Source organism: Tamandua tetradactyla, chromosome 18 (genome assembly GCF_023851605.1).
Source record: "Tamandua tetradactyla isolate mTamTet1 chromosome 18, mTamTet1.pri, whole genome shotgun sequence".
NCBI lineage: Eukaryota > Metazoa > Chordata > Mammalia > Pilosa > Myrmecophagidae > Tamandua > Tamandua tetradactyla.
In genome coordinates this window covers 13,546,211-13,618,299 of record NC_135344.1, presented here as the reverse complement: position 1 = coordinate 13,618,299, position 72,089 = coordinate 13,546,211, and the positions used below count along the sequence as shown (strand labels likewise).

The following is a 72,089-nucleotide window of genomic DNA, read 5'->3' as shown; positions in this document are numbered from 1 at the left end:
CTAGGGGGCATACTTCCTTTCAAACCAGCACAAATGGCCTTTTGAAAACTCAATTATGGTGCCAACTAGGTGGTAATACCTTGCAGGGCTGGGATGATGTTCTCCAGGAAGCTGTGTATGCTCTGAGTCAGCGTCTGAGTCAGCGTCCACTGTATGGTGCTGTTTCTCCCATAGCCAGGATCCATGGGTTTAGGAACCAAAGGGTGGAAATGGGAGTGGTACCACTCACTATTACCCCTAGTGATCCAGTAGGAAAATATTTGCTTCTTGTCCCTGAGATCTTGAGCTCTGCTGGTTTACAGGTTTTAGTTCCAAAAGGGGGAGTACTTTCACCAGAAGAAATAACCATGATTCCATTCAACTGGAATCTAAGACTGCCACTGGGTCACTTTGGGCTACTCATGCCCCTGGATCAACAAGCTAAGAAGGGGATTATGTTACTGCCTGGGGTGATTGACCCTGACATCCGGGACAAATAGGACTACAACTACACTATGGAGGTAAAGAAGAGTTTTCCAAGAATATGGGAAATCCCCTAGGGCATCTTTTAGTACTACCATGCCCTGTGATTAAAATCAATGGAAAACTGCAACAACCCAATCCAGGCAGGACTACCAGTGGGTCTGAAACTACAGGAATGAAGGTTTTGGTCACTCCACCAGGCAAAGAACCATGCCAGCTGAAATGCTTGCTGAGGGTACTGGGAACATGGGATGGATAGTGGAAGAAGGTAGTGATAAATATGAACTATGAGCATGTGATCAGTTACAGAAACAAGGACTGTAATGCTGTTTTGTTCATGTTATAGTATTTAAGTTGTAAGATATCAAGTTTGAGAATGAATATTACCCAAGGACTTGCACCCTATTCTGGGGAGGTATAATGTGTTTCCAATTGTATGCAGGATGATTAAGCACTGTTAGGTGAGAAAAAAAATGTGTCTTTTATTGTTTCTATTTAGAAATTAAGTATGGTTTGAGGTGATGTGTATAGCTGCCAAGGTGACAAGGGGTGGAATATCATGGTCAGGTTCATGTGTCAAGTTGGCCAAGTGGTGGTACCCATTTGTCTGGTTGGAGAAGTGCTGGCCTGTCTGTTGCTATGAGGACATTTCAGAGAATTAAATTATGATCACCACAGCCATATCCACAGCTGATTGCATTTGTAATCAGCCAAGGGGAGTGTCTTCTGCATGAGTGATGCTTAATCTAATCACTGGAAGGCTTTAAGGAGGATTCAGAAGAGACACTCTCTCTTCCTGCTTCGGCTGGCAAGCCTCTGCTGTGGAGTTTGTCCAGACACTTCATTGAAATCGTCAGCTTCACAGCCTGCCCTGCAGAGTTTGGACTCTATGTTCCTATGGTTATGTGAGACACTTTTATACATTTTATGTCTATGGATATTTCCTGATGATTCTGTTCTCTAGAGAACTCTAGAGAAACTTGTCTTATAAGAAACATTGAAGGAATTTCTTCAGGCTGAAAGTAAGTGACCCAGATGGCAATGTGCATCAGCACAGAAAAACCAAGAGCAAAAAAAAAAAGGTAATTATGTAATTTTAAAAGACAAATATATACAGATAGTAAAGACTTGCAACAAAGTATTGTAGGTTTGAAACATTAATAGATGGAATATATATAACAATCATACTAAAAAATGGGAGAATGGAATTGAGCTACTAAGAGTAAAGCCTAAATGGCTACATCACTGAGTTCTGTCAGACATGTACAGTGGGATTAAACCAGTTAAAAAAACTCTTCCAAATATAGAACAGGAAGGAACACTTCCCAGATCTTTATATGAAGCTAATATTACCCTGATATCAAAACCAGGAAAAGATGTCACAACTACAGAAGTCCAATACTGAGGTGTAAGCAAGGTGATGCTTTCTCCCTGAAGACCATGGAGTTCTGGTGCTGACTGTCAGTGATCCTTGGTTCCTTGGCTTGCCCTGTCACATGATAAGGCACATGGCAATGCCCTCTCCTTTCTCTTCCAAGTTCCCATTCACTTCCGGTTTCCAGCTCCTCCCCTTGGCTTCCTGTTTTTAACATCTCAAGTAGTAGGATTAAGACCCATCTTGATTCAGTCAACCACATATTAATAAAAATAGCATCTTCAAAAGTTCCTATTTACAATGAGTTCCAACCTAAAGGAATGGATTAAGATTAGGAACCTGTTTTTTCTTGGGTGTCCAATTCAATCTGCCACACCCCTCAAACTGATCCATGGAATCAATGCCATCCCTATCAAAATATCAGCAGCCTTCTTTGCAGATATAGACATGCTGATCCAAAAATTCATCTGGAAATGAAAGGGACTCAGAAAAGCCAAAACAATCATGAAAAGGAAGGATAACATTGGAGAACTTGCATTTCCTGATTTCAAAACTTACTGCAGATCTAAATAAGGTCTCAGTGGCTGACAAGAGTTCAAGTAGAGTTGAGAGGCTACACTGGAGGTTACTCTTAAACATACTTCAGTTAGACAGTGTACCTAACGTAACTTGCCAAACCCCAACCAAAACCATTCCTGCCAATCCTAAAGAATACCTAGGGCATTACATAAGATTCTACAAATGTTCCATGCACTAGAGTAACTTTCCAAAACCTGCAGCCTCCAGATGGGTCCCTAGACCAGTTAAATCCTGAAATGCAGAGGAACTTTCTGCATTTCTAGAACATCAACTAGTTCCATCCCCCTACCCCATATTATCAATAGCCCCTTACAACTTGAAAAAAGTTAGAATGGGCATAGCCCAAATACCCCTAAAGAGTGGGAGAAAGATCAAAGGTGATGGTGGAGGTATACAGAAAAGGTTGGGTTTAATAAATGAGTATGAGTACTGAATCATTATACTAATATTTCTTTTAGCCATAGATGAGTTTTCCAGGCTAATAATCCAAATCCACAGCAACAGAACTAGGCATCATCACCTAGCCAACTTGACACCTGAACCTAACTACCACATATACTTTCACACAAATACTTGGGCACAAATGTACATAATAGCATTATTCATAATAGTCAAAAAATGACAACTCAAATGTCCATCAATTGATGAATGGATCAACAAAAATGTGTTCTATCCATAGAAGGGAATATTATCCAGCCATAACGAGAAACTGATAAGCCATGAAAATACCATGCTGGGTGAAAGAAGCCAGTTACAAATAACCATGTACTGTATGATTCCATTCAAATTATATAGGCAGAATAGAAAAATTCTATAGTCAGAATGTAGATTATTAGTAGTTGCCTAGGATTCACGTGACGGCTGTGGAATGGGGAGTGAGTGACAGCTAATGGGTACACGGTTCCTTCTGGTGTGGTGAAAATATCTTAAAATTAGATAGTAGTGATAGTTGCTTAACTATGTAAATATATTTTTAAAAACACTAAACTGTACAATTCAAAAAAATGAACTTCATAGCATATGAATTCTATTTCAATAAAGGTGTCAAAAAAAGACTTTGGGACACTAGCATTTTAGAGTGAAATATATCATGTGAGAACTGGTCTGGGAGAGCCCAGCAGACAGACCTTTCACTGCAGTGATGAGAAATAAGTTCTTGAGGAGAAACCTCAACATATTTGAAGAGCTACCTGGCCTCTCAGCAAGTTAGAAATAACTATGGAAACTGCTACACTGAAGCAAGGGTAATGGGATCCCAAGGTGTCAGGGGCCAAGAAATGATACCTGATCACCAAAGACAAGGTGTGCATGGATACTGTAATGGCAGATCATTTTATTCCTGCTGAACTACTATGACTTCTTGAGCTGTATAGGTGGAAAAGCTGAAGTCTGAATTAAGTCACCAAAAAAAGAGTCATGCCCTTCAACCAATTCCTGGGTTCACAGACCCAGCGCCCCTCGAATAACAGGACAGACAGAGACCATTAAAGAAAAGACATTGCTGTGCAGCCAAAAACACGTATACTGTAAATCATCTTCTTAGCCTTCCCCAGAGGCTCCTATAGTCATTTACCAGGATGACAGCTTTGTGAAGGAAAAATAATCATATATTGAGGATTTATGGATATTGGTTCCAAACTGACAGTACTTCTGTGGTCCTCCAGTCAGAGTGGGGACTTATGGAGGGTAGATAAGTGATTAGTTTGGGCTCAGGTCCATCTCACAGTGGACTCATCTATGACTATTTCCCTAATTCCTATTACAATATATATACAGCAACTGGCAGAATTCCCACACATTACCTGACCACAGAGTGAGGGCTTTACAACAGGGAGAGCAAAATGGAGGCCTTTAGAACTGTCCTACCTTTAAACTAGTAAACCCAAGTGAAAAAGCACATTCCTGGAAGGGTTGTGGAGATTACCGTCACCAAGAAAGAATTGAGAGATGTGGGCATGGTGATTCTATTCCACTTGCCAATTTTTACCTGCATAGAAAACGGATGGATTTTGGAAAATGAGAGTAGATTATTGAAAACTCAATCAGGTGATGCCTCCAGTTGCAGCTGATGTTTCAGATTTGATCCTTGCTGGAGCCGATCAGCACATCCGTGTATCTGGTATGCATCTATCTGTTGATCTGGTGGAAACTTTTAAAATCTATACCAGACAAACCAGCTTGCAGGCCAAATGCAATCTGTGGTATGTTTTTTAAATGGGTCTTCAACTGAAGAGGTTTATGTTTATAAAGAGTTGCTTAAAACAAAAATCAAACAAACAAAAAACAGTGAAGAGTATGTGACACAGTCTGTCTATGGTTTTAATGCCTAAAATATTTATTATTTGGTCCTTTACAGAAAAAAGTTTGCTGACCCCTTGTGGGGGATTTAGAGATAATGTTTCCTTGTTTCTGCTTGATGGCTTTCTGAGCAAATTCTGTTGAAAACTTGGGATCTGGGCTAAAAATAAGCCTTGGAAGATAATTTATGACTGCTTAGATAGAGAGAGCATTAGAGAAATTTATCTCTGGAGGTATTTGTTTTTAGTTCAAGGGGGACTGAGTCCAGGATCTTGGAGAAATTTCCTCTTTGTAGAGCTACAAATATGGTCTTGCCTTTTACTTAGAGAGATGTACTTACATTTCAAAGGGTTAGAGTGAAATATTAAGGTTTTCTTCGTCCTTTCAAGAGCTGAACAGCATGTGGCTGAGAAGCCAGATTCTCTTATTCCTAATTCCTTGCCTACTGCACAAACAGTACATGTCAGGTTACCTCAAGCTTTCGTCACCTTGTGCCAGGTCTAAGAATTGGGGCACAGGGGAACGAGGTAGTTGCTACTTGCTGTAAAGTAAATAATAATTAATCTACTCTGCTCCAGAAACCTCATGTAGGCATTCAGGATAAAATTAATGAAAGGGTATTAAAAAGTTAACACTACTACTTTATACCTGTTAACAAGACCATCAGAAGATATTTGCTTTAAGCAGAGTAGGGCATGTTGAGATATTCCTTCCAAGGTGAAGGTCACACTGTGGCATCTGGTCTGTACCACTAAGAAAGTCACACAATATCTGTAAGTGTCTTTGGTTGTTGGAGTCAACATATACCTCTGTTCCAGTTTGAGAGCTGCTGGAATGCAACACACCAGAGGTGCATTGGCTTTCAATAAAAGGGGATTTAGTTAGTTGATGTACAGTTCTTCAGAGAAAAGGCTGCTAACTTTCAGCTGAGGTTCTTTCTTATGTGGGAAGGCACAGGGTGATCTCTGCTGGCCTTCTCTCCAGGCCTCTGAGTTCCAACAACTTTCCCCAGGGTGATTCCTTTCTGCATCTCCAAAGGCCTGGGCTGAGCAGCAAGTGCTAAGATGAGGTATGCTGAGCTGCTTGGGCTGTGCTGCGTTGTGCTCTCTCATTTAAGCACCAGCCAATTAAATCAAACATCATTCATTGCAGCAGGCACACCTCCTAGCCGACTGCAGATGTAATCAACAACAGATGAGGTTCACATGCGGACATGAGTCCACAGCAATAGAACTAGGCACCTTCATCTAGTCAAGTTGACACCTGAATCTAACTGCCACAACTTCATTTAGGCAAGCTACTTTAGCCCATTTACCAAGAAACCCCAAACTTGCCATTTTTAAGTGGGCCCAGAACAAGAGAAGGCTCTGCAATCATTCCAGACTGCATTCAAGCTGCTCTGCCCCTAGCACCATATAAAAGACCTAGCAGATGTGATGGTGCTGGAAGGGGAAATGGCACACCGAGATGCTGCTTGGAGCCTTTGGCAGGTCCCAATAAGTGAATTATAGCACAGATCTTTAGGATTTGGAGCAAAGCCCTGCCATCGTCTGCAGATATTTGTTTACCTTTTGAAAAACAGCTTTTGGCTTGCTGCAGGGCCTTAGTAGCTGAGTGCTTGACCTTGGGCGCGAGCTAAGCATCTCGTTATGAACTAAGTGCGATCCAGCAAACCATTAATGTGGATTGCACAGCAGCACTCCATCATGAAACGACGTGGTTTATATGGAAACACATTTGAGTAGGTCTTGAAGGCACAAGTAAACTGCATGAAGAGGTCCCTGGATGCTCGTAGCCCTCATTCCTGCTGTAGTACCTTCTCTCTCTCAACCTGCACTTATAGCCTCATGAGGAGGTCTTTGTAACCAGAAGATTTTGGAAGAAAAACCCAGGTTGCTCCTGAGGACAATGCTGAAGGGAAGTTCTCCCAAGAGCAGAACTTCAAGCTCTATACCTGCTGGTTCATTCTGCTCAGTAGAATTAATTATTGAGGTTTGGATCTACAGTGTGTTTGTAACTCATACACATTGCTGATCTGCTGACTCACCTCATTGGTGTATGGCCATAGCTGGGCCGGCAAAGGTTTCACCTCCTCTAGGGTCCTCATTTGCTTTTGCAATTCCAGAGCCAGGAGTGTGCTCAGCTGTATTACAAAGGCTTTAGACAGATACTCATACTACCAAGTGAGAGGCAGCAAGAACTGACACAGGCTATGGCCATCACCTTAGCACCATCTCTCCCTCCTTACCACCATCTTCCTTTCCTGACTGTCTGCCCTGTTCTTCAAGTGGAAGCATCAGGCACAAAGACAACAACTTTACAGAGCATGGTGGGTCACAAAGCAAGTGTCAATAAATTTAGAAAGATTGATATGATTCTCTTAACGATACTGGAATGAATGCTGGAAGAACTATATATCCACATGCAAAAGAATGAAAGAGGACCTTTATTTCATACCATATATGAAAATTAACTCTAAATGGTTCAAAGGGTGATGAATGCACAACTCCGTGATGATACCGAGAAGCTTTGATTATATACTTGGATGGATTTATGGTGTGTGCAAGAAAATTGTTTATATATTTTTAAAAATGGATCAGAGATCTAAATATGAGAGCCAGGACCATAAAACTCCTAGAAGAAAATACAGGGTAGCACCTTCAAGATGGTGTTAGGTGTTGGTTTCTTACACTACACCCAAAGCAAAAGAAACAACAACAAAAAGTAGATAAGTGAGACCTCCACAAAATTTAAAACTTTTGTGCATCAAAGGATTTCAATGGGAGAAAATATTTGGAAACCACATATCTGATAAGGGTTTATTATCCAGAATATATGAAGAAATCCTACTAGTCAACATTAAAAAGACAAACAGTTCAATTAAAAAATGGGCAAAAAAAGTTGAACAGACATTTTTCCAAAGACAATATATAAATGACTAAAAAACATATAATAAGATGCTCAATGTCATGAGTTCTCAGGGAAATGCAAATCAAAACCACAGTGAGATATCATTTCACACCCACTAACCTGGCTACTAGTTACAGAAACCAAAATTACAAGTGTTGGAGAGGATTTGGAGAAAAAGGAACATACATTCTTTGAGGATCAGAATTTAAAATGGTGTAGCCACTGTGGAAGACAGTTTGGCAATTTCTCAGGAAGTTAAATAGGGAATTACCATATGACCCAGTTATCCCACTACCAGGTATACATCCAGAAGAATCAAAGCAGGGATTCAAACAGATGTCTGAACACCGATGTTTATAGGAGCATTATTCACAATTGCTAAAAGACGGAAGCAACTCATGTCCATCAACTGATGGAAGGATAAATAAAATGTATTATATATGATGGAATTTTACTCAGTTGTAAAAGGAATGAAATCCCCTTGCATGTGACTACATAGATGAACCTTGAAGACATTATGCTGAGTGAAATAAGCAAGTCACAAAAGGAAAAGTATTGTATGAACTCCTGATGTGAACTAATTATAATAAGCAAACTCACAGAGTTAGAATCTAGAATATAGTTACCAGGGTAGATTGGGGTAGAGAATGGAGAGTTGATGCTTAATGTATACAGAGTTTCTATTTAGGTTGATTGCAAAAAGTTTGGAAATGGATGGTGGGATGTAGCATATTATTGGGAGGGTAATTAACAGGGCTGAATTATGCATGTGAATGTGGTTGAAAGAGGAAGCTTTGGTCGTGTACGTTATTAGGATGAAAGAAGAGGAAACATGGGACTCTGTAACAGTAAACCTGGTGTACAATGGACTGGGGTTAATAGTACAAGTATAAGAATGCTCTTTCATGAATTATTACAAATGTAAGGTATTACTAATACAAGGTGTTAATAATAGGGCAGTAAATGGGGAAAAAAACATACCCTGATGTAAATTATGGACTATAGTTAATAGTATAATTTTAATCTTCTTTCATCAGTTGTAACAAAGGTACCATAGTAACGCATAGTAAACAATAGGGGGGTATTTTTTACATGACTTTTTTGTAAACCTACAATTCTCTAATTAAAAAAATAATAATAATTTAAAAAATTATGCCAAGTGAAAGAAACCAGACACAAAGCACTACACATTGCATGATTCCATTTATATAAAATGTAAATATAAATAAATCTACAGAGACAGAAATAGACTAGTGGTTATGTAGGGCTGGGGAAGGACAGAGGGATTGAGAGGTGATTGCTAAGGGGTATTGTGGTTTTTCTTTTTGGAATAGTGAAAATGTTCAGAAATTGATTATGGTGATGAATGCACAATTCTGTGAATATACTAAAAGCCATTTGTTGCACCTTTGGGCTGTATTATATGGTATGTGAGTATATCGCAGTAAAATTGCTTTTTAAAACGTAGGTAGTGGTTGATCAGAAATACCCTCCTACAGAAATGTGCTCCGGAGGTTTCTGAGCTTTTTTGCTTTATATCACTAACTAGACATCTTGGTACACATTTTACATGGGGAATCAATTACTGGTCATATAAAAACCTGCTTTAAATTAGCATCAAAGAAAGGAAGAAGACTGTGAATAAATGTAATTTAAATGCCATTTTCTATAGAAATGACACGAGAACGCCACTAAAAGGTCTGGCATGTGACATGCAGAAACCCGCCGGCCAGCTGTCCACACCATGACTGGTTTAAGTCAATTGAGCCACTGCCCATCTCCAGAGGAAGGATGGGAGAGAGAAAAGAGAGAGTTAAATAATCCCAGCTGGACATAACTTACTATCTTGTTTACAAGAATACAAATCACTTTCCCGAAGTCGCGAGCAGATTTATACATTGCTGGCCGGGTTTGAGGTGCCGAGATGGGGCTAGTGAAGCACAGTGCGCTCTTGTGCTTTTTGACCTCTAAGTGCCCAGAAGGAAATAACAGGAAAACATCTTCTTGAAGGTACTGACACATTTACCCTTCCTAATAATCATTTAAAACATTGGTTTGCAACTTGGAGGGCACATCAGCATCAACTGTGAAAGGTTTGCTATTTCTTCTCTTTGTTCTGATTTCAAAAAGAAGTTAACCCAACACCAGCTAAATAGATTTTCTAGGGCTGATGTTTGTTTTTTTATAAACCACTTGAGGTGATGCTGATGTAATTCTGATAAGCAGTACTAGTTAAGAATCTCTAATTTAGAGTATAGAATTACCCTAAACACTAACAAATTTAGGCTACTGACATTTACACAACAGCTAATTACTTATTTTCCCATAATATTTGAAAGATGGAATTATTTGGTTACATAAAAGATATTTTCCACAGTTCTTAACCACGATCTATTCGTATTTTCAATGATTATATAACTCATAAGGTTTCAGAGCCCAAGATAAATAACATAAAAAACTGTCCATATTAAAATATAAAATATTTTCAAAGTTATGACTCATGTTAATTACTTTTCTTATTGCTCAGTCAGTATCATTTAAATGCTTTTGGGCTGTGCATTTAAAATCTTCAATTAAAATACAATGTATATATCGACTTCCTGGAAGATGGCGGCTTAGTAAGATGCGCGGATCTTAGTTTCTTCTCCAGGACACCTACTAGGGGAGTAGAAACGATACAGAAAGCGCCCAAAGCCACAACAGAGATAAAAAAGACAGCGTACCCCATCCTGGAACAGCTGGCTGGCTGAGAGAAGCAGCTCGGGTGAGATCGCCGAGGCGCGCGGGCCTTACCGGGCGGGGTGGCAAGCGGCCGGAGTTACTCCCTTCCCCCTTCCCGGGCCGGCTGGGATAATTGGAGAGGTGGTCCCCTGAAACCAAGGTGACTGGCGCCCACACCACGCGCAGCCCCCGGACCAACTGAGAGAATTGGATCGGAAACCCCCAGGCCGCGGAGAATGGTGACCCCGTGACTCCCGGGGAACGTGCACTCTCTCGGGCGGGCCGCTGCCGCTGGCGCCCTCCCGCCACGCGTGTTGCCCAGGGCCGACTAGGAAATTCGGACGGGCTCTTTCCCTGGCTGCGGCGACCAGCAACCCTCCCTGCGTTCGGACCCCGGGCCGGCTCAAGCCGCTTCGGCTAAGGAACCCCCAGGATGGCGAGAGTTTTCCAAAGTTTAAGGTCCCAAAGCACCTTTTACTGGTGGGACCCGCAGACAAACGTGTGCCACGAGCGCCACCTACTGGGCAGGATAAGAAAAACAGAACCCAGAGATTTCACAGAAAAATATTACGACCTTGCTGGGTCCAACACCAAGAGAAATCTGAATAAATGCCCAGACGCCAGCAGCAGAAGATAACTGTCCACGCTCAAAAGATTGAGAATATGGCTCAGTCAAAGGAACAAACCAATAGCTCAAATGAGACACAAGAGCTGAGACAACTAATGCTGAATATACGAACAGAAATGGAAAACCTCTTCAAAAATGAAATCGATAAATTGAGGGAGGACATGAAGAGGACATGGGCTGAACATAAAGAAGAAATAGAAAAACTGAAAAAACAAATCGCAGAACTTATGGAAGTGAAGGATAAAGTAGCAAACATAGAAAAAATAATGGATAGCTACAATGATAGATTTAAAGAGACAGAAGATAGAATTAGTGATTTGGAGGATGGAACATCTGAATTCCAAAAAGAAACAGAAACTATAGGGAAAAGAATGGAAAAATTTGAACAGGGTATCAGGGAACTCAAGGACAATATGAAGCGCACAAATACACGTGTTGTGGGTGTCCCAGAAGGAGAAGAGAAGGGAAAAGGAGGAGAAAAACTAATGGAAGAAATTATCACTGAAAATTTCCCAACTCTTATGAAAGACCTAAAATTACAGATCCAAGAAGTGCAGCGCACCCCAAAGAGATTAGACCCAAATAGGCGTTCTCCAAGACACTTACTAGTTAGAATGTCAGAGGTCAAAGAGAAAGAGAAGATCTTGAAAGCAGCAAGAGAAAAACAATCCATTACATACAAGGGAAACCCAATAAGACTTTGTGTAGATTTCTCAGCAGAAACCATGGAAGCTAGAAGACAGTGGGATGATATATTTAAAATACTAAAAGAGAAAAACTGCCAACCAAGACTCCTATATCCAGCAAAATTATCCTTCAAAAATGAGGGAGAAATTAAAACATTCTCAGACAAAAAGTCACTGAAAGAATTTGTGACCAAGAGACCAGCTCTGCAAGAAATACTAAAGGGAGCACTAGAGTCAGATACAAAAAGACAGAAGAGAGAGATATGGAAAAGAGTGTAGAAAGAAGGAAAATCAGATATGATATATATAATACAAAAGGCAAAATGTTAGAGGAAAATATCCAAACAGTAATAACACTAAATGTCAATGGACTGAATTCCCCAATCAAAAGACATAGATTGGCAGAATGGATTAAAAAACAGGATCCTTCTATATGCTGTCTACAGGAAACACATCTTAGACCCAAAGATAAACATAGGTTGAAAGTGAAAGGTTGGGAAAAGATATTTCATGCAAATAACAACCAGAAAAGAGCAGGAGTGGCTATACTAATATCCAACAAATTAGACTTCAAATGTAAAACAGTTAAAAGAGACAAAGAAGGACACTATCTACTAATAAAAGGAACAATTAAACAAGAAGACATAACAATCATAAATATTTACGCACCGAATCAGAATGCCCCAAAATACGTGAGGAATATACTGCAAACACTGAAAAGGGAAATAGACTCATATACCATAATAGTTGGAGACTTCAACTCACCACTCTCATCAAGGGACAGAACATCTAGACAGAGGATCAACAAAGAAATAGAGAATCTGAATATTACTATAAATGAACTAGACTTAATAGACATTTATAGGACATTACATCCCACAACAGCAGGATACACCTTTTTCTCAAGTGCTCATGGATCATTCTCAAAGATAGACCATATGCTGGGTCACAAAGCAAGTCTTAACAAATTTAAAAAGATTGAAATCTTACACAACACTTTCTCGGACCATAAAGGAATGATGTTGGAAATCAATAATAGGCAGAGTGCCAGAAAATTCACAAATACGTGGAGGCTCAACAACACACTCCTAAACAACGACTGGGTCAAAGAAGAAATTGCAAGAGAAATTAGCAAATACCTCGAGGCGAATGAAAATGAAAACACAACATATCAAAACTTATGGGACGCAGCAAAGGCAGTGCTAAGAGGGAAATTTATTGCTCTAAATGCCTATATCAGAAAAGAAGAAAAGGCAAAAATTCAGGAATTAACTATCCATTTGGAAGAACTGGAGAAAGAACAGCAAGCTAACCCCAAAGCAAGCAAAAGGAAAGAAATAACAAAGATTAGAGCACAAATAAATGAAATTGAAAACATGAAAACAATAGAGAAAATCAATAAGGCCAGAAGTTGGTTCTATGAGAAAATCAATAAGATTGATGGGCCCTTAGCAAGATTGACAAAAAGAAGAAGAGAGAGGATGCAAATAAATAAGATCAGAAATGGAAGAGGAGACATAACTACTGACCTCACAGAAATAAAGGAGGTAATAACAGGATACTATGAACAACTTTACGCTAATAAATACAACAATTTAGAGGAAATGGACGGGTTCCTGGAAAGACATGAACAACCAACTTTGACTCAAGAAGACATAGATGACCTCAACAAACCAATCACAAGTAAAGAAATTGAATTAGTCATTCAAAAGCTTCCTAAAAAGAAAAGTCCAGGACCAGATGGCTTCACATGTGAATTCTACCAAACGTTCCAGAAAGAATTAGTACCAATTCTCTTCAAACTCTTCAAAAAAATCGAAGTGGAGGGAAAACTACCTAATTCATTCTATGAAGCCAACATCACCCTCATACCAAAACCAGGCAAAGATATTACAAAAAAGAAAACTACAGACCAATCTCTCTAATGAATACAGATGCAAAAATCCTCAATAAAATTCTAGCAAATCGTATCCAACAACACATTAAAAGAATTATACATCATGACCAAGTAGGATTCATCCCAGGTATGCAAGGATGGTTCAACATAAGAAAATCAATTAATGTAATACACCATATCAACAAATCAAAGCAGAAAAATCACATGATCATCTCAATTGATGCAGAGAAGGCATTCGACAAGATTCAACATCCTTTCCTGTTGAAAACACTTCAAAAGATAGGAATACAAGGGAACTTCCTTAAAATGATAGAGGGAATATATGAAAAACCCACAGCTAATATCATCCTCAATGGGGAAAAATTGAAAACTTTCCCCCTAAGATCAGGAACAAGACAAGGATGTCCACTATCACCACTATTATTCAACATTGTGTTGGAGGTTCTAGCCAGAGCAATTAGACAAGAAAAAGAAATACAAGGCATCAAAATTGGAAAGGAAGAAGTAAAACTATCACTGTTTGCAGACGATATGATACTATACGTCGAAAACCCGGAAAAATCCACAACAAAACTACTAGAGCTAATAAATGAGTACAGCAAAGTAGCAGGTTACAAGATCAACATTCAAAAATCTGTAGCATTTCTATACACTAGTAATGAACAAGCAGAGGGGGAAATCAAGAAACGAATCCCATTTACAATTGCAACTAAAAGAATAAAATACCTAGGAATAAATTTAACTAAAGAGACAAAAAACCTATATAAAGAAAACTACAAAAAACTGCTAAAAGAAATCACAGAAGACCTAAATAGATGGAAGGGCATACCGTGTTCATGGATTGGAAGACTAAATATAGTTAAGATGTCAATCCTACCTAAATTGATTTACAGATTCAATGCAATACCAATCAAAATCCCAACAACTTATTTTTCAGAAATAGAAAAACCAATAAGCAAATTTATCTGGAAGGGCAGGGTGCCCCGAATTGCTAAAAACATCTTGAGGAAAAAAAACGAAGCTGGAGGTCTCGCGCTGCCTGACTTTAAGGCATATTATGAAGCCACAGTGGTCAAAACAGCATGGTATTGGCATAAAGATAGATATATCGACCAATGGAATCGAATAGAGTGCTCAGATATAGACCCTCTCATCTATGGACATTTGATCTTTGATAAGGCAGTCAAGCCAACTCACCTGGGACAGAGCAGTCTCTTCAATAAATGGTGCCTAGAGAACTGGATATCCATATGCAAAAGAATGAAAGAAGACCCATCTCTCACACCCTATACAAAAGTTAACTCAAAATGGATCAAAGATTTAAACATTAGGTCTAAGACCATAAAACAGTTAGAGGAAAATGTTGGGAGATATCTTATGGATCTTACAACTGGAGGCGGTTTTATGGACCTTAAACCTAAAGCAAGAGCACTGAAGAAGGAAATAAATAAATGGGAACTCTTCAAAGTTAAACACTTTTGTGCATCAAAGAACTTCATCAAGAAAGTAGAAAGACAGCCTTCACAATGGGAGACAATATTTGGAAATGATATATCAGATAAAGGTCTAGTATCCAGAATTTATAAAGAGATTGTTCATCTCAACAACAAAAAGACAGCCAACCCAATTACAAAATGGGAAAAAGACTTGAACAGACACCTCTCAGAAGAGGAAATACGGATGGCCAAGAGGCACATGAAGAGATGCTCAATGTCCCTGGCCATTAGAGAAATGCAAATCAAAACCACAATGAGATATCATCTCACACCCACCAGAATGGCCATTATCAACAAAACAGAAAATGACAAGTGCTGGAGAGGATGCGGAGAAAGAGGCACACTTATCCACTGTTGGTGGGAATGTCAAAGGGTGCAACCACTGTGGAAGGCAGTTTGGCGGTTCCTCAAAAAGCTGAATATAGAATTGCCATACGACCCAGCAATACCATTGCTAGGTATCTACTCAAAGGACTTAAGGGCAAAGACACAAACGGACATTTGCACACCAATGTTTATAGCAGCATTATTTACAATTGCAAAGAGATGGAAACAGCCAAAATCTCCATCAACAGAAGAGTGGCTAAACAAACTGTGGTATATACATACGATGGAATATTATGCAGCTTTAAGACAAGATAAACTTATGAACCATGTAATAACATGGATGGACCTAGAGAATATTATGCTGAGTGAATCCAGCCAAAAACTAAAGGACAAATACTGTATGGTCCCACTGATGTGAACGGACATTCGAGAATAAACTTGAAATATGTCATTGGTAACAGAGTTCAGCAGGAGTTAGAAACAGGGTAAGACAATGGGTAATTGAAGCTGAAGGGATACAGACTGTGCAACAGGACTAGATACAAAAACTCAAAAATGGACAGCACAATAATACCTAATTGTAAAGTAATCATGTTAAAACACTGAATGAAGCTGCATCTGAGCTATAGGTTTTTGTTTTGTTTTGTTTTGTTTTGTTTTGATTTTACTATTATTACTTTTATTTTTTTCTCTATATTAACATTCTATATCTTTTTCGGTTATGTTGCTAGTTCTTCTAAACCAATGCAAATGTACTAAGAAATGATGATCATGCATCTATGTGATGATGTTAAGAATTAATGATTGCATGTGTAGAATGGTATGATCTCTAAATGTTGGGTTAATTTCTTTTTTTCCGTTAATTAAAAAAAAAAAAAAGAGAAGGGATAATTGGAGATGAAGGGATACAGACTGTACAACGGGACTGGATATAAAAACTCAGAAATGGACAGCACAATACTACCCAACTGTAATGCAATTATGTTAAAACACTGAATGAGGCTGCATGTGAGGTATAGGTTTTTTGGTTTTTGTTTTTTTTGTTTTTTTTTCTTTCTATTATTGTTTTAATTCTTATTCTGTTGTCTTTTTATTTCTTTTTCTAAATTGATGCAAATGTACTAAGAAATGATGAATATGCAACTATGTGATGTTATTAAGTACTGATTGTACATGTAGATTGGAATGATTTCTAATTGTTTTGTTAATTCTTTTTTTAATTAATAAAAAAAATAGAAAAAAAAATACAATGTATAAAAAACAAAAAAATACAATGTATGAGTATTTGCTTTTGATTTTGCAAATCAGAAACTCAGTTCTAACACGGGTGACAAATACATCATTGCATAAAAACAACAGACTCAATCAGCAAATCATTCATTTATCCTACAAATAGTTATTGAACATCAACTACATGTTAAGCATTGTTTTAAGGAACGGGGTTGTAACATGGAAGGAAACACAGTGTCTGACCACTCAGAGGCTACGTTCAGCGTGTATTTCAGAGTGGGCACTGGCCGTAAACACACACATTAAATATAAATGTCATAAAGCTTAAAAGTGTATACATAATTGATTATAAAAAATAAGGCAGGAGTGCAGATGGGCAGGGAGAACTGGAGGCCAGAGCTTCTGATGAAAGGGTTGCTGCATCGGTGGCCTGCAGGCAGGGAGGGGGGCCCCGGGGCGGCGGGGGCGGCGGTGCAGCGAGCGTGTTGGGCCCGGCAGGAGCGGTGGGGCAGGGAGGCTGGGAGGAGCGAGCAAGGGGCAGGCAGGCCAGAGGTGGCAGTAGAGGTGGGCAAGGAGACTGCAAAAAACGTCCGAGGCCAGGCTAAGGCTGTTGGCCGTTACACTAAGACCGGAGACCCCAGGATGTTAGGAGCCGGGAAACGACGCGATCTGCCCGGCAGGTTGAAACGGCCCTTCCAGCAGCCAGCACACCGCGCACGGGGCAGGGGAGCTCGGGCGGCGGCGCCCGAAGCAGGATGGTGGCTTTGAAAGTGGTGGCAAGTTCAGATTTTGAAAATATTCCGAGGCAATAGTTAACAGGAATTTCTCACAGATGAGATAAGGAGTGTTAAAGGAAAGAAGTCACTAATGGATCCGGGGTTTTGGGCCTGAGAAACTGGAACAGTTACCATTTTCCGAGAAAGATTGAGAAGGGGGGTGTTCGGTGGAGAAATGAAGAATGTTTTGGACTCTTTTGAGTTGCCTATTAAACATTCAGATAGGAATGTCAGGCTGGACATACACATTTGCATGTCCTGCTTACACGGTTTTTTGAAACTAAGAGACTGGATGGATAATGATGCTGAGCGCCTTTTCCTAGGCAGATTGGTCATTTGGATATTCTGTTTTGAAATTTCCTGTTCAGCTCATTTGCCCATTGTTTTATGGAGTTGCCTTTTCCTTCCTGATTCGAAGCTGTTCTTTATACTCTGGTAGATGTTAAGTATTGTATCTCTGCCAGTCTTCCCTTTTCACTCTCAATGGTGTTTTTGATGAACATTATTCTTAATTTTAATGAAATCCAATTAATTTTTATTTTTCAGGGTACTTTAGTTTCCAAGGTTGCTAAAAGCAATATACCATGAAATGGTGGTCCTGCTTGAACAATGGGAATTTATTGGCTTAGGTCAGATTCTGGGAAAATGTCCAAATCAAGGCACCATCATGGTGGTGCTTTCTTTCCAAGGACTGGCTGCCACGGTTCTCGGTTCCTCTGCCATATGGCAGCGTATGTATCTCTCCCTTCTTTCCGGGTTGTGTTGATTTCAGCATCCTGCTTCCAGGGCTTTCTGTGTTCATTGTCAAGGACTCCAGTTAGAGGATGATGACCCAGGGCCATGCCTTAACTGAAGTAACCTCGTGAAAATGTCTTGTTTATAAATAAGTTTAGCAAATAACATGATTTTCTGGGGTACATAGTTCCAAACCCCAACATATGTCCTCTTTAGGCAACTGTTGTCTATCCAAGGTTATGAAGATACTCTCCTAACCTTCTACAAGAAATGCTGTTTTTTCCCCTATTTTAGTATATGATCAATCTTGAACTTTTGTCTCTGGTTTCAGGTAAGAGTCAACATCCAATTTACTGGGCACCGTTATTGAAATTTTATCCACTGAAACTTAGGTAAGAAAACAACATATGATTTGTATTACCTCCTAGAAATACCATATTTTACCAGGAAGAGATAGTAAGATTTCACTTGGCAGTAGAGAGTGATGTGGTTAGGAGATTCTTGCTTATTTATTCTCCATTGCCTTACATGTGACATAGGGAAGGAATTCAGATAAGATTCGGAGTCCCTGGGAGCCGTTTCAGTGAAGAGCTACTGGATCTTTATGCTAAACTCAGGAGAGTCTCTGGTAACGCTTACTCCCATAACATTTACTAAACATTTATAAATTTTCTAGGGAACCTATGGACTCTATCCGAGTCATGGATTTAGTGAGGTTTTGGCCCTTAGATCCAGACACCATCCGTACAGTGGGCTCTATTTCTTAATGACAGGAATGAACAACTCCTCCTGTCACCTTACCCATTTCTAATCTGATCTTTGCACATGACAATGAAGTAACAGGTCAGGGCAATTTGTTCCCTGTCCAGTCTGCCTGTTGGTGGGTGGAGCTTTACAAGAAAGAAGCGTGTAGCAGGGTTTTAGGGTAAGGGGCTAGGGGAAGAGGGTTAGGGGTAGGTAAGCTGCTTTCAGTTTCCTAGTTCCTATGGGGCATCAATCTTATGCCCTGCTTACTTCCTTCTTCCTGAATTCAAACTAAATGAACCTTGAGGCAAGGAATCTGTTTTTTTCTAAGTAAAAAAGAATGATGGTTCTCTCAGTAATGTTGTATTGTTAGCCCCAGACAGAATTGTGCTGCCTTCCTGCTTTCCTGGTTTCTCTTTCTTGTAAGGACCTTCCGGAAGATCACAGGAAGTAGCCAATACACTAATATCCTGACATTTTTCTACCAAGTCCCATAAAATCATGGCCTTCCTATGCACACACAATGAAACCATCATCAGTTTATCCATTTAAGAGAATCTCAACTTCTCTGCTGGTAAGGGAACGTGGGACTAGTTACTGTACATTCTCCATCCCATTTTGACTCAGCAAACAAGATGAGAGGTTAGGTAATTTGTCCAGAATTAAACAATTATGAAGTGATTTTATTCAGATCTGAACCTCAGTTTATTTCCAAAGGCTTTATAATGCTAAACTTCATATTACAACTTTTAAGACCTAAGCCACCCAAGATTTTTCTCTACAATGTATGTGAAGAATTCCTCATAGTTAATAAAACAGAGGCTCTCCCCAATGACGGGACACCCACTGTAGGGGTGGGGAAGGCACATCAGAATTTCTGAGGTGGAGAAGACTTAATTTGCAAAAAGAAAAATATTCCTGACATGCCGTCTGGATGTTGTTTGCCCCTATGTAAATTACTGCTGTGCTTCACACATCAGTATTTCAATGGTTCTTTGCATACTTAAAAGGACCTTAGAGAAAAACTCATTATTTTGGAAACTAGCAATTCAGAATTTGAAATTATGTTAACAACAGCAAAGATTAGATTGTAATGCATGTACTAATAAAGCCTGAGAATTAAGAAATATTTAAAATATTTTTAAATGTTAGTACTATCCATTTGTATATAATCAATGTCAATTACACCTGGATATTATTTATTACAGATTTAATAGACCCAATACTCAAAACTGTTAGCAATCCACCCAAAATGTTGTAAGAGCTGAATTTTATATTCTACAATTCAGGCTCTATTTGAAATTCATATCTTCCTGTAAAACAATTTATTGCTAAGTGATTTATCAAAGTATTGACAATCAAAAAAGTGCTTCTATGTACACATTACACAATTGTTAAATGTTCTTTTAACGAGAAGTAAACATATTATGATGATATTTAACTTAATGTCAATTTTATCTTTTTCAAAAGATAAATTATCCATCACAAATGATATCCATCACACTTTGGATAATTTGGGTGCAAGAGGTTTACATGATAATTTTGTAGACTAAGCTAGTGAAGTAAGCCAGTCTGTAATGAAAAGTGTGAATAAATCTATGTCTTAATATAGAGTGATTTTTGTGAATTCTTTTAATCCTCCAAAATTATCTCAGGGCAAAAGGGGAGTCACACTTAACATTGTTCTTACAAATACCTTTCACATTATTTTAAGACAGTATCAATTGTTTGATATATTTTACTTCAAAGTATTGTTTGAAGAAGCTGTATGATCTTAAAACCTCAATCATGCCAATTCAAAATGCTTATAAAGTTTCCCCAACAATCAGTTCAAGAATAAAAGGCAAAGGAATTGAATCCAAAATTATTACACAAGCTATTTCTGTGTGCATGAACAAAAACTCAAAATGTTAAATGCTATTGTTCAATTATAACTAATCATTTACTATATGTTTGACTGTGTTTTATGGCTTGGGATAATCATATGAAACACAGAATCAGAAATTGTAGTTTATCAAACAACTTTGATGGAGCAAAAACCATTGTCTTAAATCCATAAATGACTGTGTGATAAAGACAGTGATGCAAAGATTCAAGTGCAAAGTGTGTATGAGTGGAGAAATAATCTCAGTTTCCACAATCTATTCTTCCAGTTTCCCTGAACTCTTTCATTTACACAACTAAAATTTCATATATTAAAGCTGGCTAAAACTTGTTTTGAATCTTTCTGTTGGGAAGGATAGTAAAAGATGCCCTTTTGAAAAAATTAATATTTATAAATTATCAGGTTTTACATAATACAGAAAATACAAAACATATCAAACCTAAGAACTTAGGCTGCATACAATATAAGGGGATTGGATTAGAATTTCATCTCTAAAATCTGTTTAAGCACTAAAATTCCATTTCTATAATTATAAATAATTTACAATTGTAATAAAAGGGAAAAAACATTGTAGAAGACCAGGCTTAGCTGTCCTCTGCTTACATGGAGATTTATTATGCAAACAACCAAAAGATAATAGTAAAAATAACAAAAGATTACACATTTTCAATTAATTTATTTTAGAAAAACAAAGGTTTACAACTGGCACCACAAGGCAGGAGGATTCAAACAAGTTAGTAATACAGACTCTCAAAACCTTAATAGATTGGTCCAAAGTAGAAAACTATCTTTGCCCACTCTTGGACTTGGACAAACTCAGGAAGAAAAAAAAAAAAAACTTTAGCCACAAATTAATTGATAGCCCTAACATTTCACATTGGTCTATATAAATAGTTTCTGCATAATAAGAACAGCTGAGTGATTTTTCCCTGCCCCACCTCCATATCATTAGAAACAATGATGAAAATATTTAAATTACTTTTTGTAAAATTAAAACCAAAAAAGCCCCTCAAAAGAAAACACAAGATACATTATCAAAACAAAATCCTCTAATCTAAAACAAGTTAATTATTTTAATTACTAATAAAATCTAAGAAATATGCCCTTCCTTCAGCCTCCAGACATTTGGCTTCTTAATGTTATCTCTAGAACATACACCAGGAAGCACTGTGTATGGGGAAGAAAAAATACTGAAGGTCTAATATGCCTCGAGCAAATTTTAGTTAAGATTAACTAGAAAAATATTAAGATATATGATGAAATGAACAAAAATAATGTAAGCCATAATGGAGAGCTTAGGATACGTGATAAAAACATGCAATTTCTCTTTGAAACAGGTAAAATATCTTTAAAATATTGTCTGAGTACCAGTTCAGCAACAGAAGCATCTAGAATTTTTAATTTTAGAACTTAAAAATAGAACTTTATTGCAACTGCAAGAGAAAGCAAAACTCCGACTTACTGAAAGATATTCCCCACTACTCATAAGATTCACCACTGAAATAAGATAGCTATATTCTTCTATTAGATTCAGTTACTAAAAGGTCTGCCTTTATTTTGAAGTATTTTTTCCTAAAATGAAGATAGCTTCCCTAGTAAGCTCGGATTGTACTTTAAAGGGAAAATCATATTAGTAAACAAATATTCAAAATTTGTTCTGTGAGCGATTTGGACCAAAATACTCAAATACAGAGACAACATTTTAATACAAAAAGAAATGAAATTTTTCACTTACAAATAGCCTATCCGTTCTTGTTTTCCCAAATGAACACACTTTAAAAGCACAAAAGCATACATTTTGGGGCAATAGTACAGAGTTGTGAAAAGGGTAACAGAGAACCAATTATTGTTTCTTGTTTATTAATTTATAAACAAGAAAATTTTAAAATACAAAGGAAGATCACTGGAACTTTGTACATCTTGGGCTTTTTTTCTATTGAGGTCTTTCATTTAGAGGTGCTTGAACACTTCATTCCACAACCAAAAATATGCAGAAGACTCATATCTGATAGTGATAAACATCAAAGAAAAAAATCGGTAATATTTTCTATAACAATTTGTTCTCGTCACTGATTCCTGAGCTTTCACTTCTGACTGGACTTGAGTCTCAAATGAAGCATCCATGGTCATCTAAGCTCATCACTACTGCTATACAAAAGTCTGACCATTAAGAACATTAATATTTACCTTCCAAAATAACTTCAAAATATAATGACCCTTTGGAGAGGAATCTACTTGTTAAATTAACAGGAAGTATCTCTGGCTGATAATGAAAAACATCTGACTCAATACTTCCTGAAATTCTCATCTTACTGCATGTTTGTTTCACTAGGAAAAAAAAAAAAACAGTAACAGAGTGCCAAACATTAAGAATAAGTATTTACTTAAGTACTAAAAATAAGAGCACATGGATACAATACAGTAATTGCTGGTAATTCCTTAGTACTTAAAGATACAAACAAGAGTTTCAGTTCAGTAGTAATCTGCAGAAATAGCCAAAGGCTACCTTTTGGGAACAAAGCCCTAGCAACTTTGGTTTTAGGACAGTGAATTACATATTTTTAAAGCGAGTAAGCAATTTTAAATGTTTAACGAAATCTTGTATATTGAATAACTCAATTATTCAATAAATAACCATCCAAATGATATTTGCCTAATAAGTTTTTGCCTAAGTTTAATTCCAAACTTAGCTAAAATGAAAGCCTCAAAAGTAACACACGTAAACATGCCATACTTTAAAAATACCAATCTGTATTGGGATAAAATACAAATACCTTATTTCATTATGGATAGAAGATAAGAGGTCACTGGCTGGAAGAGACAGACTGAGAGTTGGAAAAGACAATGGGCAGATTTCTTTTTTATCCAGATGTGACTTTTGGCAATCTGATTATATTTATTACTCAATTATGAACATAATAGGCTGTCAATATATTGTATATATATTATATACACACATTGGAATATCAGTTACCAGAGTATGTTATGTACTACTTTTGAAAAAGTAGCAGAAACTTTTTATCCAAGAAAATTTTACAAGAAATCCCAATATATAAAATAGGAAAGAAAAAAAAAAAGCCCCAAAACTAAGCTGTGTGGCTCAAGCTGGGTAGGACTGATAGACAGATCCCTCCCTTAGTACAGTGATGGCTGAGACACTGTTCAGAGTGCTCAGGGCATAGCTTGAAACCGCAGCTCCAAGTCTATCCTGTTAACAATGCAAAGATCAAATATGACTATTTTTCCCCACTATACAGGACCATATGAAAAGTGTATAATAATGCAACTGAGTATAAAGTTAAAAAGTAACATTTTCTCTTCTTTACAAATAACAACAAAATAAAATTACTATGCTATATAAAACCAATTTATCTTAAACTTCATAATCTTAATTTGATATGTGGAAAAAAATTAGTTCCCCTTAAAGTGCCTAAATTTTAAAGATTTAATATTGTCCATATAAATCTTATTCAAAATATAAGAGGGGAATGGATGGTAGGAGGTGGAGGTATGTATCGACTACCTGACTGACCAATTAAAATATTCTGCCCAAGAATCTTAACTCTGTTACAGAATATTCAGATAGAGAAACATGCAAATATAACTGATGGCTAAAATGACATGTATAAGGTTCAACTTTGTTTTCTTTGCTTGGTTTAGACAAACATTTCATTTCTCTGTTCCAAACATCCTCCCCATTTATGAGAGGAATATTTCAATCCATGCAGTCGATAGTAGCAAAATACAAATAACATGTTCTCTTCTGTAAAAGATCATGATTCAATGTCTAAATTCAATAAATAGACTCTTTAATAATTTGAAATTCTATCAAGTACTTGATATTACTAAAGTCTCAATCTTTCTTCTTTTCTAATACATTTTTGGGTTCTTGTACTGTAGGCACTAAAGATTCTGCATTGCTTGGCTCTGGTTGTTCTTTGCTCTCTTCCATCAGTTCTTGACTTTCAAATTCACTTTTAGATATTTCATATCGTTCTTCTATATAACCTCCATCTGAATCAGCTGTGTAGATTCCATAGCACATGATACTGATGACACCCAGTGGCAGGCCAAAGAGAAAGCAGCCCATGAGTGGTGAGCTCTTGAATATGGACTGTGAAAAAAATAATTAAATTCAGCTCTCCTCAGATGTAAATCGATACACAAAAGGACAAATTAATAAAATACCATTATAGATTTTTTCTTAATGCCATTCTATTTTTTTTAACTAAAGGTTTCGACCAATTTAAATGAATACTGAATACAATAAAAGTTGAAGTTTTAACCTATTTTCCAACATGTTTCATATGTTCTCTCTCCTACCCTCAGTATCTCTAGGCTACACTACTGAACAGAGAAACAAGAGGATGGAAAACACAGTAGAAACATTCTTGGTTAAGTTGTCCTCAAAGTGAATATAATTTGGGAATAATAACTATGGCTTTCAGTTCCAATAAATCAATGTCAATATTTCTGCAGTAATTATTATGGTACAGGCACTTTAAGAGATATAAATTTTATATATGCGTGCATCTGTGTGGATGTGAGAGAGAGAGACTGTGTGTATGTGTGTGTGTGTGTGTGTGTGTTTGTGTGGCCAGCTACTGGCAGCACAATGAGGCACTGGATATTCTATAACCTTTTCTAAAGATACTTATTTTTCTCAAATTAATCACATGGGGGTTCAAGAGCTTTAGAATGCTCACTGAGAAGGCTAGGTATTTACCATAAAGAAGGTAAACATATCTTCTCTTCATATGAAATTTTTATTTTTAATATATTTTATCCATCTGGTTAGTAGTAAAGTCTCATTAACATGTTAAATTATTACTTTCCCTCAGTTTATACACTATCTCCTCAGCTACCAGAAAAATAAAATGTTACTGAGTAGTATATTCAGTATATAGTATATATATAGAATATATACTAGTTTTAGAAATACAATGTATTTTTATATAAATATATATATATTGCGCCTATGACTTGAGAATTATATAGACAAGGTCAGAGGAAAAGAACACTCACTTTGGATTAAGGTATCTGAAGGTGGCTTCAAGAAACAGAGGTGTGTTTTGAGATGGAAACTTAAAGATGAGTAAGAATGAGACAGGGCAAACTATAGTGTGAGCACTGCCAAGAAGCATCAGAAAAACTTATGCAATATTCAAACACCAAGCATTCTTGAGGAGAATGCTTTAAACAGACAAGAGTATTCAAAGATACATCATTGGAAAAGGGGAGAAAAGTGATCAAAACTGATATTTTGGTATTATCAATATAGTAGTCTACAGAATGGTTTGTGGACAGGTGAGAGGAAGAGACCGGCTAGGAGCCAGAGAAGTAGCTAACTATAATGTGAGAAGGGCCCAAGCCATGTTGGTGGCAAGAGGAAAATAAAGTAATGTCATTGATAAATTGAAGGAAGTTATTAAAGGAATAAGTCAGAGATTATTAGAATTCATTTCTCTCTTTATATAAGTTAGCTATATTTTGATGACTGCTTTTGGCCTTGATGATGTAAATATCCATGGAGTAGCTCAAAACTGACAATTAGAACAAGACTCAAACATATTTAGGAATTCTTCTGCTCTCAAGGGATGGAAAGTTGAAGCTGCGGGAGTTCAGCAAGGTTTTTTCAGAGTAACGATTCAAGCAAGAAGGGTCATTCGAATCCAAGGAATGAAGAGGGCAGAAAGAAGAGAGTCTGAAAAGCTCTAAACAATTAGAGGCAAGAAAACAAAACAGTAGTGGTGATAATCACAGCAGCAAGGGAAGGTAGAATACCAAGGTAGGGATGCTTTGAAAACTTCCAGAGGAAATCATCTATAGGTTTAATAATTAGTAGGCAATTGGTGAGATTGGGCATTAGTTTTTGTTCTAGTTTGCTAGCTGCCGGAATGCAACACACCAGAGACGGATTGGCTTTTAATAAAAGGGGATTTATTTTGTTGGTTCTTCAGAGGAAAGGCAGCTAACTTTCCACTGAGGTTCTTTCTTACGTGGAAGGCACAGGATGGTCTCTGCTGGTCTTCTCTCCAGGCCCCTGGGTTCCAACAACTTTCCCTGGGGTGACTTCTTTCTGTATCTCCAAAGGCCTGGGCTGAGCTGCAAGTGCTGAGATGAGGAATGCCGAGCTGCTTAGCAGTGTTACGTTGCAATCTCTCATTTAAGCACCAGCCAATTAAGTCAAACATCACTCACTGCAGATGTAATTGGCAACAGATGAGGTTCACGTACCGCTGGCTTACGTCCGCAGCAACAAGACTAGGTATGCTCACCTGGCCAAGTTGACAACTGAATCTAACTAACACATGTCCACCCCTTGTCAACTTGGCAACTTCAAGCATCACCTTACACAGATGTAAAAAATTATCTTGCTGTGGACCTGTGAATCTCAAAACAAGTTGTCTGGTGCCAAGATGCAAAGGAGGATGTTCACAGGATATAGATTGTCATTTCCATAGGGAAAATCTGGAACACAGATGTAAAACCTGCAGGGCAAGCACCGTGGGATCTCAAAGTCTGAAAGTCATTTATCCTTCGGCTTTAGAAAGTGGCAGTCCCACCCCTTCCAAGGGCCTATGCAGTGGCCTGCCTCTTTCCAAATCAACCTCGGGGAACATCGAGGAGACCACCTCTGGGCTCCACTCTCTCCAGGCATCAGGGCCACCCCTGGGCTCTCTGCCATTTCTGGGGCACACGCTCAACCCCTCCACATAGTGGCAGCCAGGCTCTCCCAGTCCCCCAAGGAGCATGCTACGCCTTTTCCAAGGCCTGAGGCTGCACAACTCTTCCACTGCAATGAGAGGGGAGACTCATCCTCGCCCTTCAGGGTAAAATCACCCTCTCCACGTATACAGGTGGGTCCACTCTCCTGGCCGAGGTTTCTTGGCTTCAGACCCAAACTTCCATAGTTCTCACTCTGCAAACTCCAATCTCTCCCTTTTGTGTCCTCCTTTGTCAAGATTGGCGGTGGTTTCATTTACACCAACAGTCTCTTCAAGCCCTCCAAGACTTCTCCATCATTCTCTTCACGGTTCCTCCAAAATCTTCCCTTTAGCCATCCCAAAACTATTCCAACATATCTGGTATTTGCAAACCGCAGCAGCACCCCACTCCTGGTACCAAATCTGTTCTAGTTTGCTAGCTGCCAGAATGCAACACACCAGAGACAGATTGGCTTCTAATAAAAGGGGATTTATTTTGTTGGTTCTTCAGAGGAAAGGCAGCTAACTTTCCACTGAGGTTCTTTCTTATGTGGAAGGCACAGGATGGTCTCTGCTGGTCTTCTCTCCAGGCCCTTGGGTTCCAACAACTTTCCCCGGGGTGACTTCTTTCTGTATCTCCAAAGGCCTGGGCTGAGCTGCAAGTGCTGAGATGAGGAATGCCGAGCTGCTTAGGCAGTGCTATGCTGCAATCTCTCATTTAAGCACCAGCCAATTAAGTCAAACATCACTCAGTGCAGCAGACACGCCTCCTAGCTGACTGCAGATGTAATTGGCAACAGATGAGGTTCACGTACCGCTGGCTTACGTCCGCAGCAACAAGACTAGGTATGCTCACCTGGCCAAGTTGACAACTGAATCTAACTAACACAGTTTTATAGAGTAAAAAGAAAAGGAAATCAGACTGGTAGAGGTAATCAGATGAGAGATGGTAGTAAAGAAAATAAAGGAAACACATATTTAAATTGTAATTATAAAAGATAAAAGTGCAATGAGAAGCAGAATTGTCAATTAAAGTCGTCTATTTTTCAGGTACTTTTCCTATATATAACAATTATGAAAAAAGACTGGGATGAACAAAGGAAAGAAAAGATTGTTGAAATAAGCCTGATCTATCACATTTTAAATTTAAAGTCAACTACCGAAAGAAAGAAACGAAGGAAAGAACAAAGGAAAGAAAGACAGAAAGAAGAGAAGGGAAGGGACAGAAGAGGGAAAGAGGAAGAAATGAAGGCAAGTCATCTGTCAATGATCCTAATTATTTACCAAACAGGCAAAGCACAGAATTAACAGGGATTTTAAAAGATCTAAAATCTTATTTCAACTATTGCAAAAAAGAAAGCATTCACTTCCCAAGACATAGAATTCTCTGATAAAATATTCCTGGAAGAAAGCACTTACTAAAAGGTTTGTACTCTCTATCCTTCCATCAAATCACAGAAATTAAGTAAACTTTATATGGTAGGGTGAGGAAATACAATTTTTTAAATCATACTATGAAGTTAACTGATTCTGAATTTCTGTTAACTCACCTGAAATCATAAAGAAATACTTAGAGAAAATTACTTTCTACCTGATATATTTTGCTATAAGAACTGACCAGTAAAAAAGAAACGAAAACAAGAAAAAAAAAAACAAAAAAATAATAAAACAGAACAAAAAAAATAAAAATAAAAAATAAATAAAAAAGAACTGACCAGTTCATATTCCACAAATTAAAAAACATATTTTTCCCATTCCCATCAAATTCCAGATTTTACCACTGTTAGAAAAAAGAATCTGCACATTCTTAACTATAAATGGCACTAAACAAACTTACCACAATAGTAGATTTGGCATCAAATACTATTCTTTTTAATCTCTGCCAAATGCTGTCACCTCCTTGGGCCTTAAATTTAACAGGGAAGAAAAAAGTTTAATTGTCATGTAAGTACATAAGGACTATTACTTCATCTTTCTGTTATATAATTTTACACCTGCAGGCCAAAGGCTAACTACAAAAGATTACTTAAAGCACCCACAGAACTGGGTAGAAGCACTGTTTTGCCTATCCCAACTCCTGTCTTGTGTTAACACACCCTGAGTCTGCTCTGAAGAATTCATCCTCCCCTATTCACAATCCAGGCGTACTGGTGGAGCCGACCCATTCCCTAAGTCCAGGCTTGTCCAGCTTTTGAATTTAGCTAGGACTGCTAAACTAGATCTGCTGCAGGATATCTCTGCTATTGTGAAGGAAGAATCTCCCTAGGATGAAACTCAATAAGAGCTGAAAGGCAGAGAGAAAAAATTCTGATGAAAATCAATCAAATCCCTGTTTCAGTCATCCTTGCAGTCTGGCTCAGTCCTGGGATGTCTCCACTATATCAATCAATTAAATCTTTTTGTCTTTAAACACTTTGGTTTGGTTTCACTCACTCGAATATACAATGGTTCTCGCACATACAGACAAGTTTCATTTCAAAAAAAATATTATTTTCATAAATAAAAAATTCCTACTATGTGATCAAAAGTGTTTAAAAAAAAAACAGTATTTTTCAAACTTCTTGATCTTGACCAAAAGTAGAAATATTTTTTAATCTGTGAGACAACTTTTAAATAAAGTTTGGATAAAACTGAAACAAAAGTTTCGCAAAATAATCTCATTTTCTCTTCTATTTTATTCTATACTATTGAATTAAGACCCATGCTAATCACAATCTGTTCAAGTGATTTCATGACCCTCTCAAACAGGTTGTACCCACTGTTTGAAAAACACTATAGTAAGATTTATAGATTAAATCTTAAAAGAAAAAAAAAATGAAAAATTAAGACGATCCTAATAACCTAATTCAATTGTACTTTTAGATCTAGAGAAGCACTAAGGGCCAGGAAAATTCATCACTGGGACTGTCCCACACATCCCTAGCCTACTGATGTAAATGCCAACAGCACCTTCCAAATACTGTGATAACCAAAAATGCCCTCCAAGTGACCCCCCAAAGGGTCATTTTCACACCAGCTAGCAGAATGTGACATCAAAGAACCTTTCAAGTCTGAGAAAATGTGACTTTGCCTATAAGAGGAGAGAAGCAATGCAGGGAGGCCTGCCCCCAAGGCCCCACTCCCATTACTTCCAGGTGATTGACTATTTCAGAATCAGAAGAAGAAAAACAAACTTGTTTCTTCTCTACTACGTCATCATCATTACTCCAAAACAAAAGTGAACAACTTACTTCTACTGTGCCATCCAAAATGTTATTAATGAACTGGACCATGTCTTCAGCATTCTTAACCTTTCTATCTAGTAGAAAGTACTGTTGGTTTGAAGTATTCAGTACAACTACAGTTGGGACTGTCAACTCACTGAAAATATGAAAATAAATCAAAATATACTTTAAATACAGAAATAACAAATATTCTGACAATTATTTATGTTGTATCTCAGTAACCTCAACCACAAGAGAGGGAGGAAGCATTAATAGCTTTGCCCCCACTCTGCCTAGGAGGAAATTTTCTGATTTTGCATCCATTTTAAAAAGTTCAATTAAAATTGCATGAAATACATTCTAATATAAAATACAATATAGACAGCTCAGCAATCACTATTAAATTTAAGGTTAAACATTATTATGTATGAAGTACCAATTTCTGGGCAGTATTATTCTTTACCACAAGCTGACTTCAAATATCATCAGTACTAATTCTGTCTAACCCCATCTCAGTTAAATGGCACTCAGGTAACTAGATACCTAAGAGCATGGTGGTCTCTGGAGTCATACTGCCTGTGTCCAAATCTCAGACTTTTTCTTAAGATTGTGGAGTTTTAGATAAATAATACAACTTCTTAAGCTTAATGTTTTTCATTTATAAAGGAGGGGAAGCAACAGTACCTATCTTGCTAATAAAATTAAATGAGAATGGTTTGCTTAACCAACCAACAACATTCCTGTTAACTCTTAAGAATACCTAGGGCTCAAACTGAGACTCTATAAAAGTTTCATGCACTAAGTTTGCTTTCCTGGAACCTATAATTCCCAGCGAGTTTCAGTCAGATAAATTCTGAAATGCAGAGGGACCTTTAGTGTTGACACCTTTCTCAACATGAAAATGCCAGACTGGGCATTGCCTAAAATCCCTATAGGCTGGGTCTCAGAAGGATGAAAGGATGAGGAGGAGGTATAACTGAGAAAAGAGGATTTAATAAACAAGTAGGACTGCTGAATCACGATATTAATATTCCTTCTAGTCTCCAGTGGAGCAGCTAGAAGAAAAAATCTGAGATGATGAAATGGTAGCCCATGACAAACTCTGGTGATCTGTTCTGCAACTACCAGCTGAAGTGTGGTTTAAAAGTTATCGCTTGTGCTTTCTTTGCTTTGTGTATGTTATATTTTACAATTAAAAAACATTAAAAAATGAGAAAATTCAAGTTAAACATTTAACACAGTACCGTGCAGATAAAACATTTTCAATAAACACTGTCAACAATTCTCTCAGCTTCCACCATATACTCACTCCACCTCATTCTCAGGGATGTACTGGGCATCGATTTAGTTTGCAAACTGGAAAACTACTTAATGTTCCCAATGTGTCATTTAATTATTTAAATTTTTTTTCTTTCATGGATTTTTTTGATACAATCATTTTAAGAAAGGTGCTTATTATTCCATATTTCACATACATATCATTTTATGGTTATTTCCATGTCTTTATGAAAGTATTATGTGAAAATATAAAACTATAATTCCTATCACTCTATTATCACTATGTAAGTTACTGAGTGCAATAGATTGCTTTATTATTACTAATTCTTTATCCCTCCCCATAACCCACTCATTACATTTCAGACAAATGTGCTGATGCTGGTATTGGGCTCAGCCTCTGTGACCTGGTCAATGGGAAATTAACAGATGCCAACTTAGGCAGAAGCAGGCAATGTGTGCAGTTGGGCTTGACCCCTGATGTCTATGGGTGCCTTGAGAAAGAGTATTCCCCAGAATACGGAAGACGTGGGGAAACCTGAAGCTAACTGTCAGTGTGGAGTCACACCTAGCCATGCCTGGCTGAGATGAGCCAATACGAGGTTATACCCGAAAATGGTTAAACATGCTGAAAAGTTCAAAATGCCAATGAAAGAAATCAGTCACTGTATTCATGACTTGGACGAACACGATAAAGATGTTAATTCTCCCTCAATTGACCTACAGGTCTAATGCATTATCTATAAAAATCCCAAGAAAGCTCTTCTTTTTTTTATAGAGACAAGCTTATTCTGAAATTTGCATGTAAAGTTATAGATGAATAAAGTGGGACGGAGCACTCTATTTGAAACCGAGGCTTACTATGTAGCTACAGCAATCCAACAGTGAGAAGGCACAATGCAGTGATAATTCAACAGAACAGACAAACCAAAAATACACTTAAACTAACATGCTCAACTGATTTATTTTTTCTGGTCACAGGATTTCTTAGATTCTGAGCATGTTGTGGCTTCTTTATGGTGCAGGGTTATGAGGCCAGAGGTAGGTGGGACAGGACCCAGGAACAGCAGGGATAAGGAGCACTAAGTGCCAAGAAAGGTGAGTAGAGGGAAGAGGGAGCCTGAGAGCATCCTCTGGGGAGGGTGAGTATGGGAGAGGAGGCAGGGTCAAGCTGGGGAGAAGGCAGCAGGCAGGAGCTTATCTCTCCCTGGCTAGGGGGATAGGGTGGGCGAGGGAATGTTAGAGCAGGAACACAGGCCTCCCTTCCTTTCAGCTCCACTATGCATTTCCAGAGTGGGTCCTTTGGGTTCCTGGTTTTTGGGAGATATAAGGCTGCTAAGATGCATGGGCACTGCCCAGATTAGGATGCTAGAGTCCCCAGAGACTGCTGGAGGAATCAGGGCTCTTCTCTGGAGCTGGGACTTCAGGGGCCAACTATCTAAGGGGCACGGCCCTGCCTGGCCACCCCCAGGCCTCAGTATGCAGTGCAGCATGATGAGCAGGTGGCTGCATGGGGCTCAGAGGCCAGAACTTCAGGGTCCATGGATATGGAGACCTATAGAGGCTTGAAGTAGAAAGCCCTTGTCCTAGACTCTGCTCAGGACCAGCCAATATCTGCTCAGACTAGGGGAGAGGTGGGCCTGGGGTCCCATGGTTTCCAGAGGGTGGGCTGGGTGACCAGGCTGCAGTGCAGGAGAAAGGCAGAGTTTGGACCAACACCAAGGTCAGGGCCACAGCCTGCTGGTTGAGGAGTGCCCCGGCATACACACCTTGTTAAACTTCTGGCTCTAGCCTTGTTTTTGTGCATGAACATTAGAAAGATCCAGTCACACAGGAAGAAGTCACGTCAATGGGGGTCAGGGCTGAGGCCAGATTAATGGTGGTGGAGATGAGGCTGAACTTCCCTGACTGGCCATGCAGTGGCATTCATGTGTATTCTGTAGGCTTTGAGAAGAGTCAGGTAGTGGTGCCTTTTATCCTGAGTACCTGGCAAACCTCCAGGTGTAGCCAACAAAGCTGAGAGGTACTTGAAGTCAAGCCTCCAGAGGAATATTTGGGATTGTACTGGGTCGCAGGTCCAGATCACAGTTCCAGTTGATAATGACCCCAATGACTCCCCCTTCTGTACAAGCTCTTTGAGCTTCTCCCCAGCCTGTTCCACAATGAAGTCCAGCTTGAAGATGGGGCAGGAGAGGTTGGAGAGCCCATCAAATATGCTGTGTTTCAGGAAATCATCCTTCCTGTTTGCAATTTTGCCTTTGGAGAACTAGAATTTGCTATTCTTGATGAGGATGGTGGAATTTGGGGCCATTTTACCTAGAAATTGTCTGACAGAGGTTCTTTCTTCCACAGGGAACCTCACACATCAGAGACCCTGTGTAACAGAGTCCACAGCCTGTTTCCTAACCACATAGTCATTGTTCAAGTCACAGGTGGTGCTACTGACCCTTATGTTCTCAGGGCAGGATCCAAGGTTCTGGAAGGGGGTGATCTTGATCCTGGTGATGACGCTAAACACACTGCCCCTCTTTGTGCTATGACATGGTGATACCTTTGACCTCAGTGACGACGGAGTTCTCGGGATAGTCTCGCTGGCCTGGGAGCTTTTCTACATGGTGAACACATGCCACACGAAGAAGAGCAGGATGAGCAGCTGTACAGGCAGCCCACATACCCAGGTGCTGGTTCTTCACCATTATCACCACAGTGGTTCAAGTCCCAGAGTACCAACCAGAAGCCCCAGCCTGGCCCCATGCCCCCCCACTCTCCAGCTGCCTGATCCCCATCAAGGACGACTGGCTAGCCAACTGTTTTTGACAAGAGTGCAAAAGTAATTCAATGAGAGGAGGACTGACTTTCAATAAATGGTGCTGGAGTGACTGGACATTTTCAGGCAAAAAATGTGAATCCTGACCTAAATATCATTCCTTACTTAAAAATTAACTCAAAATGGATCACATGGGAGTGCAAGGGTAGTTCAGTGGTAGAATTCTCAACTACCATGCAGGAGATCTGGGTTTGATTCCAGGTCCATGCACTTCCCAAACAACAAGCACAAGCAAAATAAACAAACAACAAACAAACAAAAACAAATTCAACAAATGGTGCTATAGTAATGGGATATTCACATGGAAAAATAATGAAATGTGATCTCGGCATACAGCACACACACAAAAGGATCACATACTTAAGTGTAAAACATAGAATAGTAAAACTTAAAAAAAAAAAAAAAAGGAAAACATTTCCAGGATCTAAGGAGGACTAGGCAACTCTTCAGTTGTTAAACTTAATACCAAAATCACAATCCATAAAAGGAAATACTGATTGATCAGACTTCTTCACAATTAGAAACTTTTGTTCTGTGAAAGACCCAGTGAAAATGAAAAGACAAAGCTACCAACTGGGAAAAAATATCTGCAAATCATGCATACAATGAAAAACTATTATCTAGAATATATAGAGATCTCCCAGAACTCAACAGTTTAAAAAAAAAAATCCAATTAGAAAATGGTCAAAAGACATAACCAGATATTTTACTGAAGAGGACACACAAATGGCAAATAAGCACATGAAAAGATGCAAATCAACAGTCATCAGGGAACTGTAAATTAAAGCTACATGAAATATGATTAGATACCTATCAGAATGGCTAAAATAAAAATAGTAACAACACCAAATCCTGGTAAAGATGCAGAGCAATTGGATCATTCATATATTTCGACAGGAATGCAAAATGATACAGCCACTCTGGAAAAAAAGTATGGGGATGTGGCAGAAAAATGTAGTGATGATAAAAGGATACCATGAGGGGACCCTGGAGTGATGGGACTGTTCTGTGTCTTGACTGTGGTAATGGATACACAAACCTACAAATGTGATAAGACTATACAGAACAAGACACATGCACACACACATACATACACACACATACAAAGAAGTACAAGTAAACTAGGAAAATCTGAATAAGAGCACTGGGTTCTATCAATATTAAAATCCTAGTTGGGATATTGTACTACATAAAAGGTTTACCACCAGATTCAATGATAGAAACGAACCAGCTATCAAGCCATGTAAAGACATAGAGGAACCTTAAATATTGCTAAGTGAAAGAAGCCAGTCTGAGAACACAAGTTACTGTATGATTCCAACTATATGACATTGTGGAAACGGCAAAACCATAAAAAGAAAAAAAAAATCAATGGTTGTCATGATTGGGGTGTGTGTGTAGTGTGAATAGGTGGGGTGGAGGGCATTTTTAGGGCAGTGAAGCAACTCTGCATGACAGTGTAATGTGGATACACGACATTACTCATCTGCCCAAATCTACAATACTATACAAAAGAGTGACCCCTAATGTAAACCACTATTGGTCCATCAATTGTAACAAATGTACCACACTAATGCAAGATTTTAATAATAGCAGAAACTGTGGGAGGTGGGGCAGGGAGGCTTTTTGGACATGTAGAAGTCTCTAAACTTCCTGGACAATTTTTCTGTAAATCTAAAATTGCTCTAAAAATAGTTGATTTTTTTAATTAAAAAAAAAAAAGTCCAAAGTGGTAAGTAACTGTAAAGGGTACACGGGATTTCTATTTCTTAAAATTGCATTAAACAAACAAACAAACAAACAAAACACTGCATATGAAATATACAAGTCAAAATGAAAAGTCAAAAATAAAAAAGTGGTTTGAACACTGAATTGAAAAAAAAAACAAAAAAACCAATCTCTAAACTTCTGAGCTTAAATTTTCTGAAATCTCACAACTCAGGTTTGAAATAAGACTCATGAAGTAATGTCCAACTATCTCCAGATATTCTGAAAATCATCTTGGCTTAAACAGTTGTATAATGGATCCAAACTACTCTGGTCTCTTACAAATGTTTTCCTGTACCACTATACTGGCTTGGCTCAAAAGATTCTGTAAGAAACAGCTGTATCTAAGTCTGTATTGTAAATATCTTACTAAAATTACATTTTTGTACACAGTCCCTCATACCCTTTTAGAGAGTATACAGGACCCATCAATTTCCCTTTGACACAAGGACAATCATACAAGTTATTATTTTATGGACAATGGGAAATCCGTAAATATTTTCCTAAGTTGTTTTGAGTTTTAAAAACTCAGGGCCAAATTTATCAAGTACCACTAAGAATTACTGATATTCTTTATTTTTCTTTATCTTGATTTCCTCATTATATTACATTACCAGTACAGAGCTGGTACTTTATATGTATTGTAAACCCTTTCAAGCTCTTGTTGGGATGAGTGAGGTGATACAAGCGAATACAAAAGAATGAAGGTAATGCCACTTTACAATTCCAGCTTTAAATTGAAAATTAAGAATGTTAATTTAGGTTTCTAAGGTTTTTTTAACTTCTTCCTCAATGTTCTTACATGGGAAAAGGAAGATGCCAATTGATACAATTCAAATGAAGGCATCTGTTACACCTATGCTATAAACAAGGTTAGAGTAAATGAAAACACCCCATAATGTTGTTGATCTTTCACTGGGCTTCTAAGACCATAGCACACTTGTCTCTAGGTAGCATTCGTCCTCTTCTCTCAGAAGCTGTTTTAACCCTTCACCACTCCCCTAAAGTGCCACTTTCCTAGAGCCTCTTGGGTCTGCTGATCTGGTCTACTTGAAATAACCTCACTGCATTACTTGTTTGGCTAACTCCATATTTTTTAGACATTCTCTTAGTTACTGCCCCCTCTGGAAAGCCTTCCTGAATGCTCCTAGCTTAGGAAGTACTGGGATGGGGTGTGTGGAAGTGTCCAGGGTACTTCACTACATGGAACCTTCCCTCAGTTCTGTAATTATATCCGTGGTCTTACCAGATGAACTTCAGCTATTTAAGAAGTCACTTTTACATCCACTGATGTTTACTGAGCAGACTAAGTTTTGTTTCAAATTTTTCTAAGCCAGTACAGAGGGTGGTAAATGTTTTCTAATATCAATTTTTTGAAGGGACAAATCAAATGATTAAAATGTATACAGATTAGCTCAAATTACCTTAAAATTGCACATTTTTTCCTATAAAACTTTTTTATCTTATTAAAATAAACTCTTCTATAACAGAAATTAAGTCTTGAATGCTAAAAAATTTCCATTTAGTAGTTAAACTTAACCATTAAGACTAAACTTTTTAAGAGACTACAAATTTTAAAAGTTTTTGCATGGCATCTTTTCAGAATACTGTAACTTATGACACTGAATCAGGAGATGATCGTTTTTTTTTTTTTTTTTACATCGGCAGGAACTGGGAATCAAACCCAGGTCCTCTGGCATCGCAGGCAAGCATTCTTGCCTGCTGAGCCACCGTGGCCTGCCCAGATGATCGTTTTTTAGTAATGAGCAATACTAAAATTCAGTTAGGCTTTGAACACAGAACTATAAAAATAAAGTAACATATTAAATAAGTGAATAGTTGCATCAGATATAGAAAATATATAATTAATAATAAAAGCATGAAGTTTACTTACTCCATCAGCAAGCTATTAATATAGTCATTTCCATCCATATGGCCAAACTGAAAATCCCTAAATAATGAGAGAGAGAAATTAAATGCAAAAGAAAAAGAAAGCAATTACAAAGAATGGGCTTGGTAAGCACACAAACACTGTACTGTGTATATCACAGGCAATAAATGCAGAAAAGAATGAGAATTCTACTGATTTCTGAGTTAAAATTACACAGGTATAGAATTCAGCAAATTCTAAGACATTTCTACTTTGTTTATACATGTTTATGTTTAAAACACAGAGCCACATAAACTTTTCTATCTGAAATATGTCTAAGAATAACTGCCGACTTACTGTAAGAAAGGACTAATTGTAAAATGCTACATACTAAGTAATGGGAGATATATACATTGACTCATCATAAGAAAAGATCCAGAATGTGAACAGAATATTAAAGAAAGAATATAACAAAAATTATACTGACTACAATTTTTGGCAGCAACAATACTCAATGATTCTTTTGTTACATTTATCATCTATCTCTGACTTCTGATTGCCCATTTAATGTTATATGTGCATATTTTCTACCATGAAATTTCTTCCAAATCCTATATGGAAGCAGGTCTAATACAGATTATAAATAAAACAGTTTTTTGGTTTATTTTTATTTTTCTTGTAGGGATATACTATCAATATTTATCAAGATACACATAATCCACACTGAAATACAAAATGCTACAATTTACTCTTCCATGATTTACCTCTGAAAGTATTAAATATTATTACTGTTGTTCTTACTATATTACAAAGCATAATTAAATAAAATGAAAGAATCTTTCAGATCCCAGCACCCACCTATGGAAGTCATCTCTGTAATTTCTAGCAACTTCCTGAATAATCGACTTTAATCTGTAGAAGAACAAACATGAATAATTCATCTCTTAACTTGAAAAATACACTTATTCATTTATAATGTCTGCTACCCTAAGTACTGCATATAAAATTAAGACACTATATAAAGTTTACCTGAATTCATGTAAAATCTGAACTGGATGACAACTAAAGCTTAACATTATTTCAAGTTATAATACCTGGTATGTTCAATTGATGTGTTTTTCTCATCAATAACAGCAACTGCTACAAGCTTTCCTGAAATTAAGAATGACAAATATAAATTCAATGATAAACCTCACGATACAAGCTTGACAACTAATACTAATAAAATCAACACATTCATGCATAATGTTTAGAGTAAATCAATGAATTAATCAACTTCATCACCCACACTGGTATGTACACAATGGCAAATACTGTATGATTTATACACACAAATTGTGTTTTCTTTCTTTACATACAACCCCTGAATTGAAAAAGTATTTTGTAGAAAACTAAAACCATTAGGAATAAGCTGATACATGAAATTTACTAAAAGAATTACTGTAGCTCTAGAGGATTAGTATATAGTTAAGAAGAAAGTGAATTTTACCTATTGTCCCCTTTGATACCACGGGTCACCAGTTGCCAATAATACACAGAGGAAGATCAACTCACACTTATTTAACCCTAAACAGGACAGAAATCACATTCCTTGCTGATGTGGTCTAGGGAGGCAGTGCGATGGAACACTGAGAACACTGTCAGTGGAATCAGAAAACCAGGACTGCAGTTCAGCAGTGTCTGCTAGAGTCTACGCACTGTGGCAAGCCCTGAAGCAACAATGAAGGCCCATCATTCATTAGCCGTGTAACTTCACCTCACCAAATGTTCTCTTATTTCAGGAAAACTAACGTCTATTACAATGAGGTTTGGGGAGAGTTTGAGAGATTACATGCACGAAAATAATGGACTAGTAGCTGGCTCAGTAAAGGTACATGAATGAAGGCTTAATTCACAAATCTTTTAATTATCACTCCCATGTTTCTTTTTTGTTTTTTTTGTATTGTTTTGTTTTTTCACTCCCATGTTTCAATGCTACTTCCCCTAAGTCCATACTGCTTAAACACCTTAAATTCTACACAATCTCACCTCTGTTAACACTTGGATGAAAACACTAGTTCACAATTATTTCCTTTCCTAAAATAATTTATGTTTAGTTTTAATTATGTGCTTTCTTAACATTCAAATGCCTCATGAGTTTTTGTCAAAGTAGCTACAACACATAAAGCATCTTTTTGCAGGCCAACAGGGTTAAAAGAAACAGAGGAACGATTTCTAACATATTAATTTGATAATTATTGAGTATCAAATAATATGCTAGGTACTGGGCTACTTACAGAGGAAACAATAATGAGCAAGAAGACATAACTTTGCCCTTTGGAAATTTATAGTCTAGCAGGGAAGACATTTTAATTAAACAATCACACAAATGTACAGCTAAAAGTCAAAAGTTCTAAAGAAAAGGAACATGGTGCTATAAAAATATTGCAAGTAAACTGCTGTAGCTGGAGGCAGGGAAGATTTTCCCAGGGAAGTGATATTTGTTTTAAGTTGAATGAGTGAATATGGATTAATTACACATTTCCAGACAAAGGAAAAAACATACATAAAAGTGCATGTGGCAGAAAAAAGAAAGAAATAAAGAAAAAAACATTTGGGCAGGCCATGGTGGCTCAGGGGCAGAGTTCTCACCTGCTATGCCAGAGACCTGGGTTCAAATCTCAACGCCTGCCCATGCAAAATAAATAAATAAATAAAGTGCACATAGCAGAGTCTTTTTAAGAAACTGAAAGGTCAGGAAGGTTAAAGAAAGAAGGTTAGGAAAGCCTGGAGCGAAATGAGGCTGGAGATTTAAGGAGAGTCAGACCATCTAGGAACCTGTTGTCACCAAACTCCTGAGAAATACACTGTCTGCAGCCATGAAGAAGAGAGGAGAACATATGTGGTGACTGAAAAATGGTCTGGCATGGCAAAGTGAGCACACAAAAGGAGTACTGCCACAGCAAACTCAGGGTTCCAAATTAATGTGAGAAAAGAAACTGAGCAGTGGCAAAGCTGCCTATTTTATTACCCCAAGGTTATGCTGCTATGACTACTGTACTGAAAGCAAAACTACTGCATTCTTACATTTTGCCCCCTTTCCCTTCACATGGCCTGAAAGAATCAGGAAGTAAACCTGCAATCTTTGATAGTATCCATGTCAATTTCTAATACTGAGCTAATACATGCCTCCCTGTGTAAGGAAAAACAAAAACAGAATCATCATGAGATACAGAAAATTAAAAAGCAGATGCAGGAACCAGATATCATCCTATAAAACAATGACAAAATAATATCAGAAGAACCTGTTAGAACACTGCTAATTTGTATTCTTAATCAGATTCAAGAGCAGGGTGTCATGGTCAGGTTCACTGTCAATTTGGCCAAGTGGTGGTACCTGTTTGTCTGGTTGGGCAAGTGCTGGCCTGTCTGTTGCAATGAAGACATTTCATAGAATTAAATCATGATCATGTCAGCTGCATCCACAGCTGATTCCATTTGTAATCAGCCAAGGGGAATGTCTTCTGCAATGAGAAGCTCAATCTAATCACTGGAAACCTTTTAAGGAGGATTCAGAAGAGACAGGCTCTCTTCCTGCTTTAGCTGGCAAGCCTCTCCTGTGGAGTTCATCCAGACCCTCCAAAGGAATCGTCTGCTTCACAGTTTGCCCTGCAGATTTTGGACTCTGCATTCCCACAGTCACGTGAGACACTTTTATGAATTTGTGAGTATTCCCTGTTGATTCTGTTTCTCTAGAGAACCCTAACTAATACACAAGGTAACAAGAAGTTGAAATCCTATACCCATTACCTCTCATACAAAAGAACCTTGAGTAAAGTTTTCCCATTTTTTTAAGTATAAAACTATGCATCTACCCTACTTACTGTAAAGTTGTGTGTAGAAACAAATGTAGCAACAATAGCCAATTTTTTTTTCTCCTTATCCACTATACATTTACAAAACAATTTCTCCTAAAATTACATAGGACCATATATTTAAAGTTTATTTTTGTTGATTACATCTTATTTAAGGCCAGGTAGTAGTTAGATTCTCACAGCTTTCATTTTGCATCTACAGCTTTCCTTGTTCCATCTATATTTTGCTTTGTCATTTTCAATCTCTTAACTTTAAGAAATCATATTAATTTGATTTCTGCTCTTTTCTTCATGAGTAAAAACAGGCTTTAAGATTATGTGGTAAATTGTATTCCAACTCAATACAAAATCTGCCTCTCACTATAGCTTTTGATTGCTTCTTTTCTCTTATTTCCTTATTATTCAGGCCATTTGGTTTCCTTGGACCAACAGTTCTATAAGTGAACCCTCTTGTTAGCTAGTCTTTGAGCCATACATATAGTTATATTCTCTGGCAATATTAATTTATATTTGCATAAACCAGAACTGGCATTCAGGCCAAAAATAAGGAAGTTATGAAGTACAACTTAAAATTTATGTCCTACAAAATCAGATTTAAGCAATTAAGGAAAATCATCAGTGATAGAAAGTTATACATGTGATTGTTACCTGTATCTCCAAGTTCATATAAGAGGAAGCCATCCATAGTAAGATAATTCTGAAACCTCTCCCTGTTGATCCATGATGACAGATCACCATCTTCATACTCTTAAAAATAAAAGTTGGTAAATTATACTGTAAATATGACTTCAAAACGTCTATAATGCTATAAACTAACAATATATATAACAAAATCCTGACATATCATTATTTTAAATATGTAAAATTCACTTTCGGGAATTTATTTTAAGCAAATCAGATGGACAAGCGTAATGATGCAGAAAGCAATTATTCAATGTAGCATCATTAAAAATTACATATACACACACAAAGCAAAAACTAAATAGGTAAGAATTTAAATTATAGTACATGTTAAGAAGACTAGAGATTAAATTAAAAACTTAATAGACAATATTCTGTAAGCAGGTTATAAAATAATACTATAGTATGGCTATAACTTGGTGAAAAATGAAGTATGAATACAGAAACTGATAAATAATAAAATGAAGGCATATACTTTTTTTTTGTATGCTGTATGGCAGGGTCACATTTCATTCTTTTTCCATGTGAGTATCCTGTTATTGCAGCACCATTTGTTGAATTTTGTTGTTTGTTTGTTTTTGTTGGTTTTTTTTTGCTTGTTTTTGGGCCCATGGGCTGGGAATCGAATCTGGTTCTCAGTCCTGCTTGGGACATATACTCTTAAATGGTTTCCTGGGTTGATGGTGATCCTTAGAGATGAGATGAGTAATTCTCATTACAATTTCTTTGCTTTTCTCTATTTTATGACAATTCTACCTTAGTTTACAATCTTCTTCCTTATATATACAACGCCAGTGATATCTCTTTTACATACATTCATACACAAAACTTAGTCCTTCAGCCTTTTTCCAACATTAAATCCTTACTCTGTTACAGAGAAGGAAAAAAAATGTTTATAATACCAAAGAGAAGAAATGTGTCCTGACTAGAAATATAATTCTAAAGTAAATCTGGAAAATTATTATAATTGCAGGAAAAAGAAATTGATGTAAAACAAATGTTTTTAAAAGTCTATCAACAGGTTTGGTCAGAGACATTTTTTTACTGGTTTCTTGAAAGATGTGCATTTTCTATTGCTTGCATTGCTAAACAAAACAGTTAAGTGGTTATGCAAATAAAAATATGATGCAAATTTGGAAGTATGGATTTACAAATTAGAAAAATTAATACAAACCAGAAGTTGACTGCTGGCTCACAAATCTTACTCTAGGTCAATCCAAATTTTCTAAAGATTGTACCAAGTGATAAAACTAAAATTCATTAGAAAATGAATTACCCTTCTAAGCCCACATCCAAACACTTGCAAACTTATTAACAATTATACATTAGAATAAGCATTCAAAGTAATACTTTTGTTTAATCTCTAATAGAAAGAATACTGACCTCAAAGGACTGTTGTAATGATTAAATAAGAAATACATGCAAATACATATCATTGAGAGGATACTGTAATCAAATAACAGGTTGATGAACAAGAGGTGGTATAGATTATCTTCTTTCTTTTATTTTCATATACACAAGTGCCTATTAATTTCCTTTTTAGCTTGCTAACACAGATATTCAGGATATTCACTGAATTAATGAAAAAATGAATAAACTTGCTATTTAATTATAGGTCTGTCTCCTTCTCATCTTCAGTTACATCCTTGGTAATCTCAAGATATCAATCTATCTGCTTTACTACCTACCTCGCAAGATAAAATGCAAATGTACCGGTCATATAAAAAAAAAAACTAATATGGGGCAGTTATTTTATAGCAAAAATTCTAATTCAATTCTCAATTTATTTAAAGACAATGAATATACAAGATTTTAGAAATTCTTGGCCTCAAAAGCATGACTGTCAAAGCAAAATGCTCCTTTTACTAAAACAAAACAATCATAATGTTCTTTCTATTGGATAGCCTTTGGTTCATTTGAGTTATGTAAGCAATTCAGAATCTACTGCTCTCAGCTACTTTTAATTTCCTGTTTTATAACAGAATTTGGCAATAGAAATAACCACACTCTAGAACATATTTCTGCAATAAATGAAATTGTTCATATATGTGCTGTCCAACATGGTAGACATTAGACAAATGAGGACACTGAGCAAATGATAAACTGAATTTTTAATTTCATTAAATTGCAACTTAGAATGTTACCAAGACTGTTAATAGGTGAGACTTAAACATTCCCTTTCATTTTTTTTTTTTTTTTTTTTTTTTTTAAAGAGAGAGGGAGGAAGGGAAGGAAAGACAGAGAGAAGGAAGGAAGGATGGAAGGAAGGAAGAAAGGGAAACATCTTTAAACATTTTCTTGTTTTTATTATATTTTGTTTGTTTGTTTGTTTTTTTACATGGGCTGGGGCCGGGAATCGAACCGAGGTCCTCCGGCATGGCAGGCAAGCACTCTTGCCCGCTGAGCCACCGCGGCCCGCCCTCCCTTTCATTTTTGAGGACATGTGATGTCCAAATGATGCTGAGATTCATTGTTTCTCTTGAAACTGTGAGAGTAGGCATTAGATGATACAAAAAATTATTGTTAATTTTGTTAAGTTTTATAACAGCATGTGATCATCTCAAAGATAAAAAAGGTCCATATTTTTAAAGAGATTTATACTGAAGCACATGATGATGAAATGACACCATGAATGGTATTTACTTTAAACTTCAACAAAGGAAAAAAAAACAGTTGAAGCAGACATAGTAAGATCTTGGAAACTAACCTGGGTGATGGAGTTTGTAAGATTTTATTAATTCACCAGCATCTTTACTATGATGTATATGTTTGATATAAAAAATCTCTAAAAATATTTATAGAAAATAAATGTATTTGCTTAAAGGAAGACATGTTTAATAGCAGTAAATAGTTACATCTGTCAGGGAGAGAGATGCAGGCAGGGAGGGATACATGGGAGATTCAAGAAGCTGAAGATGTTTTATTTCCTCACCTTTCTGTGTGTCTGAAATGTTAGATGATGTGTTTTTTTAATTAATTTTCAACATTTTAGGGAAATGGTTAAAAACTGCATAGAGCTCACTTCTCAAAAAGACAATCTGACAAAAAAATAAATTCATTGTAGGTAAAACCCAAAATGAGAAACCTAAGATGGAGAAACTAAAACTGAAGGGTTCAAAAAAATCCTCATGAAATTATTCAACTAATGGGAATTATAAGCAGTAGTTTATTACTACTACTAATGTACTAAACTTCTCATTAACATGTGTGCTGGTTTGAAAAGATTTATGTACCCTAGAAAAGCCATGTTTTAATCCTAATCCCATTTTATAAAGACAGCTGTTTCTTCTAATCCCTACTCAAGCACTGTATGCTGGAAACTTTAATTAGATTATTTCCATGGAGATGTGACCCAATCAAGTGTGGGTATTAAACTTGATTAGGTGGAGACTTGTCTCCACCCATCCCAGATGGGTCTTAATTAGTTTACTGGAACCCTATAAAAGAAGTACTTTGGAGAAAGTTACAGAATGACATAACCACGAGAAGAGAATCCACCAGCCAGTGATCTGTGGAGATGAATAAGGAAAATGCCTCCCAGGGAGTTCATGAAACAAGAAGCCAGAGGCGAAAGATAGCAGACTTCACAATGTGACCTTCCAGCTGAGAGTGAAACCCTGAACTTTACTGCCCTTCTTGAATGATGGTATCTTTCCCTGGATGCTTTAGATTGGACATTTCTATAAATTTGTTTTAATTGGGACATTTTCTTGACCTCAGAACTATAAACTAATTAAACTCTTCTTTTTTAAAACTGTTCTGTTTCTGGTATACTGCATTCCAGCAGCTAGCAAACTAGAATAATATATAAGTCCCATAAAAGATACAACATTTTAATTTAAAAATGTTTCAAATGAGCTAACACACTGGAACTTACCATCATAAACAAAGTAAGTTTCATCTTTGAAAACAAGTACAGCAGGCAACTCTTTCAGCGTCACATACTATAAAAAACAAAATTCTCAATAACTTACCACTGAAAAAATGCAATTGATAACTATGCTTTCAAAAGTATTGAAAGATACCTGAAGAAAAACACAACAACCGTAAATAATAGACAACTGAAAAGAGCAGTCAATCCCAGGTCCTTCCGATGATTAGGCTTGGTATTTCTTTATACCTGCATCCCCTGGCACAATGTCCTGTTTGTTATGGTTGTGGCACCAAGGCTCTCAAAGCAAGCATGCTTCTGTCCTCCTCCTCTTGGCCAACCATCCACAAAACTGCTTGGGAAGTATTTTTTAACACTCAGCACATTTCTCTTTCAAGGATCTTCCTAAATGGTCCACACTATAACACCAATGAAATAGTCTGAAACTCTGTCTTTCAACCATTAAGTTCTACGTATTCCAAATCCCTCCTTTTCTTCCTTGTATCCCTTTAGACACACTATTTTGTATAACAGCTATTTGTTCACATGCCAATCTTCTCCATTTATCTTTAAGAATCCTGAAATCAGAAACTGTCTTTCTGATTTCAAACATCAGGATTTTAAAATTGGGGGAGATTATAAAGTTATGAGTTTTGACCTTATTTGAGAATTCTCCATGGGCATAAAAATGTCCACATTATTCAAAAATAAGTTTTCCTCTAGCAGACTTTTGCAAATTCATACTCAGAACTAAAAAAGGAAATGATAAATATTGATATATGCAGAAATCATTAAAGAATGCTTAAAGGAATTAGTTGAGCAGGTTAATAACAACAATAACAACAAGCAACAGATAACCACGAAGCATGCCCAGGTAGCAGATATTTTTGCCCTGCCCAGATCATCTAGGTTCTTAGGGAACCTGACCTAAGGCACCTGTTTAAAAATGAGTTAATGAGGATTGAGATGGTATTACATGGCATCAGGGCCTAGAACTTAGCAAATCCTTTGGTTAATTTCAAGTGAAACTGCTAGGAATGCTTTGGCAATGAGGGTCCCAAATAAATTTTCACTTCTAATAATAAAATGTGGTCCTTTGGATTTAAGAGACAAAAATATATAGAAATTCTAGTCCTAGTCCCTTCTAAGCTTTTTGCATAACACTAAGATATTCTACAATACTTCCCAACAGTGGTTCTTTACCTTCTTAGGCAACCCAACAGCTAGTATGACCCTTTAGAAACCTCATCTTCTCCTCTTCCCCAAAAGTCAATCTACATACATAAAGTACTCAGCCAAATAACTGTTATCTTCTACCAAATTATATAAAGGTAAATGGCCTCAGGCTGGCTACCAACTGTCTCTGAGGGTCCCCAAAGAGTTGAAAATCACTTTAGAACATATTTTTATGAGATAAACATCTATGTACACATTGCAGGAAACATTATATGTTCAATTTATGTTAGCCAGTCATCATCAAGAAAACGCAAAATATTTAATCATTAAAAACATCATATACAAGGTAGCCAAATGTGTAATATGACTTACCTGTATGTGTGTGTGGGGGGGGGGGGGGGATATTTGTTTCAATTTTTTAAAAAATTTATATGACTAAAAACTAAAAAATAATCTCCCTTGATTTATCTCATGCTCCCTTCAGCTACGGCCAAATTTCCCAGGTCCTTTTCTTAATAAGTCTTTAAAGTCTGTACTTGTAGCCTCCATTCTCATGTGCCAGTCCCTATTACTCCACTGAAACTGTTTTGGTCAAGCCCACCAACCTCAATGTAGACAAACACCATGGTTACTTTCTCCTATCTTCTTGATTACTTTGCAATCAACTTACACAATTGCCCACTCCTTTATAAAACACTTTTTTATCTTGGCTTCTCACCCACTTTGTTATCCTATCTTTGGGCTGTTTCTTTTCATTTTCCTTTGCTATTTTGGGGTATGGGCCCCTCCATTTTATATCTCCTTAGAAAACTGCATTCCATGCCTAGAAATCCTATTATGTAGCCTTAACTTAACTCCAGACCTCTATAGCCAAATGCTTATTTTGATGCTTGGACACTTGTACTAAATGTCTAACACACTGAATGAAATAAAAATGAGCACTTCAAAACCCTTGATCACTTCCCAAACCCTCAACCTGTTCCTCTCTCAATATTTCTGTGCACCACCAGCTACCTGGCTGTTCAAACCAAAAACCTAGGCGTCATCCTGAGTCATTCCTTTTCCTCTACATCAGCAGCTCTGATAACTCAATCTTAAAAACAAACCATCACCTACTTCTCTCCTAGTAATTCCCAAGTTCAAGCTTCCTGAACTATTTCAAGAGTTCAACTGAGATCTCCCTGGAACTACTTTCATTCCTGTGTAATTCATTCTGCACATAGCACAAAGTAATGTCCTTAAAAGAACATAAGACCAAATTCACACCTCATCACACAAGTCAATCTCATCACACGCATTGCCATGACCTACCAGAATCTACTCTGGCCTCTCCTATATCTTCCACTTTCCATCTCCCAAATCCTACCATATCCTTTGTCACTTCACAATAGCCACATAGGCCTACTGTTCTGTTCCTCAAAGATGCCAGGCTTGTTCTCACCTTTGGCATCCGTATTATCTGTTCCCTGTTTCTGGTATACTCTGTTAATAGATCTTTGCATGGATCCATAATGTTATGTAAGGCCCAGTTCAAATATTTTCTCCTCAGACAGACATTTCTTGACCACCCAATCTAGTAAGCCACCCCAGTCTTCCTATGAAGGTCCTCTGTTTTCTTTTTCATGGCACTCATGATACCCTGTTTATAGACTTTTTAATAAAGACTGCTATCTCCATATAAGTACCCTAACAGTAAGATGACACCTGCAAAACTAAAATTTAGTCCACAGTCCTCCACAGACTCATGAGAATGCAAGCTCCATCCTATCAGAATACTAGATGGCCTTGTTTGCCATCAATTATCCAAGAGTTAGAGAAGTATATGCGTGGGACATGATGAGAGCACAATAAATAGTTGAAGACAAAAACCAGATCTTAATTAATTTGCCATTTACAATTCAGGATGTGAGTTATCACTTTTCACTACTCATCACTTTAGAGAGAAAAAAGCACTAACGAAATCATCATAATCGCTAAATGCTATGAATTTGATGACACTTATTAATAAGCAATCTGATACAACACTAAAGAGTTAACATTTACTATAAATTTGATACATAAAATCAAGTAATAATGTAAAAAATGAAGTTGTGTCATTAAAATCCAATTTTAAATAGTACCTCAGGAACCACTTCTTCTAAGGCAGAATAGAAGTAAGTGTATACAATCAATTCTGATGCAGCATCTATGTATTTCTCCTGTGAAAATACAAACAGAAGAAGTTCACTTTAAAATATTAATTAAAAATCAAAATTCATTTCTCACTGAACACTCAGAGAAGCCTTTTGCAGTAAGTAGTAGCCCAATTTGCTATCTTAAGTCCTTTTTTGTGAAAAGATGGAATATAAGTAAATAGAAATAGTTTCTAAAACAACAACCATTGTATCCGAATGCTTTTATCCCTTTCAAATAAAATTAATTAAATAGAACGAGCTCTATTCATATTTAATAATTTAATTTGATGATTACAGGAAGAGCTAAGTTTAATTACACACACATACATATACACATATAAATATGTATACACATATACACACACAAAAAAAATAAGCTTAGGACAATGGTCTTTTGTCTTTAAAAAGTTTCAATCAAATTGCAGTGTGCAGTCTCAAAGCACCCAAATGTTAAAGAGCAATAAAGATTTAAACAACCAAATCAATAATAGAAGAAGTACTAAGGCAGGCAATATCTACCCAATTTTTACTCTTCTGTTTCTTGTGTACACTATAGAGTGTAACCAAGAAAGTAATTCCATTATAAAAACATTTACATTAAAATACTTCCAGTAAGAGTTTGTGGTCTCACCTTGGCTATAAAGCAAATTAAATTACAATACATCTGTTGTTGTGGACTAAAAAATAATAGCTTCATACCTTCAAAGGTGACTCTCCACCTATATAAAGAAAAAATACACGATGTCTCTTCTGCACATGTTCAAACATTTGCTGACTTGGAAGTGGCCGGATTAAAGCCCTGTTTGAAAACAAAACAAAACAACTAGCTTGTATTATGAATTAAAGGAAACATAATTCATAGCTCTTTAGGGGAGAGCCTAAAGTGTCTAAAGTTCTAAAGTTTAAATATTTTAAATGCATTCCATTTTAAATATATTACCCAACCCACAAAAATCTAATAAAACTGTGGCCCTTGACTACTACTGTACCCACATTACAAAAAGGAAACGAAGGATATGATGCCTACAATTTGATCTAACAATTTAAAAATTCATCTTAAATATATTCCTTCAGAGCACCATTCATCCAATGTTTTGATAAGCAAAAAAACAGAATTATACTTCATTTAGAGTTCTCAGTTAAAAAAATAAAACAAAGCAATTCATAATTACTTTTTTCTCCCTCTCAAAAGATCATTCACATAATTGAAACATTATCCCAGACATTTATGATGTCATATTAATAATGTTTGTCTTTTACTCTGTCAATTTATAGACTATGTATAGTATTTAAATACTATCACATAAAGGTTAAAAATCTAAAGTGTTTAAAAAGTATTTTAATTCTTGTTAGGGATAACTGAAAACAGTAGTAATAACAGACCACAAGAAGCCCACAAAGAGAAAAAAAAAGTTACAAAGAGTTTTATTACAAAAACATATTTCAGGGTGCATGAGTGGCTTAGTGGCAGAATGCTCGCCTTTCATGCGGGAGACCCGGTTTTGATTCCCGGATCATAATGCACCCCCTCACCCCCCGCATGAAAAACCCAAACAAACATATTTCAAAGCCAGATAGACTAAACTGAGAAACTGTACCAAAGGTGATTACAAAGTATATATTACCTCCAAAATATAATTAAAACACCAAAAGAGGCAGTCTTTTAAAAAACAAGGCCTATGTTATCAGAGTTTTACTCCATCACCAAATTTGCAAAAAGAACTGCATATTTTGTATAGTCAAGCATTTTCAAAATGCATAATTCTTAAGATACATTGCATCACTCTAGTTTCTATTTTAATACTTCATAATAAACCAGTAAGTGATGCAACTCCAGAACTGACTCTTGAAATTTCATCTGCAATACAGTCACTTACAGTTACATCAGGAAAAGGCCATTTTAACTTCAACTAAAACTCATTCAAAATTGCCAAAACATAAAGCCTAATACTAATAATGGGAGAATAAAGTATATTTCAACTTGCAATCTGCTCATATAAAGATACTTCAAAATTTATTTATACACAAATTAAATAAGGAAAATCAAACATGCAATCAATGAAAAATGCAGTGAAGACTATACAAATTTACATTAAAATGTAAATTTTAATATATAAAGATGATTACTAATTCTGTGCCTTTTCATAAATAATTTAAACCAGATATTATCATGCCACTCAACAAATCCATTCCAATATTTTAATTTATCTTAAAGTTATTTAACCTTATCAGTACAATATATCCTGTCAAACTCATAATTCTGTGCCTACAATTTCAAAGCCATTAAAAATTAACCTATTTCAATGAATATCAAGAAGCTTCACATAATCACATTAAATAATTATAAAAACTGCCCTTTCTTTATACTTCAAAAAGATGCAGAACTTTAAAAGAAAATCACTACAGTATATCCAAGCCAACAGGAAATGCTCATGGAAGAATTTGCTTCCTTAACAGTAAAACCTCAAAAGACCTCCAACTCAACTAGATTGCTGGGTACTAATTATGTCACATTCAAAGTCAAAAAAATGAATACTACTTCATGACTGGCATAAAGGAGCATGTGACAAATAAGGAAAAGTATTTTAGCTGTTTCTCAAAAGCATTTTCCAGTATAAGAGGCAAGGCAATGAAGCCCAAGAACAATAATATTTTAAGGCTTCTTTTAAAACTCTGAAATTGGGTAACAAGAAAAGTAAGTTATGGTATATCAGGCAGTACAAAAACAAAATCATAAAATTAAAATTAAGATTCACATAACTGTTGGTTAGAAGCAATTAACATTTTGAAAATGTATTCAAAATTCACTGGGGAAAAAATTTCTTCATTATTTAAAATGAACATAAATGTGAAGCTGATCATATGTAATACAAATCCCATACTCCGTTCTTATCTCTAAAGCATCTTCTTGGATACAGGACAAAATTCTATCTTTTCTAATGAACAACCAAACAAACACCTACATTTTACTTATGTAAATTTTGAAAACAAGTTCAATATAGTCTCTCAAAATACATGTACTTTCAAATATTAACATCCTGGAATAAAGGTCATTCCTAATGACTTACCCAGATACTCTGTGAGCAAACTCAATAATATCATCTTTAGTTCTTGGTCCTCTATAATTATATGCCAAGTCCCCTTTTAATCTTAAAAAGATTAAAAGAAAGATAAAAGCTTGGATTATTTCAATTCTATTAAAATTTAATGCTCAATATTGTTGCACAAAACTATAGTATATAAAATAGTAAATGAGGAGGAATTTCAGAATTAGCACACCCATGTAAAATATAGTAGGCAACTGATTTCAGAGAACAAATCAAAATATGAAAAGTCTATATCCTGTTTCTGTTAAAATTACACAAAAATATTTCACTCTGATTTGTCTATGCCTTCTTAAAGTGAATTATCTACAAATTCATGGGTAAGAGCTTGGAAAATTAAAGCACTGAAATTATCACTATATTACAAAATTAAATAAAGGGACAGGAATTTAGAACATTTGGACGGAAGAAAAATGGTTAAAAACAATGTAACGTCACAGTATCTGAATAGATTTTCCAAGATTATAGAATAAAACAATGCACAAAATAATTCTTCTAGTCAATTTCAGAAAGGCTACCAAGAAATTAATGTCTAAATAAAATAAACATTATGAAAACACAATAGAATATCTATAGTTATAAAGAACAAAAAGAATAATTTTTATCTAGCCAAAGGAAGTTAAAGGAGCTTAACAAACGTTTTTAAAATGCGGAGGAAGAGGGGAGGGCAACAACAACAAAAAAAACAAGAAATAAAAAATATAAAATTAGTCAAGTTCTAAACTAGTACATAAAAACCTTATTATAAAAATAAGTTTGGGGCGGGCCGCGGTGGCTCAGCGGGCAAAGTGCTTGCCTGCTATGCCGGAGGACCTCGGTTCGATTCCCGGCCCCAGCCCATGTAACAAAAACGGAGAAACAGAATACAATAAAACAAGAAAATGTTTAAAAATGTTTCCCTTTCTTCCTTCCTTCCTTCCTTCTCTCTGTCTTTCCTTTAAAAAAAAAAAAAAAAAAAAAAAAAAAAAATAAGTTTGAAAATAAGTCCTGAGCCCCTTTCATCAACAAAATAATTCAATGAAATTCTGATTAGGAAATGAGCCCTTTAGAATTACACCCTTTTCCCACTTTGTACACACTATATATATATTAGACTTGATCAACACCTACAGGTTAGAATTAACATCCATCAACTTTGATTCTCGTTGTTGCTTTTCTCTCTGATGGAATAAGCCCATTATAATTACACAAAAGTAAAATCTGTTAGAACACAGGATTTGCAAAGATAATGTAGAATACACACTTGAACCCCTTGAGGGCAAAGACCTTTCATCATTTACCACTGTGGATCTTCACCTGCTCAGTGCCTCGCACACAGTAAACTTACACTCAATACAAGTTTAGTGAATTAGCAGTATACACATTGAAGTACAAACAGAAGTATTAGGAGATAGTTCTTCTCCTCTGATCACATGTGGTACCTAAAGAGTTGCTGAACCCTATCCTCAATCCTCCATGGAAGGTATCAGAAATTAATATAATAACATGTAAGTAGAGTGAACTAATAAAATACACATATAAACATACAACACTCAACTTACAGCTTAATTGTTGGATAACCTCGAACTCCAAACTCTGAAGCAATGCCTTGATAAGAAAAAGAATAAATAATTCTAAATTTCTTTTAAAAACTAAAAATAAGAAACTAGGTAATAAATAAGCCTTTTACTTAAAAAATATATATTTATACAAACCCTTATAGCTAATGTTTTTTAAATCCTAAAACAGAATGTAAACTCATACACAAAAAAGAAAAAACATAACAATGTCATACAAAACAAATGCTTAATAATCCAACCTATGGCCTGAACAAAATGCAATGACAAAGTAAGAAATAAAGGCCAAAGAATAAACTAAAACTTTACGTCAAAAGTACTTATTTAATAACATATTCTTATTTTTAAAAAAAGGCCCACTTCTCATCTGGTTTCATTTCCAGGACAAATATTTCTTTCTCAAATAGGCAGACATTGGTCTACCTATTGGTAGACAAATAGGTCTCATCTACTCCTCTAAAAAGCGGTCATCTCTTTCTTTAGTGTATTTTGTGTATTTCTGAATCTTACAAGATCGCTGTACTTTAATTTAAAAAATATAAACTGTATTTACAAAAATACTTAATTTCTGTAGCCTATAAATGATCTCAAAGCAACTTTATCTACTTCTTTTAGGAGTTTCAGCTTTTGTAATAGTCTAGGACATTTCCAATTATCTCAAGGATTAATCTGAAATCCTCATGTTAATGAGAATGAGAAATAATTGTTGCAATGGCATGGGGGGGAGAAGAAATAGTTAACAGAAACAAGCAAGCAAAATTGGGTATTAAAGATTTTAAAAGGAATAGAAATCACTATTGTCAATTAAAACTATACTACGTCATTGTAGATTCAAGACAACTTGGACAGAAAGGGAGAAAAAAAATAATCTCAGTTAATGGATAATACACAATAAAAAAAATTTCAAAACTATACTAGTATATGTAAAGTACACTATATTTATTTATATAATATGTCCTTTTGTACTTCCTTTATTTCCAGGATATTCTCTTTTACAATCTGATACAAGGAATTACTCCAATATCTGATCTGGTTTCTGGTTTACCAATCACAAATCATCATTAATCATTGGTTTTTCATCATTATCTACCAATTCGCTAAAGAACAAATGACAAAGTAATTTGTGGCAAAATGGTATCCAAAATCTCACACATGCCCCCCCACTCACCTCCTTTGCCAACTCTAATTTCTCCCTAGAACAGAGAGAGGTGAAAGGGTGACAGGAAGGGAATGGAGAGGGACTGACACTTTTCTATGAGGCACCAGCAACAGCAGAAGCAATAAAAATAGGAACTTAAAATATTTGGGGGAGGTTAGGTAGGTAAAAGATATTTTTAATGTCCCTCTCTCCACACTGAGACAGGTACATACAAGCCCATATTATCTTTAGTATAACTTATTAAAAACTGCAAAAATCTAAAGACTAACATAAAAGATCAGGGTGGGCAGGTATATTCCACTAGCAATCCCCTCACATAATTTGTTTATATTAAATTCATGTATGCACAAATCACATAAAGAAAACAAAATATGCAATCAATGAGAAAAATACAATGATGGCATTTTATAACTTGGTGAGATGGATCTCATAATAAGCTTCAGAGAGAAAATCCCAGCTCCATACTTAATTCATCATGTAATTTTCCTGACATCAATTTCCACATCTGTAACACAGAAACAGTATCACTCACTCTGTAGCCCTTTGGCTACCTGACCACTAACCTTCATTTCTGATAGAATTTCAATTGACAATGACTCCTTACACTTTGGACATAGGTTTCCCTACAGGGGAATGGTGGTATAATGAAACAAACACACAAGCAAAGCATAGGTTATAGACATATAACAACCTGGGCTAGGATGCCAATGTTTCCATTTACCACCTGCGCAACCCTAGATAAGTTTCATAACTTCTGATTCTGCTTTCCTTTCTGAGCATACCACTCTCCTCTTGTAGGGCTATGGCTGGAACTTTACGATGAGAAATTATGCGGAAAAGAACCCGAAGAGTCTGACACATACTAGCTCCTCAAATGCTAGATCCCTTACCTTTACATTCTCTTTTTTTTGCATGTGCAGGGACCGGGAAACAAACCTGGGTCTCCTGCATGGCAGGCGAGAACTCTGCCTGCTGAGTCACTGTGGCTTGCCCTACCTTTGCATTCTTGATCCTAATTTCATTGTTAGGCAATTATCTGTTGATATATCAATGTACAGATAATATTAGTAAGAGCCAATATGTATAGAATATTCTATAACTGGCTTTACTACACATTTAACTGTATCTCAAAACAATTTTCTGAGGGGGAAAACTATGCTTATGCTATTTTTTAGATAAAGGAACCCAAAATTAAGGAGATTAGGTAATATATTTGAGAGCAAACATTGATTTTTTCTTTTTCGTATTAAAGAATGATTTTTATAGAAACCTGAGGCTCATTCCTTTACAAATCGACAAACTCATTTGCAACATGAATACTTTTCCCTGAAATTCTGCATGTTTTAAATGTTCATGAAAAGGATATTAAGAATGAACCCTCTATTTCATTTCTGTTTCTTCCTTGATATAACAATACCTTGATGGCAAAGGTACCCTTAGAAGTGACTCATGGAGATCTTGGATTCTAGGCACAATTCTGTCTCTGATGTTGGTGTCTGAAATTACTGAGTCATTCCCCTCTGGCACCTCTATTATTTCATTTATAAAAGGGTCTGAGAAGCTCAAAACTACTATATTTCTTAATATTTACTGAGTGTCACTATGTGTCTAATATGATGAAAAGGGAATAAAGTAAAGTTTTCAACTAGGGGCAATTTTACATCCAGGGGACATTTGGCAACGCCTGGAAACATATCTGGTCACCACAATGGGGTAGGGGGAGGAGTGCCACTGGCATCTAGTGGGTAGAAGCCAGGGATGCTGCTCTACTAAAATGCACAGGAATCATCCCACCCACTATGCCCAGCAAAGAATTAGCAAGCCAAAACAACCATACTGCCACGATTGAGAAATCCTGCCCCCAAAGAGTGTATAATCTAGAAAGGTAAAACTAATTTAAAATATAAACTGTTAACAAGAAATCAGAATAAGGATGTTATTAGTGAAATGCTGCTGCAAGTTCATATACCAAAGAGAAGCAAAATATGATCATTACCATAAAACGTCACACTTGAATTTGGGAGCTAAACAGACAGAATGTCAGTGTTTTTTTTGTTTTTAAGCAAATCAGCACACAGTTAAGTCAGCATCATATCAGTGTTTAACTTCTAAATGAGAAATTATTTTCGCTCTCATTTTGAAGTAAAATTTACAAAAAGAAAGGCTAGTTTTTCTCTAGTTCAAGAAATCTGCACAAAAATGTGTTAGGCTAACTGAATTTGAAGACACCTGCTTTCGACCACTACAATTACACGAGCGAGAAGTAAGCTACCCTCAAAACTTGTGACAAGCAATCACTTGAATACTCCTATTCCACTCTAAACCAAAACCCTATAAATAACTACCAATCAAAATAGTATTCTACTTTATAGTTCTCTAATTTAGATGTACAACAGACTTAAAATTTAGGTCTATCTTGTTCCAAAGCACAATCCAGAGTATAATGCTGATTTCCTGGAAAGAACTATGCATTGTAATCTTCCATTTCATTAACCAAAGGGAAAGAAAGCCTATATTAACTGCATACTACAAGAAACTTTACATGTGCTACATCATTCAAATCTCAAAATAATCAATAAAAAATGTATTGCAATTACATATTATCAATGAGGAAACCAAAACATAGGAATGTTAAGAAACTCCCCATTACCCCAAAAAGTAATAGGCAGGGCCAGGATTTGAATCCAGGTCTGTATTCCAAAGCCATGTTGTTTCCAAATTTCTATAATGCCTCGTACTTCTCTAAATTTTATTTAAACATTTTTTCTGTAAAGAATCAAATAGTAAATATTTTAGGTTTGTGGGGCATATATTCTCTGCCACAACTTCTAAGTCTGCCATTGTAGCATAAAAGCAGCTGCAGACAATACTGAACAAATGAGTGTGAATGTTCAACACAACTTTACTTACAGAAACAGGTGGCAGGCCAGACTTGGACTGGCTCATGGGCCATAGTTTACTGACCTCTGCTTTAGACATTCTATTTCCTGGTACACACTCATGATTCTACTCTAATATTCTAACATGAATTCCTTCCCATCCTCATCTCTATTTATTCTAACTCTATTCAGCCTTCAAATTCCTGTTTATTTCTCCAAATCATTTAGGACTAAACTAACATATAACAAAATCTCATTCTTAAATCACAGCAACATCAATTGTCTGTAGCTACCTCATGTAAGCTGACTATCTCTTTAGATGGGTTCAAAGCAAGAACAATGGCCCACACATACATGTTAGGCATAAGAGAAGCACACAGTACATATAAGATATTAATTTACCTCATAAAATATAGTTTTAAATTAACAACTTTAATTTTACACAAGTAAAGAAAATATTTCTTCCTGTCACTTTGAATACTGCTGTATGTAGCTAGAACAGTTTCACTGCGAGAAGAGTAAATGATAAACTGAGTAAATGCTTACTAGAATAGGAAGTAGCATCCATCTTTCCAACTTTAACTGGAGAACCAATGCTTTTCATCTCAAGACCAACTTCATTCCAAATTGGTTCCAGTTTTTTACAATGTCCACACCAAGGTGCATAAAACTTGTTAAAAAAAAAAAAAAAAGAAAAACTACTAAAATGTTATGCTAATGTGAATATCAATCTTAATTTTTAAAGAATTTAAAGAATTGACTAAATGACCTCCTAATAATGTTTTAGACAAAAAGTTTAAATACAATTTTTAAAGTGCCCACATAATAAAATATCAAACACACACATAAACTTAGGTTAACTTCTAGCACAGCCTCAACGTTGATACTATTATACATTCTTTTGAAATCACTATGGATACCTGTTTTAAACAGACAATTTATAGTAAAGAGTCCTTCTTCCAAATGAATGTGTCCATGTTCCATATAAAATGATGCCACAAAAGACCTAACACGCCATATGAACACTGTTGAATATTAATGATAAGTATCAAACTATATCTATTCCAAAATTTCTAACACAGTTGGTGTCTCTACAGACTTTCAGTCTAGCCACTGGTAAGGTATGGGAAATCATTAAGAACCTAGCCTAAGGCTTCATTCTAATGTTCGGCCAAGGGATTCTAGGCTGATTAAACTAAAACCACAGAATGCCATTCTCATTCAAGTTACCAGAAGCCTGTGGTGGTACTTGGATTCACCAACTAAAACAGTACAACAAACTGCTTGTTGTACACTTCCATGAAATAAGATTTTCTTTTTAACCTTAAACTATGGTCATTTCCAAACATACACAAAGTAAGAAAGAGAAAATTAAACATTGGATCCCCATGTCCTATCACTTAGCTTCAACAATCGTCAATGCTGTATTTCCTTGGCTTTCTTCCATATTTTTTAGTGCCACTATTTGTTGGCTGTGGCATTTTAAAGCAGACACCAAACATCATAAGGTTTAAAAACACTCCAAACTTGAAAGTGAGGAAGGAAGATTAAAATTTCATTTTGTTTCTTGCTAAGATGAAAACAAGATTTTGATTACTGAATGGTACTATTATACTCAATTTCTTAGAAAATATGAAGAAACAACAGTGAATTCTATAATAACATCATACCATAATTTCCCTCACATATAACCCAACACTGACCTCATCATAAAGTAAGAATCCTTCTTCCCCTCCTGAAGCCCCCACCCCCAGAATTTCATCACAAGCATATTCCATTCCAGAAACCTTATGTCTCTAGGGTTAATGCTAACATTCAAAACTATACAATAACTGGGGAAATAAACTGAATAATACATATAAAGCACTAACTGTGCAGTACCATATTTGGGAGGAGAATAGAAAGTAATACCTAAAATGGTGGTGGGAAGGATAAATTAGTATACGAAATTTACATACTCACATCTACAAGCCAAATGTCATCTTTTCGATTGTCTTTAAACCTAAAAAGAAAGACAAATTTTTGATTCTATGTTTGTATTCACTTTACAATTCAATAGTATAAGGCAGGGATGATAAACTGGTAAATATAAGAGCTCAGAAGAAGTTCTTTTTCATACATTTTTCAAAATTTTACTTAGTGACCAGTATAATCCTGTCTAATAAACACTTCAACAATTAAAGCATAAAACTGATAAGGGATAAAATAATTAGGAGTGAACAATCTGAAAAAAAAAATTTTAAGTAGGACTTAGTTTAGAAGTCAAATATATAAGCTATTCTTCCTTCTATTCCATTTCATATGTAATAAAAAAGTTAACTGAGATCTGAGGTTGCTATCCTTAGAAAAGATCTGCTTGAAAGACTGGCCCTCAGCTGGCAACTGTGAGCTTGGATTTCAGAGGATTCCCCCCATCCCGATAAGGATGGGTGGCTCACTGTGCCTAAACTGTGCAAACATGATGTATACTGAACACATGCTTCCCTTATGGGAGACCGGAATTTTAGTACATGCTAGGCAGAGACTGCCTATGTGAACTTCCCCAATTAAAAACTCTAGGCACTGAGTCCCCAGGGAGTGCCCCCGTAGATAACATTTCACACACGCTGTCACAGCTTCCTGCTGGAGGGATTAAGCGCATCCTGTGTGACCTGACCCGGAAAGAGCTCTTGGAAACTTGTGCCTGGCTTTCTTCAGACTTTACCTCATGTGTGTTTTCCCTTTGCTGATTGTGACTATAGGCCAAGTCTGGTGTGTTCTGTTAGTTCTGCCAGCAAATCACCAAACAGGGCTGATCATGGAGACCCCACTGCCAAAGAATCTTCCTAAACCACAGTTTTTATCATGCTCCCTCTCTTGACAAATTCTAAGGCCTTCTATGAACTACATCCGGCTTCATTGTATTTTTCCTCTCAATTACAAGTACCCTATGGTTTCCAGAGGCTATGGTGTTTACCATAGAAAAGTTCACAATATTCAACTGACCTTCTATATTCTTCCACATGTTCAAATCCTATCCAGCTGAAGGTGACTTATTCTGTAATGCCATCCTAATTTCCCCACAGCCAGAAATAACTGGTCTCTCCATATCATCATTTTCTTTATGGTCCTTATACATTTCCACAAGTGTAGTAATTTACATAGTATGCATATTTACACACTATAAATATGTTATCTGAAGGAAGTCTGTTTCATTTACTGGTGCCTATATTCAAGCTATACTGATCTATATTCAATCCATATTGGACGAATAACAAAAGTTCTTTGGGGGGATATTTTAATAAAACCCTTAAAGCTGCAGTTAAGGCAAAGAGAACAAAAATCTACACGGCAGGAGGAGAAAGGCTAAGAGTGGAAAGGTACTAAGCAAAAGTGGAGAGAAAAGGGTCTCACAAAGCCCCCAAAATGTCTCAGTGGAGCCACTCAATAAGGAGGCCTCCAAATAGAGGTGCTTAGGCTGGGAATGTAGGTATCTTCAGGAGTATATGTATGAGCAAGGCTGGCCCTGGGGGCCCGAGTCCTTGACATCAGTTCCCTCCAGACACTGAAAAACACTGGCAGTGCACCACGCCTGTGTGGGGAAGGCTGCTTCCCCTCTGTGAAGGCTGCTAGGCAAAGGCTTGTGATTGCCTGTAGTAACGGCTAAAATATCACACATGGGATTTACCTGGACTCCTCAACTCCACCCCTTGACCCCTAAGAACACAAGTTAGGATACAAATGGGTCAGACACTGAAGGGCTGTGCCCCAACTGGTTGATCTGTCTGCAGCAACAGAATACCGGGGCCATGATCAAAATCACCCCAAGCAAGATGATCAGGCCTTCCTAGAAGAGCGAACGTAGTATCTATGAGCTCCAATTATTAGCAAGCTAGGAAAAGATGTCCCATCCCATAGCCCATCAGGGCTTACCCTAGAGAAAGAGGTCTTTTGTCCAAGCCTCATAACGGACTATTATACTCTGCAACTTTCACTGACCCAGGTACACAAAAAGCATTGGAAACTGCACAGATTTCTCTTTGGATGATTAGCAGGAAGTCAAAGATAACGTGGTTAGCCAACTCTACTTGGGCCAAGGAGTTGAGGATGGTTTGTTTGGCCTCCAAAGCTAAGGCAGCATCGCTAATAACTTAAGCAAGGGTCAAAGAGGTTGCACACAACCTTTCGGATGGGTCTTTTTATCTTTATTAGAGAAGTTGTACATTTACAGAACAATTAATGCATAAAATACAGGATTCCCATATAATACTCTATTATAACACCTTGCATTAGTGTGATACATTTGTTACAATTCATAAAACAACATTTTTAATGGTACTATTACTTATGGTCCACTGTTTACAACACAGTTCAATTTATGTGCTGTACAGCGCTGACTTTTTTTATATTTTTATTCTAATAGCATATATATAACTTAAAATTTTCCTTTAAACCACATTCACATATATAATTCAATGCTGTTAATCACATTCACAATGTTGGGCTACCATCACCACCCTTCATTAACAAAATTTTACGATCAATTCAAATGGAAATTCTGTACAATCTGAGCATTAATTTCCCATTCCCTACCTGTACCTCCTTATCTCCTGGTGTTCTCTATTCTAGTTTGTGACTCTACAGATTAGCTTATTCTAACGATTTCATATCAGTGAGGTCATACAGTATCTGTCCTTTTCTCTGCCTTATTGAACATGATGTCTTCAAAATTGAACCACATTGTGTCAGAACTTCATTCCTTTTTATAGGAGATTAATATTCCATTGTATGTATATACCACATTTTTACCCACTCATCAGCTGATGGACACTTGGGTTATTTCCATCTTTTGGCAACCGCAAATAATGCTGCTATGAATATTGGTTTGCAAATATCAGTTTTGAGTCTCAGCTTTAGGTTCTTTTGGGTACATACCTAGTAGCAGGACTGCCAGGTCATGTGGTAATTCTACACTTAAATTTATTAGAACTGCCAAATTGTGTCTACCACAGCACCAAACCTTTTTTAATTGGATGACCTACAATATAGGAAAAACAAACAAAAAAGCTTTAAGTATACTCATGAGAAGAGCTGGTAATGCTACCCGGCAACACCCCTGAATAACCACGAGCCATCTGGTTTTGGAGCTCCTGCCTTACTTGGAGACATATTCAATGAGCAGGGTTGTTTTGAATACTTGAAAGTTTCTCACTAATTTCCCACATTTATGTGTTATGTTGGGAGGAGAAAGTCTGGTTTCCACAGAAGAAATAACCTAAGGAGGTACACACAGAAAAAAGTCAGTGACTACCATAGGGGTTAGCCAGCCCAGCAGCAGTCTCTCCTGGTAGGCAGAATCTATGAATGGAACTGAAGAGTCGGTATAGGGTGGTATTTTGGTCTGCTAATGCTGTCAGAATGCAATATACCAGTAATGGATTGGCTTTTATAAAGAGGATTTATTAAGTTACAACTTTATAGTTCTAAGGCCTGAAAATGTCCAAATTAAAGCACCAATAAGAGGATACCTTCTCAGAGAAGTGGCAGCCAGCATACAGATCACCTCTGTCAGCTAGAAAGGTACATGGCTGGCATCTGCTTGTCCTCGCACCTGCTTGTCCTTGTACCTGGTTGGTTGCTTTTAGCTTCTGATACCAGTGGCTTTCTCTCTTTAAGCATCTGTGGGACCTTAGCTGCTCCAGGGTAAACTCTGGATTTCATTTCTTAGCCTAGCATCTCCAAATGACTGTGTTTGGTTTCATCTCTTTGCTCTCTGTGTCAGCTCTGTAAGCATCTCTAACTCTGCGTTCTATGTGTCTGCTCTTTTAAGGACTCCAATAAATTAACCGAGACCCACCTTGAATGGGAGGGGTCACATCTCTACCTATCAAAAGGTTCTACCCACAAGTGGGTGGGTCACATCTCCATAGAACAGCCTAATCGAAAGGTCCCAATCAAACAAGGGTCTGCTCCCACAAGACTGAATTAGTATTAAAAGAACATGGCTTTTCTGAAGTACCTAACAGTTTCAATACAGCATAGGTGGAGACAAATGTGGAGGGGAAGAGAAGACCATCACAGCCCAAATATTCCCAACAATATATTCCACAGCCCACCTTCAGATGTTGCACTTGCCCCAACCTTTGAGAGAAATGAGTTGACATTTAGGGAGGCATTTTGCTCACCCAGGGTCAGAGTTCAGTAGAGGCAATGTACCAGGTCCATATTAATAAGCTTGGAGTACCTAGGCCAAACCTGGAGAAAGGCCCACAGTCAGAGAAAGGTATGTTTGTGGTACTCAGTGGCATAACAATCTGAGATTCATATGTAATTTCAAGTGGTGGTGACACATCCAATAGCTAGTCAAACTCAGGGCTGTAGTAACTGCCTGGGACATGTATACCAACAAATTCAATACCAACAAATTCAGTGAGGTGGGAGTCATACGGACGACCCTGTGGGACGGAGAAGAGAGGTCAGATCTTCTTCCCCTATATCCAGGCTCTCAGATCTGAATGAGGTCAAGTCCTCATTTGGGGGAAAATCCTCATCACTGACTGTGACGTGGATAGTCTGTCCTGCACCATGGGCTACGACAGCACCCTTGATCAAATCTTGAGGGTGGTGTACCCAAAACTTCTGGCTTGGATCTCTGGCAGCTTAGGAAAGATTTCTATTTTATATGCTGAAACCCATATTGATAAAATATAAAATCCATGGGGTTACCCTGAGTAATGCTGCATGGCCACCTTAAGTAAATTATTGAACTAGAGACCTTAAATTGACAGTCATTATTTTCAAGGTCCTTGAAGGCAAAAACTCATGCACCATGCACCATCTCCCATTCATTGTTGTCCTAATCACCGAATGATTTTTTTTAATACTTTTATTGAGAAATATCTACATACATATAGTCCACCATATTATACAATCAATGGCTTAAAATAACATCATATAGTTGTGTATTCTTCACCATGATTTAGAACATTTTCATTACTCCAGAAAAAGAAATAAAAAGAAAAACAAACTCATACATCCCATATCTCTTATTTTACCCTCTCATTGACCTACAGTATTTCAATCTACCCAACTTTTACCCTTTATCTCCCTCGATTATTTATTTATTTATTTATTTTAAATTCACCTCTCCATCCCTGGATAAAAGGAACATCAGACAGAGTTTTCACAACCACACTATAAAAGCCTTATGGTTAATACAGTCCTCTTCAAGAATCAAAGCTACTGGAACACAGTTCAACAGTTTCAGGTACCTCCCTCTAGCTACTTCAATACACCACAAACTGAAAAGGGATATCTATATAATGCACAAGAATAACCTCCAGGATAACCTCTCGACTGTTTGAAATCTCTCAGCCACTGAGACTTCATTTTATCTCATTTCTCTCTTCCCCCTTTTGTTCAAGAAGACTTTCTCATTTCCATGATGCCTGGTCCCAGCTCTTCTCTGGGAGCAAGGTCCCACGTTGCCAGGGAGTTTACACACCCCTGGGATTCATGTCCCATGAACAGGAGAGGGCAGTGAGTTTACCTGTAGAGTTGGCTTAGAAAAAGAGGCCATATCTGAGCAACAAAAGATGATCACTGGGTGTGACACTTAGGCATAATTATTCAGTTGAGTTATGAATCTTTGGAAAGGAATGAAAGAAGATGGGAGAACCCTACAGGATCCTCCATGGCAACCAAGGTGTTGATGATTCAACTGAAGGAAAGGGATAGATAACCTGATTAAACATGTGATGAAAATAAGAAATTTGCTTTGAGAAACTAACAACTTAATTGAGACCCCAGTCTGCTCACCTGATAAGTGGAGTCCAGTCTAGGGTTAGCTTGTGCCCTCCTGTCTTAGTTACCAGAACTGGAACGGCTTTTACAAAGGGGAATTTATAAGTTTACAGTTCTAAGGAAGTATAAGTGTCCAAATTAAGGCACCCACAAACGCACCCACAAAGGTTACCTTCACTCAAGAAAGGCTGATGTGTCAGAAACAGCTGTCAGGAGGGAAGTCCCGTGGCTGGCATTTGCTGGTCCCTTGCTCCTGGGATCCACTGGGGGTATCTGTGGGCTGGGGGGATCCTCACTTTGCTACTCTGGGGCTGGCTTTCATCTCTTGGCTTCCCTGAGCTTTCTCCAGGTTCTGGCTTGCTTAACTCCTCATGGTGATGTCTGCTGGCTCCCAAAATCTCCACACAACTGTGTCTTTGTTCTCTGAAACAACTGTTCTCTAAGTCTCTATATCTGCTCTGTCAGTTCTATGGCTTTGTCATTTCTCTCTCTCAAAAATGTTTCCTCTTTTAAAGGATTCCAGTAAGCTAATCAAGACACACCTGGAACGGTGGAGTCACATCACCTAACGAAAGGTCACATCTGAAATTGAGCCCGTCATATCTCTGTTGAGATCATCTAATTGAAAGTTTCTACATACAATATTGATTCAGGAGTAAATAACAACAGTTGCTCCCACTAGATTTGATCAGAATTAAAACATGGCTTTTCTGGGTACACAATACTTTCAAATCTGCACACCTCCCACCTAAGAAGCATGGTATGTGTGTTGATGATAGTACCTTCATTAGTGTAGGGACCTTTCTTATGAGCATTCACAAGAGTAACAAAAGTTTATCAAAAGCAGAACCAATTTTTATCCAAATGTCTCATCCATTCGTATATACCAGTCTGAAACTTGTCACTGGCCTAGCCAAACAACCAGGCCATTAGTTACAGCTCATGAGTGTAGGAAAACGCAGCACAGCTTCTTTGAGGGAGCAGTCTGGGCAGCTATCCACATTACATGAGGCTCTGCCCATCGTGCCAAGCATCCTTTATCGTGCTAGGTAAGAGATACAGGTTTTTCTCAGGTTGGGTGGCAGCAGCGTGTCATCTCAGCACAAGTTAATTAGAAGACATCAGTGAATCAGTCCGATGCACAGTCCAGGAGTTCTCTGTATCTGGGTCCTTACTGGGCCAGTGGAAGCACCTTCTTGCTGAGGTATGCTTGGGAGAAGAGGGTTGCTCCTGGGACTGTTTCATGGGGTCATGAGACCCCAGCTAGTCCAGGTTTCATCCACTCCTGTACGTATCACTTCCACCTCACTAGAGGGGATTATTGAGCCAAAAGCTTGGCAACCGTCTTTTCTAGAATGAGATATCATGCCCTTTTCTAGATTACACCTAGAAATTACCTTTGAATACTAGGTCCTTGTGGTAGGTTAATTATATACCCCAATAAACATGCTGTTAATCTTAACCCACATCCCTTTGGGTGTGAACCCACTGTAAATAGACCTTTCGAAGATATACTTTTAGTTATGGTGTGGCATATTGAATTGAGGGGGGGGGGAGTCTTACTCCAGATTATTGGAGGCCTTATTAGGAGAATATGAAGCCACAAGAACTAGAAAGGAAAGGATATCACTATGTGATGGGAGAGGATATCATTACGTGGAAAGCAGAGATATAAGCCAAGAAACCCCAAGGACTGCTGGCAGCCAGCACCAGAATGTCAAGTCTTTGGGAAGAAAGTGAACCTCACTGGTATTTTGATTTTGAACTTCCTCTAGTCTCAAAATCATGAGCTAATAAATGCTTGTTTAAACTTGTTTAAGCCAAAACCAGTTTGTGGCATTTGTAATAGCATCTCTGGCAAAAAGACAGTCCTTGCACATTGTCTATGTTAATGGCTCAGCTGTGTCACATGATGTGGGTCAAAAAGGTATCTATCTGGTCCTTGTTGGGCAAGGCCCTTTTCTGAGCCCAGCAAGAGGATGTAACCGATATAGAAGAAAGTCAATGTTCCTTCCAGGAGAGGGACTTTTTTCAGATCATGGCCTAGCCTTTAGTGGAAAATAACCAAGGAATTTCAGCAGCCTTGTGGAAGAACCTTAACTATGTATCACAACCCATTCCACATGAAGGCAAATTGATTGTGATCATCCCAGTGGAGAGGGATGCTGAAAACACCATTAGCAGTGTCAATTGCTACATTATCAGTTCATTCAGCTTGGGAAACAGCCTGTGTGACAGTCACCATGTGCCATCGGAGACTCGTTAAGTCTATCATCCACTGGCCCCAACTGCTCACTACAGAACTAAGGGGCCACAGGGCCACTCTGGCCTAGTACAAGGGTGGTCAAGAAATGTTTTTTGGTGACAGAAACTCATCACAGGTGGGCCAACAGTACCCAATTGCGAAAGGAGAGAATCTTGGATGTTTGTGCTGTTAACCCGTTTCCCCCTCCTCCCTAGAGAAAGTGGCTGCTGTCAGGGCACCCTGAAGGGGTCTGCAGAGATGCTCTCCATAAGGTGTCACTCTCCTTCATCACGGAGTTTACCTCCTTCATTATGGAAGTAAACTAACCAAATCTCTACAGAATCTCTGGGTCACTGGTTGAAGCTATTTCAAAGGGCTCTACACTCTTTTTCATTCAAGGGACAAGTCTCAACAAACCTGCCAACATTAGTCAACACCACAGACACGCTTACGTAACAATAGTTACTGGGCACAACTCAGAACACAAGGTCTCCGAAAGTCTTTGGTCCCATCACCAGAAGACCACAAGCACTTCTACTGGATCACTAATTTGAACCACTGGATGAGTCAGGGGATAAAGAGAAGGACCAGCGGCTCCCCCTGGAACTAAAATATTTTTTTCAACAACCTATTAACACCCGCGGAGACCCACCAGCATGGCTGGCAAAGTGCCACAAGGATCCTCAGGTTGTCTGCTCCTCCAGACAGCCTTGTGTTGTATCTACCACCCTGATCGCTGTACCAATTTTGTCTTGCAAACAGGTTTAAAGTGGTCAATTAGGACAATAAGCCAAAATGAAAGTAATGATCATGCTTTTATTTACTCACTGCAACAGTGCAAGCAAGAAGCAAAAAGAACTCTCCAATGTCCTATCTTTCCCCACAGAACGGCACCAGGTAAGGGTGAGGTGGATGGAATGAATTCAGGGGGCATCATCTCACTATAAGGGAGTCCTGAACAAAAGGCTTCTACCTCTTTATAGACCCATGGGGTCAAGGGTGGTCAAGGCAAGAGTGGAGAAAAGTGCCTCAACCAAAGCACCAAATAACTCCTTATTGAGCTCTAAATTGAGGTGTCTTAGCTAGGAAAGCAGATAAGCCTACAAGGATGGCTAGGGGTTGAGGGCTGCATGATTCCCTGAGAACAACTCCCTCCAGAGACTGCAATGCACTGGCTGAGCACCAAGTCTGGTGTGGGGAGGGCAGCTTTCCCCATGAGGCCTGCCAGGCAGAGCCTGGTAACTGCCTATAGTTCTAGCTATAAGATCACAGATAGAATTTTGGCTTAGAACTGGACCCCCCATTTACCACAAGCAGGGCCTTGTGATTAATGCTGTGGGACAATAAAGATAAATATGGTACAGTCCCTGAATCCCAGTGCCCAGTCAGAACTGATTAAAACAGGAAGCTACAAGCACAAGGTGAACTGTGGCTAAGTACTATAAAGATGGAAAAACAGAATATGAAGTTTGCCAATTTTATGCTCTTATAACAGTCAGTAAAACTCTTGAATACAGCTCTCTTTTTATTATATAACACTCAGAACTCCTGAAACAAAATGAGTGCTATGAAAGCACTGACCATTACTGTCTCTATTATCAAGAGGTACAATTTGCACGCCAAACACTCAGATGGCAACAGAAGTGGAGAAAGTTAAAATACTATTTAAAAATATATATATATACTCACGATTCATCTAAATCTTCTACAAAACCTTTCCCGAAAACCACATCAAGTAGAACCACTGAAAATAAAGAAAGAGAAGACAAAATGTATACCATATATGCTGGTTTACCATTTGGCTGTACTGAACGTTCAGTCACTTGAGAAATGTTTTTGATTTTTTTACAACCTACTCAAAAACTGATCACTGTGCCATTCCAGGGTACAAGGGAAGCAAAAGCCTAGGGGTTTATTCATTCAATAAATACTTACTCTGCACGCAGCGGCACTATGACAGATAAGTTATAGGTAGACTAATCTGCGACATAGGGGAATCTTTTTTCAACCGATTTTTCCTCTACTTCCCCTTTTCACCATTCCATCTTTTTGGAGCAGGGATAGTAATCGTTCTCCTAGTACCTGCTATCTCTTCAATTAAAAGAAAGCTAAATGCCATTCAAAACAGTTTTTTTTTTTTCTTCTTCTTCTGGCTTTTTTTTTTTTTTTTAATGTATTCTGTTAGAAACAAAATTGAGCCACACCTCTGATACTTATTACAGTACAGAGCCTGGCACATAGTGGGCCATCAGGAACTGGGTGCTGAGTAAGTGAGAAACCACAAGGAGAACCAACATAGCAGACGCCGGCCGGGTGAGGCGGCTGAGACAGGCGGCACCTCCTCAGGTCACTTTTTAGACCGCACAAGCCCAGCGGTCTCAGCACGATCTGTCCTTGACAAGCCCCCTCTTGGCTGGCCGCCGGGCGGTCTACATTGTTCAAACATTAGGCTACGCCTCGGAACCGAGGAAGTCCACGGAAGGCCCGGCCGCACGCGGGGACGGCGTCTGCCCGCACACCCCTCAGACGAGCCGGCGCCGCTCAAACTTGGGCCGCAATGAAGAAAAGCCTCGCGGAGGGCGCCGGCCGCTCGGTCGGGTCGCGGCAGAAGGACAGCCAGCCCGGGCCAGGCCGACGGTGAAAGGGACGCCGGGGGCCTCTACCGCGCCAGGTCGATGACCCCAGGCGACCCTACGCCCCGCCGGGCGTCCCGGGGGAGGAGCAAGGGACCGGACCCTCCTCGCGCGCCCGCCGGCCTCGCCGCCGCGGCCATTACCTGTGGCGCAGAGTCGCAGGGCAGCACCCCGGCTCCAGGCTGCCATGCTCGACGCAGGAGCCTCCAGCGCCGAGGGAAGGAAAAACACACCGGCACCGGCCGCCTGCGCTCCCGGAAAGGGAAACACAGCCGTCAGGGCGCGGAGTACCGGAGAGGGGCGGGGCGGAGCGGCCGGGCCTCCGTCACCCGCCCCGGACCCTCCGGCCGCCGGCGCTGCGCATGCGCGACCTTTGGCGCACGCGCGCTGGGCTTCTTTCGCTGCTTTCTGCCCTTCCCGCCTCGCGGAGCGTGGGAATGTGGCCGGGGGCGCGTGCGGGTGCGGGAGCGTAAGTGTGTGGCACACTAAGTACTGTTTTTTGTTAACTCTAGTTTTGTACTGAACTAGGCCCCGACAGCTCGGTTTGAGGTTGAATTTTGCCAGATCTTTCTGCCTG

At 37.6% G+C, this 72,089-nt stretch overlaps 1 protein-coding gene and 1 pseudogene across 10 annotated transcripts; both read right to left on the bottom strand.

Annotated features, from left to right (window-relative positions):
• Positions 1 to 21,405: 21,405 nt before the first annotated feature.
• On the bottom strand, positions 21,406 to 71,857 carry TMX3 (thioredoxin related transmembrane protein 3). 10 transcript variants are annotated; one of them, XM_077135270.1, is made up of 17 exons: positions 71,656 to 71,704; positions 70,569 to 70,623; positions 63,767 to 63,869; positions 60,811 to 60,854; positions 59,399 to 59,522; positions 54,800 to 54,845; positions 53,223 to 53,303; positions 50,854 to 50,953; positions 50,101 to 50,178; positions 46,811 to 46,877; positions 42,901 to 42,999; positions 39,493 to 39,550; positions 39,257 to 39,310; positions 38,423 to 38,479; positions 30,687 to 30,816; positions 29,294 to 29,362; positions 21,406 to 24,863 (listed from the first exon to the last, which is right to left on the bottom strand). In XM_077135270.1, the coding sequence occupies exons 5-17, from the start codon at positions 59,454 to 59,456 to the stop codon at positions 24,603 to 24,605; spliced, it is 1,158 nt and encodes a 385-aa protein (XP_076991385.1). In that variant the 5' UTR covers positions 59,457 to 59,522; positions 60,811 to 60,854; positions 63,767 to 63,869; positions 70,569 to 70,623; positions 71,656 to 71,704; the 3' UTR covers positions 21,406 to 24,602. The 10 variants fall into 10 exon arrangements, with proteins under 10 accessions (XP_076991385.1, XP_076991383.1, XP_076991384.1 ...); XM_077135268.1 differs by having other exon boundaries at positions 60,815 to 60,854; XM_077135269.1 differs by lacking the exon at positions 71,656 to 71,704 and adding an exon at positions 70,815 to 71,470 and having other exon boundaries at positions 60,815 to 60,854.
• Positions 30,826 to 34,645, bottom strand: LOC143662731 (P2X purinoceptor 2 pseudogene; annotated as a pseudogene).
• Positions 71,858 to 72,089: the final 232 nt, after the last annotated feature.

Coding starts and splice junctions, on each gene's coding strand:
- TMX3 (XM_077135265.1), bottom strand. CDS start 71,701: ATGGCAGCCTGGAGCCGGGGTGCTGCCCTGCGACTCTGCGCCACAG. Junction 50,179..50,853: donor GTGGAGAGTCACCTTTGAAG/GTATGAAGCTAT, acceptor GTATTTTCACAG/GAGAAATACATAGATGCTGC. Junction 46,878..50,100: donor TAGAAGAAGTGGTTCCTGAG/GTACTATTTAAA, acceptor TGTTTTTTATAG/TATGTGACGCTGAAAGAGTT.